Raw genomic sequence first — 72,089 nt, forward strand, 5'->3', positions numbered from 1 at the left:
ACGGGCTAACGTACATGCTTCGCGGAGTCTGTCATGGAATTTGCACACATAGTCTAGTACATTTACTTTCTTAGGGCTCCCAATACCCATCAATCTCTCTTTTAAGATATTCAATGGACCCTTTACTGAATGACCAAACACCAACTACGATGGACTGAATTTCAAAGACTCCTGCACGGTATTACGAATTGCAAACAACAGCAAAGGAACACCCTCATCCCATTCAGACCCTGTTTCAATACAGTACTTTCTAAGCATTGATTTTAAAGTCTGGTGGAATCTTTCCAAGGATCCCTGACTTTCCGGGTGATAAGCACTGGATATACGATGATCAATGTCCAAAGACTTAAAAACCTGAGCACAAAATTTAGATAAAAAATGTGTACCCTGGTCAGTCTGAACGACTTTTGGTAATCCAAAGGTAGTAAAAAACTTTGTTAAAGCCTTGACAACCACACGAGCTGTAATGTTTCGAAGTGGAATTGCTTCTGGATATCTGGTAGCGGTACACATAATTGTCAATAAAAATTGATTACCAGACTTGGCCCTTGGTAGAGGACCAACGCAATCCATTATCACTGGCTCAAAGGGTTCCCCCATGACTGGAATCGGAACTAAAGGTGCTGGTGATATCACTTGATTCGGTTTTCCAGCACATTGGCAAACATGACAGGTTTTACAAAACCGCACCACGTCACGTTTTAAACCATGCCAAAAGAAATGTTGTAAAATGCGGTTGTACGTCTTCGTCACTCCTAGATGCCCTGATAGTAAATGATCATGTGCTAATGATAACACTTGCGGACGAAAGACTGAAGGTACCACCACTTGATAAATAACATTCCACTCATCATCAGTACTGTCATTTTTCGAAACATCCTTCTCCTGAGCTTCGATTAACTTCTCACGAGTCACTGCCAAAGTCAATGGACCGTCAACTAGGACCTCACCTATCTGAGTACTAACCTTAGATTTCACATCTGGCTTTTCCACAGCTTCTTGATCTACACATAGGAAAGAATCAGATAAAGAAACTTCATTAATTTCCTTTGCTTGTGCACGTGTAACTACATTTGTCTAAAACCTCTAATGAGGGACTACTAATGAAACTTTGTAAGTTAAAAGCCATCAACCTTACGATATGCCACGAGAACAAGTTAGCTCAATTCAATGATCACAAAACTGCTTGCAAAATAGCCCACACACATCACTTCACAGCCAAAGAGAATGCAAATCGCCCTTTGGGACGAGCCCCCAATTAATGTTACGTCCTCTTACTAAGGCTATGTTGTCTAGGTTAACAGAGGCGCAACCTAAAAGAATTAATAGATCATTATATAGAGATCAGGCTTTTAACACATCTCTCTGGCTATGCAGTAAGCAGTGAGCGAAGAAACAGGCAGAGACATCAGTTTGCAACATGCTTTTGCTTTTTAGTAGAAATTCAAAGTTTTACAAAAGGAGAAATCTCATCACCAAAACACACATAATCATATTTACAAAGTATATACACAAAGTAATACAACAGAAAAGACAACAATAATGACGGGAAAAAACAGCGGTGCTTAAAGTAAAGAAAATAAGATAACAAAAACCACTCTAACTAATACTTTAGAAACTGATCTAAAAAAAGAAACAAAAATAACATCTTCGGCGTAAAACACCACTGACTACACTGACTAACAAACCAGAAAAATACAGAACGAAGCACCCGCTACTAAACTAATGTATTTAAACATATCATTTTCCCTGTGTGTTGTACGATGTATGTCACGTGACGTTCTGCACTAATCCCATCATATTGCTGCCGAGATAAGACTATAAAAATGCATAAATCGAACAGCGAGTCACATGGTCAAACGCAGTCAAACTGGCGTATAATTCATAATACATACATACATACAGCAACACGAGTCAAACAACGGAAGAAATCAAAGCAACGTAAGTGAAATGGGTTATCATCTCATATTTAAACATCAAATGTAAAGAGATTCCAGAGAGCCATACGAACATAACATCTTGACTGAAAAACAAGTGAGAGAAGACATGAAACACAGCTAATCGCTAAAATGATAGCAAAAGACTTAAAGCTGCGTACTAATGTTATGAATCTTTGTACTTTGACTGTATGTGTTTTAGGTGCGCTGTTATGGTTATAGTGTGCATCCACCACAGGAGTTAAACTTTCTGTCCAGTGCATAACTTAGTTTGAGTCTTGCATTTTGTGCAGATAGATGCACGTTGTATAAAACATTTATGTTTCATAAAAGTTTTTTTTGTTTTTCAGACCAATGCAATAATTAAAATGAAAAAAAATACAAACATGTACATCCTTACTTACTGCTGAGCTAGTTAAACTTACACTGTACAATTTCATGCACTGGTCGCAACTTCATGCCAGTCTTCTGTCCTCTCCCGCACCAATTTAACTGGGTGGCAAGTTCCGGAGAAAATACTTTCCTGCACACTCGCCACACAGTTTTTTTAACAGAGTTCCCCCCAGTTATGGACATTGTGGGATTTTTATGTTGTTTTATTAATCAGTATGTTATGTTATAATCCATATGTGCCATTATGCTTTTTGTGCTGAGATACGTGAGAGATTGTTTGTGTGAGTGGAAAGGCTGTTTCAGTTGGGGGTAGGAACAAAGCCCTGAAGAGAAAACACGCAGAACAGATGGTTTCAATAAACAAGTTGTTTGCTTTATAACTATGTTATATTTAGAGAAAGTGAAAATTAGTATGTTTAACTAATGAATGCATTTAACCAATTCATGAACAATGGAGTACTGTTGTGTTGTTGAATAATTATGTTTTACATATTTACTGCCTACATTTCATGCTGATTGCTAAAAGTGTTAAAGTTACAAAGATGTCCAAATAAGGACTGTGGAAATTGATTTTGTTCCATTTTTATATTTCTTTAATTGATCATTTTATTCTATAAACATTGTGGGCTCTATCTTGCACCCAGCGCAATTGACTTTGTCAGTGACGCATGTATCATTCGTATTTTGCGCCGGCGCACAGCGGGGTTTTTCCCTCCACAGATGCACGTCAGCAAACTAGGGAATGAACTTGCGTTCCCTGGGCGGTTCAGCGCAAAAAGGAGGCGTGTTGCGGCGCAAACCATCTCTTATGCTATTTTGCAGTTTCAAAAAACAATTGCGCTACTAACCAAAAAAAACTAGTCTAAAGTCAGTGGCGCGTTGCGCGTGGTTCATTGTGCTATTTTAAGGGCGCATGCTTGACCATAATGTATAGCGTGCACAACGCGCATACACTTTGCATCTAATCGACACAGATGCAACAGTTATTTTTGCAAATCATAAATTGCTACACTTAAAAATATTAATACACGAGATAAGGGGAATCATAGTGGTGAGCATTGTGGTGATAGTTTTTATTTATTCTCATGCAAATAACGAGAAAAATATTTTCATAACTTTGTTGTGTGGCTGTATTACGTTTATTTTATGTAAATAATAATTAAAATGTTTTCATAAGAAACCTTAATGTATATGAACTTGATTTGTAAGAGTACTTTGGGGTTGGACCTTGCTTGCGTTTCTTGGGTCCGATTTCAAAGCCCCCAAACCCTTTCAGGGGTGAGGGTGGATGCAGCGATGTCCTCTGCTGGCGTCAGGTCATGTGTAGGCAGATCCACCTCCCGTTACACGGCGTGCCCGATTTATGCTGGCAAACTTGGGATTTACAAGAACGTCGGTCTCCTCGGCTGTGAACCGCTCCTGGCGTGTGCCTGGTAAATCCGTTATAATAATAGCAACCCGCCATGGAACTTGCGCCCTTGCGTTTAAAGGGAATGTTGGATAGCGTTCTGATTGGTTTATTTGACGTTACGCCCAAACCACACCTATGAATAATGAACCTACTTCAGACCAACCCCTTATTGATTTGCGCCCGGCGCATGAGTTATTTCTCATGCCGGGAAAATAGCAACAGCGCCCAAGATCCGCCCACAAACTCACTTGCGCATTGCGCTTCGCACTTGCGTTTCAGATCGTTAAAATAGGGCCCTGTGTGTTTCATATATGCACTGAGCTATTATGTAGAAATGAGGTGTTTATGTTTGAGAGTGGAGAGTTACCAGTTTTTGTGTGTGTGCTGTAAGGAGGATTAGCGAGGAATTTACGCCTGGTATAGATCAAGATAAGAGAGAGGCCTGAGGGGGAAAGCAAACAGGCAAATATGTCATTAACTAATGCTTTAATGTTCACAGGATAAAATGTGCAATGTATTTCTTGCTTAATCAGTATTAATCATTGAATAATTGATGTAATAAATATAAGATGTTGTCTTTGATAAATGTGTATTAACCAATGAAATGAAGGTTGCATATAGAATAACCTAATGGGGGCAGGGCAGCTCAACCTTGAAGAAACAGAATCTCCTGTGTGTATGTATGTGTGTGTGTGTGTGTGTGTGTGTTGGTCTTTGTGATTTATGAGGACATTTCATATGAATACACGCCACATTATAAGGACATTTTGGATTACAAGGACATGGCCTGTGTCCTCATAATTCGGGCAATGTAGAAGTCCTCCAACAGCTAGGTGGAGCTGAAATCCAAATTTTCTCCACATGTCTTTATAATTCACATAAACCTGAATTTGTGTATGACGTGTGTATCGGAAGTGCGCCTCTGTAGGCCGGACTTGGTACTGCGCCTCCTCATTGATTATTAATACGTGTGTATGAAATCGCGGCTTCTGATTGGCTGACCGCCAGAAGTCTTCATAATGTCGGAATTTGTCAACCTCAAGCGATGTAAACACTGATCTACGACAACGACGGTATTGGAAAATATATAATCCAAGTATAAAATAATAGCCATATGTTACATTTACAAAGTTATATATAAAAAGCACTGCACACTGAACCCTTTTCTCCCATCTGACCGATGAATTTTCTCCGTGGATGTCAGACGACGACGATATCACTCATCGCTGTAAGGTAAGTTTAATGATAAGCGTAAAGCTACTCTTTATGTTAAAATCTGTTTTAGTTTATAACGATTTAAGTTATTGTCGTTCAAGATCACATTATTCTATAGACAGTGGTTGAGAGGAGTTCCAGGCTATTTTATTCAAAAACATCGAAGTGATTAGTTTGTGTTTAATACTGACGATGCTGTGTAATTAGTTATATCAACAAAAAAAATATGTTAACTGATGATTTTTTCCGTGAGTAAGCTTTTTAGTGATTATAAATTTACCTAGATTGTCTGGTAGCTTGTTTACAGTAACGTATACCAAGTCACCCATACCAACTACAACTATCATTGTGATAAGCATATGTGAACTGTAATAAGGCTAATAGATTTACTGTTGTGTGATGGGTTTTGTTCAGTGTGTTTTTATCTTATTTTGGTGACTTGGTTGTAAACAACTTCAAAAATATTCCAGTAAATAAGTTAAATAGTTTAAAAGAAGAAAATGTTGGTCCATTTAGTCAGTTTTTTCATTGAACCAAAGAGAAATAATGAGCATATGGTACAGTCTTCATGCTACACTAATAATAGTAGTAAGGTTTTCTTCTGTGTAACATTACATGTCCTTTATATGTAAAATTTGGCTGTATTATTTATGTCCCCTTCAAAAATTGCCCTCAAGAAATGTTATGTTTATGTTTATAACTGTATGATTACTTTAATGTTGTAATTTTACTTAGTTTGAGCCTATAGATCACTATGGGTTATTAATTATGTTCTTAAGGTATAAAACAATAAATCACAAAAAAAATGACTTGCTTTTCTGGACCTTTGTAGAAAATGGCAGGAATAAGGCCCAGGAGATGTAAAAAAAAACCAGAAGATGAGGCAGTATATTATGCATCAATGTGTAAAGACAATGCTGGATTTGTAGCAAAATATATCAATTCATTCAAAGGTACAGTAAGTAACACAGACCTATGGTTAAGTCATGGATTTTCAACCATGCTCTAAATCTTTAGTTAAAACTTTTCTGTGACTAATCAGACTAATTCTTTGTTAGGTCGGGGAGTGTTCACCACTTCTCACTTTCATAGAGGAGATTTTCTCCTTGAATACCGAGGAGAGGTCATAAAAAAAGAGGAATATGAAAGAAGACTCAAATTATATGACAGTTCACTCGAAGTGTTTTTATTTGAATTCCGTTTTAATGGAAAACAATTATGGTATGTATATGGTTTTATTTAATGTACAATGTCTTATGAATATACTGTTATAAGTCAAACTGTATTACTGCAAGTAATAGCAACAGTTATAGAAAACTACTGACTTGCATTTATGTGGTGTGTAATTGAATCTGTTATTATAACTTAAGTTATAGTAGCATTATGTTTTTTGAATGTTTCAGGGTTGATGCTGCCAAAGAAGATGGATCTTTAGGACGTCTTGTGAATGATGATCACGTGAACCCCAACAGCAAATTGAAAATTATCACAGTGGACAAAAAGCCCCATTTGTGTTTATTTGCTAGAAAGGACATTAGTCCTGGGGAAGAAATCTGTTATAACTATGGGGATTCTGAATGGCCATGGAGACACCAGGTATAGATAACAGTTATTTCTTCAATGTTATTTTGCTCTAAACAATTATTCAAACATAAGCTTTAATCATGTTGTAAATTTGTGATACTTTAGTATACTTTGTTGTTAATCTACACAGGTAACTTCGGAGACTGAAGAACCTGCCTCATTCGTCCCTGGAGGTGGGCATAAAACATCACAGCCGGTGAGTGTTTATGAAAAGTGAATCACACACAAGTTTCTGTTAAAATGGTTTATCAATCGTGTTGAGAACTTAATTTGTTAATACTTCGTTGTTAATCTACAAAGGTAACTTCAGAGACTGAAGAACCTGCCTCATTCGTCCGTGGAGATGGGCGTAAAACATCACAGCCGGTGAGTGTTTATGAAAAGTGAATCATTTAATCTATATATTCTCATTCAAACACACAGGTTTCTGTTAAAATGGTTTATCAATTCAAGTTGAGAATTTAATTTGTTAATACTTTGTTTGTTAATCTGCACAGGTAACTTCGGAGACTAAAGAACCTGACTCATTCGTCCGTGGAGATGGGCGTAAAACATCACAGCCGGTGAGTGTTTATGAAAAGTGAATCATTTAATCTATATATTCTCATTCAAACACACAGGTTTATGTTAAATGGTTTATCAATCGTGTTGAGAATTTAATTTGTTAATACTTCGTTGTTAATCTACAAAGGTTACTTCTGAGACTGAAGAACCTGACTCATTCGTCCGTGGAGATGGGCGTAAAACATTACAGCCGGTGAGTGTTTATGAAAAGTGAATCATTTAATCTATATATTCTCATTCAAACACACAGGTTTCTGTTAAAATGGTTTATCAATCGTGTTGAGAACTTAATTTGTTAATACTTCGTTGTTAATCTACAAAGGTAACTTCAGAGACTGAAGAACCTGCCTCATTCGTCCGTGGAGATGGGCATAAAACATCACAGCCGGTGAGTGTTTAGGAAAAGTGAATCATTTAATCTATATATTCTCATTCAAACACACAGGTTTCTGTTAAAATGGTTTATCAATCATGTTGAGAATTTAATTTGTTATTACTTTGTTTGTTAATCTGAACAGGTAACTTCAGAGACTAAAGAACCTGACTCATTCGTCCGTGGAGATGGGCGTAAAACATCACAGCCGGTGAGTGTTTATAAAAAGTGAATCATTTAATCTATATATTCTCATTCAAACACACAGGTTTCTGTTAAAATGGTTTATCAATCGTGTTGAGAACTTAATTTGTTAATACTTCGTTGTTAATCTACAAAGGTAACTTCAGAGACTGAAGAACCTGACTCATTCGTCCGTGGAGATGGGTGTAAAACATCACAGCCGGTGAGTGTTTATGAAAAGTGAATCATTAAATCTATATATTCTCATTCAAACACACAGGTTTCTGTTAAAATGGTTTATCAATCGTGTTGAGAATTTAATTTGTTAATACTTTGTTTGTTAATCTGCACAGGTAACTTCGGAGACTAAAGAACCTGACTCATTCGTCCGTGGAGATGGGCGTAAAACATCACAGCCGGTGAGTGTTTATGAAAAGTGAATCATTTAATTTATATATTCTCATTCAAACACACAGGTTTCTGTTAAATGGTTTATCAATCGTGTTGAGAATTTAATTTGTTAATACTTCGTTGTTAATCTACAAAGGTAACTTCTGAGACTGAAGAACCTGACTCATTCGTCCGTGGAGATGGGCGTAAAACATTACAGCCGGTGAGTGTTTAGGAAAAGTGAATCATTTAATCTATATATTCTCATTCAAACACACAGGTTTCTGTTAAAATGGTTTATCAATCATGTTGAGAATTTAATTTGTTATTACTTTGTTTGTTAATCTGAACAGGTAACTTCAGAGACTAAAGAACCTGCCTCATTCGTCCCTGGAGGTGGGCATAAAACATCACAGCCGGTGAGTGTTTATGAAAAGTGAATCACACACAAGTTTCTGTTAAAATGGTTTATCAATCGTGTTGAGAACTTAATTTGTTAATACTTCGTTGTTAATCTACAAAGGTAACTTCAGAGACTGAAGAACCTGCCTCATTCGTCCGTGGAGATGGGCGTAAAACATCACAGCCGGTGAGTGTTTATGAAAAGTGAATCATTTAATCTATATATTCTCATTCAAACACACAGGTTTCTGTTAAAATGGTTTATCAATTCAAGTTGAGAATTTAATTTGTTAATACTTTGTTTGTTAATCTGCACAGGTAACTTCGGAGACTAAAGAACCTGACTCATTCGTCCGTGGAGATGGGCGTAAAACATCACAGCCGGTGAGTGTTTATGAAAAGTGAATCATTTAATCTATATATTCTCATTCAAACACACAGGTTTATGTTAAATGGTTTATCAATCGTGTTGAGAATTTAATTTGTTAATACTTCGTTGTTAATCTACAAAGGTTACTTCTGAGACTGAAGAACCTGACTCATTCGTCCGTGGAGATGGGCGTAAAACATTACAGCCGGTGAGTGTTTATGAAAAGTGAATCATTTAATCTATATATTCTCATTCAAACACACAGGTTTCTGTTAAAATGGTTTATCAATCGTGTTGAGAACTTAATTTGTTAATACTTCGTTGTTAATCTACAAAGGTAACTTCAGAGACTGAAGAACCTGCCTCATTCGTCCGTGGAGATGGGCATAAAACATCACAGCCGGTGAGTGTTTAGGAAAAGTGAATCATTTAATCTATATATTCTCATTCAAACACACAGGTTTCTGTTAAAATGGTTTATCAATCATGTTGAGAATTTAATTTGTTATTACTTTGTTTGTTAATCTGAACAGGTAACTTCAGAGACTAAAGAACCTGACTCATTCGTCCGTGGAGATGGGCGTAAAACATCACAGCCGGTGAGTGTTTATAAAAAGTGAATCATTTAATCTATATATTCTCATTCAAACACACAGGTTTCTGTTAAAATGGTTTATCAATCGTGTTGAGAACTTAATTTGTTAATACTTCGTTGTTAATCTACAAAGGTAACTTCAGAGACTGAAGAACCTGACTCATTCGTCCGTGGAGATGGGTGTAAAACATCACAGCCGGTGAGTGTTTATGAAAAGTGAATCATTAAATCTATATATTCTCATTCAAACACACAGGTTTCTGTTAAAATGGTTTATCAATCGTGTTGAGAATTTAATTTGTTAATACTTTGTTTGTTAATCTGCACAGGTAACTTCGGAGACTAAAGAACCTGACTCATTCGTCCGTGGAGATGGGCGTAAAACATCACAGCCGGTGAGTGTTTATGAAAAGTGAATCATTTAATTTATATATTCTCATTCAAACACACAGGTTTCTGTTAAATGGTTTATCAATCGTGTTGAGAATTTAATTTGTTAATACTTCGTTGTTAATCTACAAAGGTAACTTCTGAGACTGAAGAACCTGACTCATTCGTCCGTGGAGATGGGCGTAAAACATTACAGCCGGTGAGTGTTTAGGAAAAGTGAATCATTTAATCTATATATTCTCATTCAAACACACAGGTTTCTGTTAAAATGGTTTATCAATCATGTTGAGAATTTAATTTGTTATTACTTTGTTTGTTAATCTGAACAGGTAACTTCAGAGACTAAAGAACCTGACTCATTCATCCGTGGAGATGGGCGTAAAACATCACAGCCGGTGAGTGTTTATGAAAAGTGAATCATTTAATCTATATATTCTCATTCAAACACACAGGTTTCTGTTAAAATGGTTTATCAATCGTGTTGAGAACTTAATTTGTTAATACTTCGTTGTTAATCTACAAAGGTAACTTCAGAGACTGAAGAACCTGCCTCATTCGTTCGTGGAGATGGGCGTAAAACATTACAGCCGGTGAGTGTTTATGAAAAGTGAATCATTTAATCTATATATTCTCATTCAAACACACAGGTTTCTGTTAAAATGGTTTATCAATCGTGTTGAGAATTTAATTTGTTAATACTTCGTTGTTAATCTACAAAGGGAACTTCAGAGACTGAAGAACGTCTCGGTTACGGATGTAACCCTCGTTCCCTGAAGGAGGGAACGGAGACGTCACGTCGTGACCGACGAATTGGGAACTCGCTTAGAGAGACCAATCTGCTTCGAATACTACTAAAACGCCAATGAACTTGGCATTGAGATATTTGCATAATGCTGGCGCCGCCCCGCCAGGTGCGTATATAAGCAGCAGGTGCAAATAAGGAAATTAGCTTCTTTTTCGCTGAGAAAGCCGGAAAGTGTGACCGGCCGTAACAGCAGGTGGCAGCACCTGTGGCGACGGGACGTGACGTCTCCGTTCCCTCCTTCAGGGAACGAGGGTTACATCCGTAACCGAGACGTTCCCTTTCAGTCGGTCACTACGACGTCACGTCGTGACCCACGAATTGGGAATCCCTATCAAAACGCCACTAGGGGCTGACCTCTTCCAGTGACTGCGTAAAAGCCCTCCGGTTCCACTTAAGGAGGAGGAGGTAGGTTTTAAGGCAGAAGGCCGGGCACTAGATGTTCCTTTAACCCCACAGAAGTGCCAGCGACTGGGAAGCGCCCTACCTGAGCGGGATAGGAACGCTGCGGAAGCCACCACCCGTCTTAAGGGCTAATGGTGGGCGAAAGTCAACCGTAGTTGAGGTAAAAATGACAGCCGTGGCTGTGTAAGCAAAGCAGTGCTCTGCTAAGGGAAACGTGGGCTGGTAGGATTAACCCCACGGAAAAATACTCACAAAGGAACCCGGTGGGACACAATGTGGAGCCCGAGCCAGACACGTAGGTTCGCGAGGATACAGCTAGTGAAAGGCTGACAGCCAATGCTCCGCAACAAAGGCTGCCAAGGCAGCGGAGGAAGAACAATTCAAACCATTACGCATTTTTGTTCTGAAGGCCTTCCATACTGACACAGTTATGAAGCATCAGTTGGAGGCTGCAAGCCGACCTGTGAGACTGTTCTCCGTGCTCCCCCTGGTGAGGAAAGAACACGAGAGGATACAGGCTCAATACGAACACTGTAAAATCTAATGAACGTATTAGGTGTCGCCCAACCAGCAGCTCTACAGATGTCTGTTAGCGAGGAACCACGAGCTAGAGCCCAAGATGAGGCAACGCTCCGTGTGGAGTGTGCTCTCAAATTAAAGGGGCAAGGAATACCCTGAAGATTATAAGCCAGGGCGATAGTATCAACTATCCAATGAGACATCCTCTGCTTAGTGACAGCTTTCCCTTTCTGCTGGCCACCATAACAAACAAAGAGCTGGTCTGAGGTCCTGAGGCTTTGCGTGCGATCCACGTAGAGTCGCAGTGCGCGTACGGGGCACAACAAAGCCATGGTTGGGTCTGCGTCCTCCGGAGGCAGCGCTTGCAAGCTCACCACTTGATCTCTGAAAGGAGTAGTGGGAACTTTGGGCACGTAGCCTGGTCTGGGCCTCAATGTTACGCTTGAGGCAGCAGGACCAAACTGAAGGCACGAGTCGTCAACAGAGAATGCATGTAAATCCCCTACTCTCTTCACTGAGGCCAATGCTAGCAGGGTCAGAGCTTTCATTGATAAAAGCTTCAGACTCACAGACTGCAAAGGCTCGAACGGGGGGGCCTGAAGGGCTTTCAGCACCATGGACAGGTCCCAGGGAGGAATAGAAGGAGGGCGCGAGGGGTTTAGCCTACGAGCGCCTCTTAGAAATCTAACAACCAAATCATGCTGGCCAACTGTTCTGCCGTTGATAATTGAGTGATGAGCAGAAATAGCAGCGATATCAACTTTAATGGTGGAGGGTGACAGCCTACCGTCTAACCTATGTTGAAGATATAAAAGCACGGTGTTAATAGGGCATTCTCTGGGGTCCTCGCGTTGCGAAGAGCACCAGGTGACGAAAAGGTTCCATTTAAACGCGTAAGCCCGTCTCGTAGACGGAGCTCGTGCCGCGTTGATTGTGTTAGATACCGCTTGTGGTAAATCACTTAAACCTTGCGCGCGCTCAACGACCACACATGGAGATCCCACAGGTCGGGGCGCGGGTGCCATAATGTGCCCCCTCCTTGAGAAAGAAGGTCCTTCCTCAGGGGAATCCGCCAGGGAGGGGCTGTCGCGAGGAGCATTAACTCTGGAAACCAATTCTTGCTCGTCCAATATGGGGCGATCAGTAAAAGGCTCTCCTCGTCCTGCCTGACCTTGCACAGTGTCTGTGCGATTAAGCTCACTGGGGTAATGCGTATTTGCGCATCCCCCGAGGCCAGCTGTGTGCCAATGCGTCCACGCCGAGGCTGCCCTCGGTTAGTGAATAAAATAGGCGACAGTGGGTATCGTCCGGCGACGCAAACAGATCTATCTGCGCACGACCGAACTTCTTCCAAATTAGCTGGACCGTCTGGGGGTGGAGTCGCCATTCGCCGGGGCGCGCAGCTCGAGAAAGCGCGTCCGCTGCTGTATTGAGCGAGCCCGGAATGTGAATGGCACGAAGGGACCTCAGATGCTTCTGACTCCAAAGGAGGAGATGACGAGCGAGATGCGACAGGTGACGGGAGCGCAAACCGCCTTGACGGTTGATATACGCAACGGTCGCAGTGTTGTCGGTGCGTACTAGTACATCCTTCCCTCGCAGCTCCGTAGCGAAGCGTACAAGTCCCAGATATACTGCCCACAACTCTCGGCAATTGATATGCCAGTGCAACTGGGGTGCTGTCCACACCCCTGAAGCCGTAAGCTCGTCGTACGTGGCACCCCAGCCCGTGTCGGACGCATCTGTGTGTACAACAGCATGCCGAGCGATCTGTCTCATGGACACACCGGACCTGAGAAACGCGGGGTCCGACCACGGGGGGAATGTTAGGCGACACGCAGGTGTAATGGTTACACGATGGATGCCGGCGCGCCACGCTCTCCTCGGGACTCGATCGTGAAGCCAACGCTGAAGCGGTCTCATATGGAGCAGCCCGAGCGGTGTCACGGCCGCTGCTGCTGCCATATGCCCCAGGAGCTTTTGAAATTGTTTCAGCGGGACCGCATTCTTCCCTCGGAATGAACCGAGGCAAGTCAGAATTGACTGGACGCGCTCTTCTGTCAAACGCGCCGATAAATCGATCGAGTCCAGTTCCATCCCGAGAAAAGAGATCCTCTGCGTGGGGCAGAGTTTGCTCTTTTCCCAGTTGACCCGAAGACCCAAACGGGCGAGATGCCGAAGCGTTAAATCTCTGTGTTCGCAAAGCGTCCGTCGAGAATGCGCTATTATAAGCCAATCGTCGAGGTAAGCCAATATGCGAACGCCGCTCTCTCTGAGGGGTTTTAACGCCGCCTCCACTACTTTCGTGAACACACGGGGAGAGAGGGATAGCCCGAACGGTAAAACTTTGTACTGGTATGCCCGTCCCTCGAATGCAAACCGGAGAAACGGTCTGTGACGAGGGAGAATGGACACATGAAAGTACGCGTCTTTCAGGTCTATAGCCGCAAACCAATCTTGGGGGCGAATTGAATTGAATATTTGCTTCGGTGTTATCATCCTGAAAGACCTCCTCTGCAGAGATTTGTTCAGAACGCGCAAATCCAAGATCGGTCGTAACCCCCCGCCCTTTTTGGGTACTATAAAATACGGGCTGTAGAAGCCCGATCTCATCTCGGTTGGAGGGACCGGCTCGATCGCGTCCTTCGCCAGCAGGACTTCGACCTCTGCACGCAGTACATGTGCATCGGACGCTTTCACCGTGGTGAAACGAATGCCCGAGAATTTGGGTGTGTGCCGGTTGAATTGTATTTCGTAACCGAGGCGGACAGTGCGTAAAACCCAACGAGACGGGCTGGGAAGCTGAAGCCAAGCCCCCAGGGACCGTACGAGGGGAATTAACGGCACTACCGGGGTACCCGCGGGGGGGCGGCGGAGCGGGACAGGTGGTACTGCCGGTACGTCTGCTGGGACAGCATAAGTATCTACAGTATGTGTGTGTGTGACACTGACCTGAGCCCGCTGAGGGTGACGGTCGTCTGGTCTCCTCAGCGGAGAGCACAGACTCCGAAGAGGGTGCTGGTGGTCCCGTCTCCTCAGCGGAGAGCTGGAACTCCTCAGAACACCCGCTGGCGATAGAGGAGAGGGAGGAAGAGCATGTAGATGCCCGCTCACATCTCTCTCGATCCTCTGGAGACCTGGAGAAGGAATAGGAATGCACTCTTTTTGTGGTTTTGTGGGTGCCGGCTGAGAAGCCGGCGGAACAGAAACAAAACGAAACCAAAGATTCTCCATCCGGCCCTCTACCGGTGGAGGGAGCGATGCCGTCACCGTCTCCCGTAGAGTGATCCCATCCAAATCCAGGTCGCCCGTCTCAGGGCCGCTTCGATTTCCGTTTACCACGGGAAGCGGGTGGGGCGGGCGGGGCGGGCTGTCGACGGCTGTTCCCCCTCCGTGGCCTGGAAGATGTTCTAGTGGGGGGGGCGGAGGCAGCCGCCGCAGGGCGCCCTCGGCGAGGAGCAGACGGGCCCGCCGGCGCTGGAGGGCGAGATGCAGGTCGCTTGCGCCGGGGCATGATCTGAGCGATCGCCTCTGTCTGCTTCTGGGCGGCGGAGAACTGCTGGGCGAAGGACTCCACCGACTCACCGAATAGGCCAGCCTGGGACACTGGAGCGTCCAAGAACTTGTTCTTCTCCGCATCCGACATGTCCGCCAGACATAGCCATAAGTGGCGTTCCTGGACCACCATCGTGGACATGGCACGACCGATTGCCTGCGCTGTCACCTTCGTAGCGCGAAGAGCCAGATCAGTGGCAGCCCGGAGCTCCGAAAGGACAGGCGAGTCGTGTCCTCCCTCGTGCAGATCCCTCAAGGCCTTCGCTTGGTGAACCTGCAGCAACGCCATAGCGTGCAGGGCTGAAGCCGCCTCTCCACATGCCTGGTGGGCAGCGCCCGTTAAACCGGAGGACTGTCTGCAGGCACGAGAGGGGAGGGTTGGGCGGTCCTTCCAAGAGGGAGCGTGTGCCGGACACAGCTGCATCGCGACAGCACGCTCCACGGGAGGGATCCCCGTATAACCCTTAGCGGCTCCGCTGGTGAGGGAGGTGAGGGGGGAGGGCTGAAACGGCCGTAATCTCGTGGAAAACGGCGACTTCCAGGTTCTAGTCAGCTCCTCGTGCACCTCGGGGAAGAAAGGCACCGGTGGAGAGGGTTGTGAAACCCGGGCAGCTCCAAAGAACCAATCATCCAGGCGGGACGGTTCGGGCTGAGGGGGGGGAACCCACTCTAACCCTACGGTCTCCGCCGCTCGAGCGAGCACGGCCACCATCTCTGGATCGAACTCCGGCGTCCCAACCCGACCAGAGGGAGGAAGGGCGTCGGGGTCCACGTCAGGGGGAGGAGGCCCACCCTCGGATGCTGCGGCGTCGGTGGACCCGGAGGGCGGCACGATGGATTCTAGAGACATCGTAGAACACGACGCTGAAGTCTCCATCGGCACATCAACCGGCTGTGGATGAGGAGGCTGAGAGCCTGAGGACGAATCCCCTGCTCGGCTCAGCACAGTGATGCGCAGGTCGTCCTTAGAGAGCTTCACAGCCGCACCGTGGCGGCGTTCAGCACTCGCATGACGAGGGTTGCGTTTTTCCCGGAGGAAAGACAACCGTCTGCGCAAATCCACAAGGGACATGTTCTCGCAGTGAGAACACTTACCCCCAGCGAACGCTGCCTCTGCGTGCTCGATGCCCAAACACGAAAGACAACGCTCGTGACCGTCCTTCGGACCCATGTATTTGCCGCACCCAAGATCGCACGGACGAAAAGCCATCCTGAAAAGGACGCTGATGTCCGGATATACGAGAGAGTGGCTGCCTTTAACAAGGCACAAAGCTCTCTCGTATCACTCTTTTAGGGAAATTCACTCAGATGCTCAGTTGATGATGCGCACAGGGAAAGGCAACGCACACACTAAACTCAAAACAAAATAAAGATGTAGAGTCGTGGAATTAAGCGAAGCGTCCGCTGTGGTACTGCTAGTCCAACCAACTTCAGCAATCGAATCCCACCAGAGTAGAGTAGCTTCTCAGTAGCAGATACTGCCGGCTTTCGAAGCGATTAAAAGCTAATTTCCTTATTTGCACCTGCTGCTTATATACGCACCTGGCGGGGCGGCGCCAGCATTATGCAAATATCTCAATGCCAAGTTCATTGGCGTTTTAGTAGTATTCGAAGCAGATTGGTCTCTCTAAGCGAGTTCCCAATTCGTCGGTCACGACGTGACGTCGTAGTGACCGACTGAAAGGGAACCTGACTCATTCGTCCGTGGAGATGGGCGTAAAACATCACAGCCGGTGAGTGTTTATGAAAAGTGAATCATTTAATCTATATATTCTCATTCAAACACACAGGTTTCTGTTAAATGGATTATCAATCGTGTTGAGAATTTAATTTGTTAATACTTCGTTGTTAATCTACAAAGGTAACTTCTGAGACTGAAGAACCTGCCTCATTTGTCCGTGGAGATGGGAGTAAAAAATCACAGCCGGTGAGTGTTTATGAAAAGTGAATCATTTAATCTATATATTCTCATTCAAACACACAGGTTTCTGTTAAAATGGTTTATCAATCATGTTGAGAATTTAATTTGTTAATACTTTGTTTGTTAATCTGCACAGGTAACTTCGGAGACTAAAGAACCTGACTCATTCGTCCGTGGAGATGGGCGTAAAACATCACAGCCGGTGAGTGTTTATGAAAAGTGAATCATTTAATCTATATATTCTCATTCAAACACACAGGTTTCTGTTAAAATGGTTTATCAATCGTGTTGAGAACTTAATTTGTTAATACTTCGTTGTTAATCTACAAAGGTAACTTCAGAGACTGAAGAACCTGACTCATTCGTCTGTGGAGATGGGCATAAAACATCACAGCCGGTGAGTGTTTATGAAAAGTGAATCATTTAATATATATATTCTCATTCAAACACACAGGTTTCTGTTAAATGGTTTATCAATCGTGTTGAGAATTTAATTTGTTAATACTTCGTTGTTAATCTACAAAGGTAACTTCAGAGACTAAAGAACCTGACTCATTCGTCCGTGGAGATGGGCGTAAAACATTACAACCGGTGAGTGTTTAGGAAAAGTGAATCATTTAATCTATATATTCTCATTCAAACACACAGGTTTCTGTTAAATGGTTTATCAATCGTGTTGAGAATTTAATTTGTTATTACTTTGTTTGTTAATCTGAACAGGTAACTTCAGAGACTAAAGAACCTGACTCATTCGTCCGTGGAGATGGGCGTAAAACATCACAGCCGGTGAGTGTTTATGAAAAGTGAATCATTTAATCTATATATTCTCATTCAAACACACAGGTTTTTGTTAAAATGGTTTATCAATCGTGTTGAGAATTTAATTTGTTATTACTTTCTTTGTTAATCTGAACAGGTAACTTCAGAGACTAAAGAACCTGACTCATTTGTCCGTGGAGATGGGCGTAAAACATCACAGCCGGTGAGTGTTTATGAAAAGTGAATCATTTAATCTATATATTCTCATTCAAACACACAGGTTTCTGTTAAAATGGTTTATCAATCGTGTTGAGAATTTAATTTGTTATTTCTTTGTTTGTTAATCTGAACAGGTAACTTCAGAGACTAAAGAACCTGACTCATTTGTCCGTGGAGATGGGCGTAAAACATCACAGCCGGTGAGTGTTTATGAAAAGTGAATCATTTAATCTATATATTCTCATTCAAACACACAGGTTTCTGTTAAATGGTTTATCAATCGTGTTGAGAACTTAATTTGTTAATACTTCGTTGTTAATCTACAAAGGTAACTTCAGAGACTAAAGAACCTGACTCATTCGTCCGTGGAGATGGGCGTAAAACATCACAGCCGGTGAGTGTTTATGAAAAATGAATCATTGGGTAGAGATCCAGGTTTGGGTTACTACAGCCAGATTGGAATATGTGTGGTGTTTTATGTCCTCATATTTACTGTAAATGTCATGTTGTGGGGGTTGGGTGAAGATACAGGTTTGGGTTACTACAGCCAGATTGGAATATGTGTGGTGTTTTATGTCCTCATATTTACTCTTCATGTCATGTTGTGGGGGTTGGGTGAAGATACAGGTTTGGGTTACTACAGCCAGATTGGAATGTGTGTGGTGTTTTATGTCCTCATATTTACTGTTGATGTCATGTTGTGGGGGTTGGGTGAAGATCCAGGTTTGGGTTACTACAGCCAGATTGGAATATGTGTGGTGTTTTATGTCCTCATATTTACTGTTGATGTCATGTTGTGGGGGTAGGGTGAAGATACAGGTTTGGGTTACTACAGCCAGATTGGAATATGTGTGGTGTTTTATGTCCTCATATTTACTGTTGATGTCATGTTGTGGGGGTTGGGTGAAGATCCAGGTTTGGGTTACTACAGCCAGATTGGAATATGTGTGGTGTTTTATGTCCTCATATTTACTGTTGATGTCATGTTGTGGGGGTTGGGTGAAGATACAGGTTTGGGTTACTACAGCCAGATTGGAATATGTAATGTGTCTTATGTCCTCATATTTACTGTAAATGTCATGTTGTGGGGGTTGGGTGAAGATACAGGTTTGGGTTACTACAGCCAGATTGGAATATGTGTGGTGTTTTATGTCCTCATATTTACTGTTGATGTCATGTTGTGGGGGTTGGGTGAAGATACAGTTTGGGTTACTTCAGCCAGATTGGAATATGTGTGGTGTCTTATGTCCTCATATTTACTGTTGATGTCATGTTGTGGGGGTAGGGTGAAGATCCAGGTTTGGGTTACTACAGCCAGATTGGAATATGTAATGTGTCTTATGTCCTCATATTTACTTTAAATGTCATGTTGTGGGGGTTGGGTGAAGATACAGGTTTGGGTTACTACAGCCAGATTGGAATATGTGTGGTGTTTTATGTCCTCATATTTACTGTTGATGTCATGTTGTGGGGTTGGGTGAAGATCCAGGTTTGGGTTACTACAGCCAGATTGGAATATGTAATGTGTCTTATGTCCTCATATTTACTGTAAATGTCATGTTGTGGGGGTTGGGTGAAGATACAGGTTTGGGTTACTACAGCCAGATTGGAATATGTGTGGTGTTTTATGTCCTCATATTTACTGTTGATGTCATGTTGTGGGGTTGGGTGAAGATCCAGGTTTGGGTTACTACAGATTGGAATATGTGTGGTGTTTTATGTCCTCATATTTACTGTTGATGTCATGTTGTGGGGTTGGGTGAAGATCCAGGTTTGGGTTACTACAGATTGGAATATGTGTGGTGTTTTATGTCCTCATATTTACTGTAAATGTCATGTTGTGGGGGTTGGGTGAAGATACAGGTTTGGGTTACTACAGCCAGATTGGAATATGTGTGGTGTTTTATGTCCTCATATTTACTGTTGATGTCATGTTGTGGGGTTGGGTGAAGATCCAGGTTTGGGTTACTACAGATTGGAATATGTGTGGTGTTTTATGTCCTCATATTTACTGTTGATGTCATGTTGTGGGGTTGGGTGAAGATCCAGGTTTGGGTTACTACAGATTGGAATATGTGTGGTGTTTTATGTTCTCATATTTACTGTTGATGTCATGTTGTGGGGGTTGGGTGAAGATACAGTTTGGGTTACTTCAGCCAGATTGGAATATGTAATGTGTCTTATGTCCTCATATTTACTGTTGATGTCATGTTGTGGGGGTTGGGTGAAGATACAGGTTTGGGTTACTTCAGCCAGATTGGAATATGTAATGTGTCTTATGTCCTCATATTTACTGTAGATGTCATGTTGTGGGTGTAGGGTGAAGATACAGGTTTGGGTTACTACAGCCAGATTGGAATATGTGTGGTGTTTTATGTTCTCATATTTACTCTTCATGTCATGTTGTGGGGGTTGGGTGAAGATCCAGGTTTGGGTTACCTCAGCCAGATTGGAATATGTGTGGTGTTTTATGTCCTCATATTTACTGTTGACGTCATGTTGTGGGGGTTGGGTGAAGATCCAGGTTTGGGTTACTACAGCCAGATTGGAATATGTAATGTGTCTTATGTCCTCATATTTACTGTAAATGTCATGTTGTGGGGGTTGGGTGAAGATACAGGTTTGGGTTACTACAGCCAGATTGGAATATGTGTGGTGTTTTATGTCCTCATATTTACTGTTGATGTCATGTTGTGGGGTTGGGTGAAGATCCAGGTTTGGGTTACTACAGCCAGATTGGAATATGTGTGGTGTTTTATGTCCTCATATTTACTGTTGATGTCATGTTGTGGGGTTGGGTGAAGATCCAGGTTTGGGTTACTACAGCCAGATTGGAATATGTGTGGTGTTTTATGTCCTCATATTTACTGTTGATGTCATGTTGTGGGGGTAGGGTGAAGATACAGGTTTGGGTTACTACAGCCAGATTGGAATATGTGTGGTGTTTTATGTCCTCATATTTACTGTTGATGTCATGTTGTGGGGGTTGGGTGAAGATACAGGTTTGGGTTACTACAGCCAGATTGGAATATGTAATGTGTCTTATGTCCTCATATTTACTGTAAATGTCATGTTGTGGGGGTTGGGTGAAGATACAGGTTTGGGTTACTACAGCCAGATTGGAATATGTGTGGTGTTTTATGTCCTCATATTTACTGTTGATGTCATGTTGTGGGGTTGGGTGAAGATCCAGGTTTGGGTTACTACAGATTGGAATATGTGTGGTGTTTTATGTCCTCATATTTACTGTTGATGTCATGTTGTGGGGGTAGGGTGAAGATACAGGTTTGGGTTACTACAGCCAGATTGGAATATGTGTGGTGTTTTATGTCCTCATATTTACTGTAGTTGTCATGTTGTGGGGGTTGGGTGAAGATACAGTTTGGGTTACTTCAGCCAGATTGGAATATGTAATGTGTCTTATGTCCTCATATTTACTGTTGATGTCATGTTGTGGGGGTTGGGTGAAGATACAGGTTTGGGTTACTACAGCCAGATTGGAATATGTAATGTGTCTTATGTCCTCATATTTACTGTTGATGTCATGTTGTGGGGGTAGGGTGAAGATCCAGGTTTGGGTTACTACAGCCAGATTGGAATATGTAATGTGTCTTATGTCCTCATATTTACTGTAAATGTCATGTTGTGGGGGTTGGGTGAAGATACAGGTTTGGGTTACTACAGCCAGATTGGAATATGTGTGGTGTTTTATGTCCTCATATTTACTGTTGATGTCATGTTGTGGGGTTGGGTGAAGATCCAGGTTTGGGTTACTACAGCCAGATTGGAATATGTGTGGTGTTTTATGTCCTCATATTTACTGTTGATGTCATGTTGTGGGGGTAGGGTGAAGATACAGGTTTGGGTTACTACAGCCAGATTGGAATATGTGTGGTGTTTTATGTCCTCATATTTACTGTTGATGTCATGTTGTGGGGGTTGGGTGAAGATCCAGGTTTGGGTTACTACAGCCAGATTGGAATATGTAATGTGTCTTATGTCCTCATATTTACTGTAAATGTCATGTTGTGGGGGTTGGGTGAAGATACAGGTTTGGGTTACTACAGCCAGATTGGAATATGTGTGGTGTTTTATGTCCTCATATTTACTGTTGATGTCATGTTGTGGGGTTGGGTGAAGATCCAGTTTTGGGTTACTACAGCCAGATTGGAATATGTGTGGTGTTTTATGTCCTCATATTTACTCTTAATGTCATGTTGTGGGGGTTGGGTGAAGATACAGTTTGGGTTACTTCAGCCAGATTGGAATATGTAATGTGTCTTATGTCCTCATATTTACTGTTGATGTCATGTTGTGGGGGTAGGGTGAAGATACAGGTTTGGGTTACTACAGCCAGATTGGAATATGTGTGGTGTTTTATGTCCTCATATTTACTGTTGATGTCATGTTGTGGGGGTTGGGTGAAGATACAGGTTTGGGTTACTACAGCCAGATTGGAATATGTAATGTGTCTTATGTCCTCATATTTACTGTAAATGTCATGTTGTGGGGGTTGGGTGAAGATACAGGTTTGGGTTACTACAGCCAGATTGGAATATGTGTGGTGTTTTATGTCCTCATATTTACTGTTGATGTCATGTTGTTGGGGTTGGGTGAAGATACAGGTTTGGGTTACTACAGCCAGATTGGAATATGTGTGGTGTTTTATGTCCTCATATTTACTGTAGTTGTCATGTTGTGGGGGTAGGGTGAAGATACAGGTTTGGGTTACTACAGCCAGATTGGAATATGTGTGGTGTTTTATGTCCTCATATTTACTCTTAATGTCATGTTGTGGGGGTTGGGTGAAGATACAGTTTGGGTTACTTCAGCCAGATTGGAATATGTAATGTGTCTTATGTCCTCATATTTACTGTTGATGTCATGTTGTGGGGGTTGGGTGAAGATACAGGTTTGGGTTACTACAGCCAGATTGGAATATGTAATGTGTCTTATGTCCTCATATTTACTGTTGATGTCATGTTGTGGGGGTAGGGTGAAGATCCAGGTTTGGGTTACTACAGCCAGATTGGAATATGTAATGTGTATGGAAGAAAAATAATGACAAAAGTTTTTGAATTAAAATAGCCTGTTGAATTGTACTACCTGAAAAAAATGCATTGTATTAACCGTACTTGAATTTTAATGCATTGTATTTTTATGTTTTTGAATTAAAACAGCCTGTTGAATTGTACTACCTGAAAAAAAATGGATTGTATTAAGCGTGCTTGAATTTTAATGCATTGTATTTTTAGGTTTTGCATTTTTAAGGGCTGAAATTCAACATGCGTGTATATTTTCTGTATTAAAAATTCAATAGTCCACATTCACCTTTTAGATTTCACTTTAAAATATTCGGTGTGTTTAAAAATACAACGTAAAATATTCAGCAGGCAAGTTTCAGTCCATTTAAATTCGCGTCCAAAAATTCAAGTACAAAAATTCAGTCGTACAGATTTCAACATTTAACATCCGGGAACTGCAGGAAAAGCAGTAGAGTACCGAGTATAATCTCATCTGCTGTTAATCGATCTGGCCAGCAGGTGGTGCACGTGTTCGCCAAAACTTTGTACATGTAAGGTGATTTATCCACTGCAGTGATGAATGTTGGCTTTTATGTTCAGTTTTAGTAGAACAACTGTAATACACTCATACAGAGAGTGTATTGTTTGGTTATGTTATTGACAGGATACTAAACGGTTTTTAAATGCCATATAAATTAAATAGGGCCTTTCTGCCTGCTATTGGCTTCGTTTCTCAAAAGCTAAGTTGATTGTAGATTTTATTGGTGGCAATCTACCATCTTCTTATGCCTACGAGAAACGGACACGTTTTTGTAATTCGTCACCTCAGTTCATAAACCATACTCGGATTATTGAACTGTTCAAGTTACAAATCGTGCGCGCGGATTAATAAACCATACGCACAATTAAACAATCAGTGCTCTCAGATTTTCAATCCATATCCACAAATTCATAAACAATAAATAAACAGTGCACACGCTTTCGCAATGGTTTTGCAAACTGAGTCCACTACCGCAGAGGTCCCCAACCACCGGGTCGTGGACAAGTTGCCACCGGTCGCAAGAACATCCTGAAAAAATGTGTATAATAGCTACGTTATAGTTTAATCAGGTGTTTTGTCCTTTACGAGCCGACTTCAAATAACATATCAATCCACTTCTATACAGGGCCGCGCTCTCTCATTTTCTTTCTTTCTCTCTCTCTCTCTCTCTCTCTCTCTCTCTCTCTCTCTCTCTCTCTCTCTCTCTCTCTCTACCAGCGCATCGGCGATCACATTGCTGTCATTAGAGTTCAAGCATACAGTACTTCTAAAACACAATCGATCAAAGAATTGCAAAGGTATGACTTTATGAATAAAATGAAGACATTCATTTGATATCGCAAATGAAACTAATTGCAGGCAGGCGCGGAGATTGACAGCTGGCCCGCCCAATCAGAAATGAAAAAAAAAAAAAAATACTCGGGACGTCGGGGTAGCGATTTTGCGAGCCCTGCATAGGTTTGTTTTGTAGAAAGACTTTCTTTAAAGTGAATTTCGTTTTGTATAAATTGTATCTTAATATTAATCAATGTTTAATCAAACAATTGCCTCGATTTAATAAATAAGAAGCAAACCAAGAACGTCTGTGGTGTGGATTATAGTGAACCCACTATATTTCCGCAGCCTATTCTTTCTGCTTTTAATGCATTTCTTAAATGAATGTCTCAATTACACAGTAGGCTTATAGGTTGTTATGATAGGCTATTTGTTGCTAAAAGCAATAGACTATATTGTATAAAGTGTAGCAATAAACATGGCGTGACTTAGTGCTGAGTTAGAGAGCTGGTAGGCTATCAAACAACATCACTGTGATCAGATGTTTCCTTTCTATTTTTTACCCCGCTGTCATATTTGTTGTGTGTTTATGTTATTGAGAGGAAAGCGCGCAGCACATATTTATTGTTATTCAAAATACGTTTTCCACTTGCTTGCAAAAAAAGTTCTCAAAGTGATCATGGCTGAAAGCTGCTCGGGAATATTTTTTTCATTAGAACCATATAACGCAACATTCAACTTCTTTATAATAGTTTTTAAATAGTTATCAGGCTTACTTATAATTTTACTGTTTTTAACATAACATGCAATAGGTAAAATACACCATATGAAGTTGTATCCATGTCTAACTGTCCCGGGGCTATGGCGAATTCCTGTCGGGCTACAAAGATGTATCTGCGCCCTGCCCGTCGGAGGAAAAAATATTGTAATGGGTTTGCATTCTCTCAGATTTAGTTAGGTAATTATATTGTATGTAATTCGGTGTCATCTTGTTAGTTATTACTATCCCCACTAACAAGTGAAACTGTCAGGAAATGAAGTGAAAGCATAACTAAACCCATTATTCCTTTCGTGTTCACGTCTGAAATGCGCGCTCCTCGGCTCCGCTCTTTACGAGTACCCGCTTCTTATGGTCATCAAAAAGTATATTAAATGTTTATTTATTTGTCATTTCGTTTAACCTCAGAGTCAAACATTATTCTAGCAATTCCCTTTTTCTTTCTTTATTTAGTAAGTTAACTTAAATATGTGAGAACGAAAATATATTTTTAGTGATTTGTATGAAGAGAATATGATGTTAGAAGCTTTATTTTATAACACAAAATAGTGACTGCACACTCACTTGCAAAAATTATTTATTATAACCAACGTATCGGCAAATAGCCTTCGTCAAGGTATGTGTTCGCTCAGAGTGAAGCTTCATTTTAAGCATTTAGTAGCTTAATTTATTTAAACCGTTTTAATAGGCTATTTTAAAAAGTATTAGGTTTTTTGTGTTCATTTATATTTCTTGTCACTGTGTGCAGGTTCTTTTTTGTAGGCTATATGACAGCCCAATAATTTTTTTAACCAAAAAGGCTTAATTAATGTCATGTTGCATTACAATTTAAAGTATATCAATAATGTCAAAAATGTGACGTGCAGTTCGGGTGATCTCACCAATACGCTTGTGATTCCTGAAGTTTTGACGAATTTTATAGACTTGTTATAGTTTCTTATTCAAAAGTGACACCCATAGATTCAGGTCCACCCGGACTTAATCCATGCCCACCCATATGTCACGTTCTGCATCCGCCACTGAAAGGGTGACTTCAGATGATGAAATGTAACCATTGATTTTTTTGGATGCTTTTAGTCACCAACAAAAATTCTCACAGACACAGTTACATTTGTGCTATTGTAGTTTGGACGTGTTTATTATTATTCTGTAATATGGAAAAAATATAAATAATAAAAAAAAAATGTAGGGGTTGTCCTCGGTATTTGAAAAATCCTGGCTACGGCCTTAATATGACAGCAATGTGATCGCCGATGCGCTTGTAGAGAGAGAGAGAGAGAGAGAGAGAGACAAAGAAAAAGAGAGAGCGCGGCCCTGTATAGAAGTGGATTGATATGTTATTTGAAGTCGGCTCGTAAAGGACAAAACACCTGATTAAACTATAACGTAGCTATTATACACATTTTTTCAGGATGTTCTTGCGACCGGTGGCAACTTGTCCACGACCCGGTGGTTGGGGACCTCTGCGGTAGTGGACTCAGTTTGCAAAACCATTGCGAAAGCGTGTGCACGGTTTATTTATTGTTTATGAATTTGTGGATATGGATTGAAAATCTGAGAGCACTGATTGTTTAATTGTGCGTATGGTTTATTAATCCGCGCGCACGATTTGTAACTTGAACAGTTCAATAATCCGAGTATGGTTTATAAACTGAGGTGACGAATTACAAAAACGTGTCCGTTTCTCGTAGGCATAAGAAGATGGTAGATTGCCACCAATAAAATCTACAATCAACTTAGCTTTTGAGAAAACGAAGCCAATAGCAGGCAGAAAGGCCCTATTTAATTTATATGGCATTTAAAAACCGTTTAGTATCCTGTCAATAACATAACCAAACAATACACTCTCTGTATGAGTGTATTACAGTTGTTCTACTAAAACTGAACATAAAAGCCAACATTCATCCAGTGCCGACGCCAGCCGAGCGCTGATGAGGGGGCGTCTAAAATACCAGAGGGGGCGATCACATGAATGCATATAATTGCCCCAGCTAGAAAATACATAGGTTTGGTACATTAAGTTTTAAAGTGTTATAAACAAACATCTCTGTAATACAACCACAAAAACTACAGCTATAGCAACGTACAGAGCTCTGAACAATACAACAACAAAAATAAAACGCATACCTAACGTTACATATTAGCACAACACTACTCATTTGAAGTTCAGACCCAGAGGTAGAAATAAATTTTACGTAATGGTGGGGGGCAGTGTTGGCAAATAGAGTTGATGGTTTTCAGCCCAAAAACGGTCCAAACGCAACATTTTATCAACATTTTGGTTCAATTTGATCATATAACGTAGTTATTTTAACTGCCACAAGTAATGCACCATAAGCTAGCGATTAAGCAGCTAGAGAACCACAATAGCAAAATGACAATAACTCACATATACAGCTATGCTGTAGGCTAATTCAAATTCGTTAATTATAAATTTAACAATGTCTGTTTTTATCTATTTACTCCTGATAAACAGGTGTGTGTGAGAGAGAGAGATAGTACAGGCTTACCTTTAACGTTAAATGCAGAACAATAATAGGCTGTTGGTTGTACGTTGACTTGCAAGGATGCTGAAGAACATGAACATCTGAACTTTTCAAAACTATGTACAGTCTGGCTGAAGTTCATGGTGCCCGAATTGACTTAATGACAGCCGAACATTTGGATCTTTGCACCTGAAATGCTCCGATAATTCATCCACGCCACGGCATTAATTGATGTGTGACAATCCGGAGTCCGTTTTGTAGAACTTCCAATGCTATTTCCATATATCCATTGCTACAGGGCAGGCCCAGGTCACTCTCACACTCCTGTCTGTAAATTTTTATATAACTTCCCACTTCGACATCTTGATTTTAAACATTATTCTAGCAATTCCCTTTTTCTTTCTTTATTTAGTAAGTTAACTTAAATATGTGAGAACGAAAATATATTTTTAGTGATTTGTATGAAGAGAATATGATGTTAGAAGCTTTATTTTATAACACAAAATAGTGACTGCACACTCACTTGCAAAAATTATTTATTATAACCAACGTATCGGCAAATAGCCTTCGTCAAGGTATGTGTTCGCTCAGAGTGAAGCTTCATTTTAAGCATTTAGTAGCTTAATTTATTTAAACCGTTTTAATAGGCTATTTTAAAAAGTATTAGGTTTTTTGTGTTCATTTATATTTCTTGTCACTGTGTCACTCTCACACTCCTGTCTGTAAATTTTTATATAACTTCCCACTTCGACATCTTGATTTCCCTCTGAGACTCAGAACGCGGGCTCATTGTCGGCGTGCCTCAAGCCGTCATCAACACAAACTTGTTCAACTTCAGGCGCGGCTGCAAGAACCAACAACCACATGACGTCAAAGTACCGCGAGAACGATTCGAGAAATCATACTAAGTGTTGTTTCGTCTCGCTCTCGCGGGATTTTGACGTCTTCGCCTGATGAATTCGAACAAGCCTATAGGCTACACATGAGTGGGCGTGTGTCACGGTAGAATACATGCACACTTGTTTTTTTTTGTTTTGTTAAATAATTAGACTTTAAAATTCACTTTAGGAAGACAATACACAAGGCAAACGTGATTTTTAAATAGCGCATTTTATCATTAAAATCCCATTCAACATTAATGGTGATCTGAGGGGGCGGGATAGTGCCAGTGAGGGGGCGACGCCCCCTCACGCCCCCTCGTGGCGCCGGCCCTGCATTCATCACTGCATTGGATAAATCATCTTACATGTACAAAGTTTTGGCGAACACGTGCACCACCTGCTGGCCAGATCGATTAACAGCAGATGAGATTATACTCGGTACTCTACTGCTTTTCCTGCAGTTCCCGGATGTTAAATGTTGAAATCTGTACGACTGAATTTTTGGACTTGAATTTTTGGACGCGAATTTAAATGGACTGAAACTTGCCTGCTGAATATTTTACGTTGTATTTTTAAACAGACCGAATATTTTAAAGTGAAATCTAAAAGGTGAATGTGGACTATTGAATTTTTAATACAGAAAATATACACGCATGTTGAATTTCAGCCCTTAAAAATGCAAAACCTAAAAATACAATGCATTAAAATTCAAGCACGGTTAATACAATGCATTTTTTTTCAGGTAGTACAATTCAACAGGCTGTTTTAATTCAAAAACATAAAAATACAATGCATTAAAATTCAAGTACGGTTAATACAATGCATTTTTTTTCAGGTAGTACAATTCAACAGGCTATTTTAATTCAAAAACTTTTGTCATTATTTTTCTTCCATAAATGTGTCTTATGTCCTCATATTTACTGTAAATGTCATGTTGTGGGGGTTGGGTGAAGATACAGGTTTGGGTTACTACAGCCAGATTGGAATATGTGTGGTGTTTTATGTCCTCATATTTACTGTTGATGTCATGTTGTGGGGTTGGGTGAAGATCCAGGTTTGGGTTACTACAGCCAGATTGGAATATGTGTGGTGTTTTATGTCCTCATATTTACTGTTGATGTCATGTTGTGGGGTTGGGTGAAGATCCAGGTTTGGGTTACTACAGCCAGATTGGAATATGTGTGGTGTTTTATGTCCTCATATTTACTGTTGATGTCATGTTGTGGGGGTAGGGTGAAGATACAGGTTTGGGTTACTACAGCCAGATTGGAATATGTGTGGTGTTTTATGTCCTCATATTTACTGTTGATGTCATGTTGTGGGGGTTGGGTGAAGATCCAGGTTTGGGTTACTACAGCCAGATTGGAATATGTAATGTGTCTTATGTCCTCATATTTACTGTAAATGTCATGTTGTGGGGGTTGGGTGAAGATACAGGTTTGGGTTACTACAGCCAGATTGGAATATGTGTGGTGTTTTATGTCCTCATATTTACTGTTGATGTCATGTTGTGGGGTTGGGTGAAGATCCAGGTTTGGGTTACTACAGATTGGAATATGTGTGGTGTTTTATGTCCTCATATTTACTGTTGATGTCATGTTGTGGGGGTTGGGTGAAGATACAGGTTTGGGTTACTACAGCCAGATTGGAATATGTGTGGTGTTTTATGTCCTCATATTTACTCTTCATGTCATGTTGTGGGGGTTGGGTGAAGATACAGTTTGGGTTACTTCAGCCAGATTGGAATATGTAATGTGTCTTATGTCCTCATATTTACTGTTGATGTCATGTTGTGGGGGTTGGGTGAAGATACAGGTTTGGGTTACTTCAGCCAGATTGGAATATGTAATGTGTCTTATGTCCTCATATTTACTGTAGATGTCATGTTGTGGGTGTAGGGTGAAGATACAGGTTTGGGTTACTACAGCCAGATTGGAATATGTGTGGTGTTTTATGTCCTCATATTTACTGTTGATGTCATGTTGTGGGGTTGGGTGAAGATCCAGGTTTGGGTTACTACAGCCAGATTGGAATATGTGTGGTGTTTTATGTCCTCATATTTACTGTTGATGTCATGTTGTGGGGTTGGGTGAAGATCCAGGTTTGGGTTACTACAGCCAGATTGGAATATGTGTGATGTTTTATGTCCTCATATTTACTGTTGATGTCATGTTGTGGGGGTAGGGTGAAGATACAGGTTTGGGTTACTACAGCCAGATTGGAATATGTGTGGTGTTTTATGTCCTCATATTTACTGTTGATGTCATGTTGTGGGGGTTGGGTGAAGATACAGGTTTGGGTTACTACAGCCAGATTGGAATATGTAATGTGTCTTATGTCCTCATATTTACTGTAAATGTCATGTTGTGGGGGTTGGGTGAAGATACAGGTTTGGGTTACTACAGCCAGATTGGAATATGTGTGGTGTTTTATGTCCTCATATTTACTGTTGATGTCATGTTGTGGGGTTGGGTGAAGATCCAGGTTTGGGTTACTACGGATTGGAATATGTGTGGTGTTTTATGTCCTCATATTTACTGTTGATGTCATGTTGTGGGGGTTGGGTGAAGATACAGGTTTGGGTTACTACAGCCAGATTGGAATATGTGTGGTGTTTTATGTCCTCATATTTACTCTTCATGTCATGTTGTGGGGGTTGGGTGAAGATACAGTTTGGGTTACTTCAGCCAGATTGGAATATGTAATGTGTCTTATGTCCTCATATTTACTGTTGATGTCATGTTGTGGGGGTTGGGTGAAGATACAGGTTTGGGTTACTTCAGCCAGATTGGAATATGTAATGTGTCTTATGTCCTCATATTTACTGTAGATGTCATGTTGTGGGTGTAGGGTGAAGATACAGGTTTGGGTTACTACAGCCAGATTGGAATATGTGTGGTGTTTTATGTCCTCATATTTACTCTTCATGTCATGTTGTGGGGGTTGGGTGAAGATCCAGGTTTGGGTTACCTCAGCCAGATTGGAATATGTAATGTGTCTTATGTCCTCATATTTACTGTTGATGTCATGTTGTGGGGGTTGGGTGAAGATACAGGTTTGGGTTACTACAGCCAGATTGGAATATGTGATGTGTCTTATGTCCTCATATTTACTGTTGATGTCATGTTGTGGGGGTTGGGTGAAGATCCAGGTTTGGGTTACTACAGCCAGATTGGAATATGTGTCGTGTTTTATGTCCTTATATTTACTGTAAATGTCATGTTGTGGGGGTTGGTTGAAGATCGAGGTTTAGTTTACTACAGTCAGACTGGATGTTATATTTACTTATAATTTACTGATAAAACCTACATTGGTTATGATATTTAATTAATTTAAACCCCAAACCTTTTAGTTAAACTTTTAACATCTTTTTGAAGTTTACTTCACTTTAGATGGGTTAATCAGATTCATTTTAATTCAATTTTTTAATAGATTTTGTTATTGTTATTATTTTTTTCAACAGATTTGCAAACATGACATCATTCTTTCAACCGTGTCAAGCTTGGATAATTGTGCCAGCTGTAGTGGGCCGTATTCTGCATTAAAATGGATTGGTGTAAAGTGTAAGAGTAAGTATCATGTTTTAACTAAGATACTCTAATGTGTACAGTAATGTGTTACCAATCTCTATTGATTTATTAATTTCCCAACCCTTTTGGTAGATACGATCTAATTTAGAGCAAATCTCAGGATCTAAACTTGTATTTACTATTCTGTCTAGTTTGCTCATGTTTCTGGCATAAATCTTGCTACAACAAGAATGTGATGCCTTACCTTGACTCATTTGAACCAGTAAGTGAATTTTATCAAATAATCTTTAAAATAATAGTTCACTAATAATACTTTTTAAAAGTATGTAATATCTATATTTTAATTTAATAAATATTTGTTTTCTATTATAGAATTCTGAAGAAGAATTATTTAAGGAGGACTCAGATAAGGACTATGTTCCCAGTAGTTTTTCAGAGGATTCGGAGTCGGACATGGTGTCTTTAGAACTAGAGTGCCCTAAACCACTCTCCAACATAGACTGCCAAGAAAGCGTCTTAGTAAAAGATTCCCTACCTGAAGATGCAGTCTGCACAGCACAACTGAAAAAGTCATGCAGGAAAGGCGAGCAGGTACCCAACAAAACAGGGATTGATAATATAGGGTCTGAGGATACCACAGAATGTGGGGAAGGTCCATCAGTACCATCCTCTGAAATATCCACTTCAGGACATAAGAATTACTGTTATATTTGTGGAAAGCCCCAATCGAAATTCACAAGACACCTAAAAATTCATGAAAACACAAATATGGATGTTGCTAGGGCTCTGGCCTTGCCGAAGCATTCCAAGGAACGTAAGAAACTGCTGGACAAACTAAGAAATAAAGGAAATTATGAACATAATGCAAGTGTTTTAGCCAGTGGATCGGGGCAGTTAAAACTCAAACGTAAACCGAAGAAAAATTACAATCCAAATGATTATGTGAATTGCATGTATTGCCATGCAATGTTCCTACGCAGAGAATTGTGGAGACATGTACGGAACTGTCCTTCTAAGTCAGGGGATCAGGAACAACCAGGAAGAAATAAGGTACTGGCTTTAGCGACAATGTCTGATTCAGTTCTCTGTCAGCAAATGTCACAGAGTGTTTGGAAACTCCTAACACCAATGAAAGATGATGACATCTCTGCTGCTGTGCGGAGTGATTTCACCATCCTACAGCTGGCACAATCATTTTTTAATAAACATGGCCAAGATCCGTCTAAACATGATTACATTCGGCAGAAGCTAAGAGAGGTTGGAAGACTTTTGTTGGTCCTGAGAAAGCAATTCTCATTGCATACGATTGAGGATGCTGTTAAGCCTGCAAATTTTGAGATGATTATACAGGCTGTCAAAAGAGTATCTGGGTATGATGCAGCAAAACACACTTACCAGACTCCAAGCCTTGCTCTTAAGCTTGGTCACTCTTTGAACAAGTTATGTGACATCATACACTGTAGAGCGTTAATGGCTGAAGATGATGCAAGGATTAAGTCAACTCAGACTTTCAAAAAGTTGGTTAATTCGAAATGGTCGGAACTTGTGTCTCATGGTGCTTTAACCACTTTACATGAAGGTCATTTTAATAAACCATCCACCCTTCCGTTTACAGAAGATGTTCAGCGTCTTCATCAACATCTCGAAACAGTCGCTGATTTAGCTACTGACAACTTGAAGAAGACTGCTTCAACAAAAGTCTATGGAGAACTGTGCAGATCGACTCTTGCCAAAATTATTCTGTTCAATCGACGACGTGTAGGAGAAGTTGCAAGGATGCAATTAAAATGTTTCCTGGAGAGGGACACAACTCCTCTTCACAAAGATGTTGCTGTTGGCCTTACAGCATTTGAGCAGAAACTTTGCTCACATTTCAGTAGAGTAGAAATTAGGGGGAAAAGGGGGCGTAAAGTAGCAATTTTGCTATCACCAGACATGGTCGATGCTTTAACACTTCTGATAAGCAAAAGACAAGAGTGTGGAGTTCCACAAGACAATACATTTCTTTTTGCAAGACCCAGATGTTTGACTTCATATCGAGGTCAAGACAGTCTACGGATTTACGCAGAAGAGTGTGGTGCCCAGAACCCTGAGCTCCTCCGGTCAACACAGCTGCGCAAGCATGTAGCAACATTATCACAGGTCCTGAACTTAAAAAACCATGAGTTGGATCAAGTGGCAGACTTCTTGGGCCATGATATACGTGTCCACAGGGAATATTACAGGCTTCCAGAGGCTACAACCCAGCTGGCAAAAATTTCTAAACTTCTTCTTGCCATGGAAAAAGGTTCTCTTACAAGTCTTCAAGGCAAATCACTTGAAGAAATTGACATTGAAGGTAAGTCTATTAAAGTTAAAATTTGTTTTTTGTGATTTTTGCTGCATGGTTTATAGTATATTTTATTGTAAAGGTTATCAAGTGTATATGCTAAGGTACATACAGACAATATATATTAACCAAAGTAATAGTTTCAGAATTATTTGATACTTTTATTTGCTCCTAACATTTGCTATACTTAAGACTCAAATTGTTTGTTTTTGTTAGAAACCCTAGACTTAACTGATTCAAGTGATGACAGTGATGCTGAGGAGGCAGATCAGCTAACACAAAGTGAAATTGGTAAGTGCATTAATATACAATGGCAAATTATTAAAGTACAGTTTACCATATGATGCAACACTATGTACACTGATCAGTCATAACAATATGACCCCTGACAGGTAAAGTGAATAACACTGATTTTCTCTTCTCCATGGCACCTATTAATGGGTGGGATATATTTGTCAGGAAGTAAACATTTTGTCCAGAAAGTTGATGTGTTAAAATTGTGGAAAATTACTAAGTATAAAGAGTGAGTTTGACAAGGGCCAAATTGTGATGACTAGACAATTGGGTCAGTTCACCTCCAAAATTGCAGCTCTGCAGTATATACCTGATCAGATTAAACATGAATCTTACAAGAATGGTAAAAACTTTGGATGGTAAAACCCTACTTCCCTATTAAAAAGCAGGCCAAAACAGCCACTCAACACTTTAGTCAAGACTAGCAATTATTCTAACAAGACTAGATCAAAGATAATTATAAGACTAGTTGAAAGAATAGTGAGATGAGATCTAGTCATCATCATGGTGTTTACTCTAGTTTATGCTTGTATATAAATAAACATGGGACACCAAAACCTTACTTGTAGACTATATTATTCATACCACAGCACTAAAGCGAGTTAGGGACCTGCCGAGGATCTTCCAGGCACCTCAGATGGTGTGGGCTTTTATCTCATTTGACTAGCATGTTTAGCAAGGTTTGATTCAGTTCATGTAGACCAAGCAGAGCCTTTTGTATGTTACAGTAATTTTTTATCCCTTTCACAGATGATGACCCTGCCTTAGAAAGCACAGCTGCAGGTAAGACAAGACAGAAGTTTTTAACTAATCCATTTTAAGGATATATAAATGCTATTCGAATCTAAAAATCAGTGGCATATGTAATCTAGATTTTGGTCTGGATGACTTTTTGCATTTGCTTGATTGATGTAAATTAGATATACATGTGTTTCTGTTTTTTTTTAAGCTGTTTACCAAAAAAGTAAAAAGAAGAAGATGTCCAGCGATAGGGAAGAGCATGAACAAGCTGGTAAAAAACACCAACAAAAATGCACAATGAACACTTTATTAGACAGTCGTGTAGATCATATTTAAACTCCTTTACAAAAATTTTAAAATCTTACCTACATACTTGCTTCCCCAATAAACACAAGCAGGCCAAAACAGCCACTCAGCACTTTAGTCAAGACTAGCAATCATTCTAACAAGACTAGACCAAAGATAATTATTAGACTAGTTGAAAGAATAGTGAGATGAGATCTAGTCATCATGGTGTTTACTCTAGCTTATGCTTGAATATAAATAAACATGTGACACCAAAACCTTACTAGTAAACTATATTATTCATACCACAGCACTAAAGCGAGTTAGGCGACCTGTCGAGGATCTTCCAGGCACCTCAGATGGTATGGACATTTATCTTATTTGACTAGCATGTTTAGCAAGGTTTGATTCAGTTCATGTAGACCAAGAAGGGCCTTCTGTATGTTATAGTATTTTATTATCCCTTTCACAGATGATGACCCTGCCTTAGAAAGCACAGCTGCAGGTAAGACAAGACGGAAGTTTTTATTTTAAATCTGTTTTATTAGTATTTAACAAGACTGTATATAGTTATACATTTAATGAAAAATAAGAGATCACAAATTAGATGTACATGTGTTTCTGTTTTTTTTTAAGCTGTTTACCAAAAAAGTAAAAAGAAGAAGAAGTCCAGCAATAGGAAAGAGCATGAACAAGCTGGTAAAAAACACCAACAAAAATGCACAATGACCACTTTATTAGACAGTCATGTAGATCATATTTAAACTCCTTTACAAAAATTGTAAAATCTTACCTTTATACTTGCTTCTCTAATAAACACACGCAGGCCAAAACAGCCACTCAGCACTTTAGTCAAGACTAGCAATCATTCTAACAAGACTAGACCAAAGATAATTATTAGACTAGTTGAAAGAATAGTGAGATGAGATCTAGTCATCATCATGGTTTTTACTCTAGTTTATGCTTGTATATAAATAAACATGTGACACCAAAACCTTACTAGTAAACTTTATTCATACCACAGCACTAAAGCGATTTAGGGGACCTGTCGAGGATCTTCCAGGCACCTCAGATGGTATGGACATTTATCTTATTTGACTAGCATGTTTAGCAAGGTTTGATTCAGTTCATGTAGACCAAGCAGTACCTTCTGTATGTTACAGTATTTTTTTATCCCTTTCACAGATGATGACCCTGCCTTGGAAAACACAGCTGCAGGTAAGACAAGACAGAAGTTTTTAACTTATCCATTTTAAGGATATATAAATGCTAGTCGAATCTAAAAATCAGTGGCATATGTAATCTAGATTTTGGTCTGGAAGACTTTTTGCATTTGCTCGATTGATTTAAATTAGGTGTTTCTGTTTTGTTTTTAAGCTGTTTACCAAAAAAGTTAAAAGAAGTCCAGCAATAGGGAAGGGCATGAACAAGCTGTTAAAAAAACACCAACAAAAATGCACAATAAACACTTTATTAGACAATCGTGGGGGATCTCAAAGTCTAGACTCAAGTCCGGACCCGAAGTGAACTTGTTCCGGACCTGCGTGCACTTCATATTTCAAGTGCATTAATTTCTATACAGTATGATGAATTAAATGTGTTTTTTTGCTACGTTAAAAATGCATATTAAACAATTTGTCTAGTTTAGTTTTCTTTTTAGATTTAATAAGAGTATTCCTGGTCCAAAAATAAAACGAGTTATTAAAAAATTTCCTGTGTGAAGTTGTAGCCATGACACCCAGTAAGCCTGTGACATACTGACCATTGACGTAATGAGAGCGGAACCGCCACTTCCTTATGGTGTGAGCATTCAGATGGTTGAGGATGCTAGTTTCTAAAAAAGAAAAGTTGACGGAGAAAATAGAGTTTTTAAAGAAGACTGGACAGAAAAGTATGTGTTTATTTTGCCCAAATTTAGCACAAAGCCCTTCTGTTTGATTTGCAGTGAGATTGGAAATAGCAAATGTCACTATGAAATGAAACAGATATTTTGAACAGCACTATCCACAGAATACAGACATACCAAGTGAAACAGGGCCATTTCTCTCACAAGGCTGCTCTGTATTTTTTACCTTGTTATTTTTAGCATAGTTATCGTGTTTCATGTTTATTGCACTTGTTGTTATGAATGTACTTTATCCTTCAAAGTGTCAGGACTGCATCTCCATCACCAGCATCCTCATTCACTCCACCCACTAATTCTCACTTCCCTGAGTTTTAATTATCGTCACCTGGACCTCATCACCCTTACACTTTATATTCAGCTCACTCACTGCCACTCCTTTGTCTGGTCTTGTCAGTGATGATACGACTAAACCTCTCAACTTACCTTCAGGACTTACCTGTCATTCCCTCGCCGCCATCTGTCCCTCGTTCCATTCTTTCTCTTCATCTTCGGATCCTCACCACTTACAACCACTACAACCACAGAGACACTATAAGCTACAGCTAAGTCACCATCTGAAGAACTGTTTCATACTGCTTACCATTATCCATTTGATTACATCTGTGTTTTAATAAACTTTGTCAAACTTACACACGGAGAGACAGACAGTCAGATGGTGTGTGTGACAGAAGACCAGACCAACGATGCAGGATTCCTCCGAGTCCTTTCGCGGAGTTGGTTCAGGTAGTCCGTCTGTCACTTTTACCCTCACCTCCAATAAACCCTCCTTTGGTACCCGAAGATATCCTACATGGATATCTGGAATGAGAATATTATGGAATGAGTCAACTCGGATCACCGCCTCTTGTCATGGTCTCAGTCCTCAGATACGTCAACAAATAGTGGTTTACAACGACAATATGGGATTGGAAAATCTGATCCAGAAAACTATCAAGAGTGTCTCAGCGTCTTACAGCCTGTGTCGAATCCTTTACCATTGCTAATCATCCGCCTCAGCTCCCCTCCAGATTCCTCCAGCACTGGAACTTATGCAGATCGACTCTACTCACCTGTCTGCCACTGAATGCTTCCATCGCATCCAGCTCAAGCTCTGCCTTTACTGCAGTGGAGACAAACACCTCATCCGTGAATGCCCCATTCGACCTTTGCACCCGGCAGTAAGTTCCATTCAAATACTCCCTAGAGTTGAAACTCTCAATCGTACCACTGTACATCTGTTAACCTACTGTGTCTGTGTCTCCGTGCAAGGCCTCATCGATTCCGGTTCAGTGGCCAACTTCATTTCCACACAACTCCTTCAAGAATTGAACATACGTAAGCTTTGTCAGCAGAAACTCAAGGTACAAACAATACAAGGGAAACCGCTGGGCCAGGGTCGCATCCCAACATGACTCTTCAGACTGGATGTTTTGATGTTACATAAAGAGGAGATCTCCTTTTTGATGGTGGATGAATCCACTGCTGACGTCATCCTGGGATGCTCTTGGATTATTTAACACCAACCCACATTTAACTGGCGCACCGGTGAGGTCCTCAGTTGGGGAAATTATTGCTTCCAATCCTGTCTTATTCCCATCCAGAAATTTTTAAAATATTCTGTCTTCAACTCTGCTGAAACATTCTACCCCGTCTATTACACATCTGTGAAGAGTCCTTCAGTTTAACACCAAACGGAGATACTCACCGACTACTGGGCATTCCAGGATGTGTTCAGTAAGCAGATAGCTACAAAGTTACCACCTCACCGGCCATGGGACTGCGCCATTAACCTGCTACCTGGACATCAACTATATCTAAAACTGGAGAAATGCGAGTTCCACACCACCAGCGTCCAATTACTGGGTTATATACTCAATCAACAAGGATTACAGATGGATCAACGTAAGGTAGAGACGATCCAGGACTGGCCCTCACCTTCTTCTGTGAAAGATCTACAATGTTTCCTGGGTTTTGCCAACTTCTACAGAAGATTCAATAATAACTATAGTCTAATCAGTCCTCCCTTACCTCTGCATTAAAGGGTTGTCCCAAGACGCTAACCATGTCTCCAGAAACCATCTCAGCATTTGATCTCATCAAAGAATCTTTCCAATCTGCACCAGTCCTGATCCACCCTAACCCAGATCGCCCTTTCTTTGTTGAAGTTGACACGTTCTCCACCGTAGTTGGAGCTGTCCTATATCAGCAGCAGGGGAATCCTCCTATACTTCACCCATGTGCTTACTTCTCCAGGAAGTTGTCTCCGGCGGAGCAGAACTATGACATACAGAGAAATGCTCGCCATTAAACTCCTCTCGAAGAGTGGAGGCACTGGCTGGAGAGAGCTAAGCACCAGTTTGGAGTTATCAAGGGCCATCGCAATCTGGAATATCTTTGAGAAGCCAAAAGACTAAACCCCCGACAGGCACGTTGGGACCTCTTCTTCACCCGCTTTAATTTGATTGTTTCCTACTGACCTGGTAATAAGAATGTCAAAGCTGATATCCTCTCTCGCATCCATAGTGCCTCCTCTGAAGACACCTTACCTGAACCCATATTACCTCCCACCGTGTTGTTTGAGTCCCATCATCTGGGATATCAATGAACAGATTAACCAGAAAAACTTACACCATCCCACTCTGCCGGAGACCCCCGAAGGCCTCAACACCTACGTACTGAACTTCTGGACTCAGCGCACTGTGCTCCGGGCTCTGGACATCCAGGTAGCAGGCGTACCCTCGTGCTCCTCAGTCATCGGTACTGGTGGCCTTCCCTCTCTCAGGATGTATCACGGTATGTCAAGGATTGCTCTGTCTGCGCCATCACCAACACCCCCAGAAGACTCCTGCATTTTAGTCGTTGTGGACCGATTCTCCAAAGGATGCAAATCAATTCCTCTGCCCAAACTTCCTACCATCCTTGAGGCACCTGAGGCCCTCTTTAATCATGTTTTTCGAAATTTTGGTATTCCTGAGGGTATCGTTAGTAAACTATATTATTCATACCACAGCAATAAAACCAGTTAGGGACCTGCCGAGGATCTTCCAGGCACCTCAGATGGTGTGGGCATTTATCTCATTTGACTAGCATGTTTAGCAAGGTTTGATTAAGTTCATGTAGACCAAGCAGTACCTTCTGTATGTTACAGTATTTTTTTTATCCCTTTCACAGATGATGACCCTGCCTTGGAAAGCACATCTGCAGGTAAGACAAGACAGAAGTTTTTACCTAATCCATTTTAAGGATATATAAATGCTAGTCGCATTTAAAATTCAGTGACATATATAATCTAGATTTTGGTCCGGATGACTTTTTGCATTTGCTTGATTGATTTAAATTAGATGAACATGTGTTTCTGTTTTGTTTTTAAGCTGTTTACCAAAAAAGTAAAAAGAAGAAGTCCAGCAATAGGAAAGAGCATGAACAAGCTGGTAAAAAACACCAACAAAAATGCACAATGAACACTTTATTAGACAGTCATGTAGATCATATTTAAACTCCTTTACAAAAATTGTAAAATCTTACCTTTATATTTGCTTCCCTAATAAACACAAGCAGGCCAAAACAGCCACTCAGCACTTTAGTCAAGACTAGCAATCATTCTAACAAGACTAGACCAAAGATAATTATTAGACTAGTTGAAAGAATAGTGAGATGAGATCTAGTCATCATGGTTTTTACTCTAGTTTATGCTTGTATATAAATAAACATGTGACACCAAAACCTTACTAGTAAACTATATTATTCATACCACAGCACTAAAGCGAGTTAGGCGACCTGTCGAGGATCTTCCAGGCACCTCAGATGGTATGGACATTTATCTTATTTGACTAGCATGTTTAGCAAGGTTTGATTCAGTTCATGTAGACCAAGCAGTACCTTCTGTATGTTATAGTATTTTATTATCCCTTTCACAGATGATGACCCTGCCTTAGAAAGCACAGCTGCAGGTAAGACAAGACGGAAAGTTTTTAACTAATCCATTTTAAGGATATATAAATGCTAGTCGAATCTAAAAATCAGTGGCATACAGTGCTCAGCATAAATTAGTACACCCTCTTTAATTAGTAACATTTAATCTCAATTAACACAAAACAATTGTCCAAAATGTTTACAAGACTAAGTTTAATATAGCATCTTTTTAACTTATAACATGAAAGTAAAAATAATAATTTAACTTAAATTAGGGTGATGCAAAATTGAATACACCCCACAACAAGTAGACTATATCTGGTACTTTGTATGGCCTCCATGATTGTTAATGACAGCAGCAAGACTTCTAGGCATGGAATGGACAAGCTGACAGCATTTTGCGACATCCATCTTTTTCAAATTTTCAAGAATGACCTCTTTTAGAAATTGGATGCTGGATGGAGAGTGATGCTCAGCTTTTCTCTTCAGAATTAGGTGTTTGATTGGATTCAGATCAGGAGACATACTTGGCCACTGAATCACTTTTACCCTGTTTTTCTTCAGAATCCACCATTGGCCTTAGATGTGTGTTTAGGATCATTGTCATTTTCATGACAACCAAGGGTGCCTGGCCTTTAGGAGAGGTTTCTTTCATGGATGGCACCCATGCATGGCATTCCTGTGCAGTGTACGCCATATTGTGTCATGGGAAATACTCTTCCATGTGGTGCCATTGCTTACAGCATGGAATGGGATGTAGCCTAACACCTTTTTATAGTCAACTGTCTGCTGGACACTAGGGCTGCACGATTAATCGAAAAAGAATCACGATCTCGATTCATACATATAGGCGATCTTCATTTTAAATGACGGCGATTCACTTGCATTTACAGTATTTCCCTGTATTCAGTTTCTGCGTTCAAGTGTTCACGTATTTACATTACAACAACCCAAGAATATCAGTCAAACTTGCTAACACACACTCATACAGGGTAAAAACAAACCCTATTCATTCACCAATCAGACCCGATCGTTTCTCTCCTCTCTCTCATCTCATTTGCGGTGTTCCGTGTCACTCGCGTGACGTATAACAAGGCGGCAGACCTAAACACAGTCGTTTACTTGGTGGATCTGGAGTGGCAATTTTCACAAAAAAGAGAGGATAAACGAGTGTCACCGTGGAAAATCCTGGTGGCGACGGAGAAAGTGAAGATGCAACAACATTGGTTTCGAAAAACGGCAAGGAAATTATTTACCATAGGCTCCGGACGTTTCTAAATCGGAAGGCTGCAACCTCAGGAGGTCGCATGCAGGCTGTATACGTCATCAAGCCTGGTTCATTTGAGTCAACGGAGCATTACATTCGCAAGTCATTAACATACTTCAACAATTTATTATTAACTAAAAATATTAGTCATCTTTATAACGTTAATTGTTAATATTCTGAAATTAGACAGTCTTTATGATGCGCAGTTTAGAAATGCGACCTCCAGAGAGGCTGCAGCCTTCACATTGAGAAACGGCCTCTTTGCGTTCCCCATTAGAAAGGGTTTTTTGCACGAGGGGAACATTGTTACATGTCTGCGTTTCTCTCTGATGCCTCAAAATGTTGATCTTTTAGTCTTTTAAAGGTTTAACGTTAGTGTTTTTAAAGTTTTAAGGTTGGCCAGTTTGATAGTACAAAAAGCACAGGTGCAAGTTAACAGCTAACAAATTTTAAATTATTCTAAATTTTAAGGGGTCTAAAATAAGAAAAAGAGACTTTTAAGAAACGTTATTATAACTGAAAGTCCTGTAGCACATTTTTTAGTTAAGTGCATAATAAATGTTTTTGTTAAAATAAAGAGAATCGGGTGAGAGAATCGGGATCTCAATTCCCATGGAAAAAATCGGGATTCACATTTTAGCTTGAATCGTGCAGCCCTACTGGACACCTGTGTAATGAATAATTAGACTCACCTGTGTTTGAATTCTTGTTAAATTAGACATTTGTAGTCTAAAATTTTGCTTTGCTTCAAACACTTTCAGTCGGGTGTACTCATTTTTGCATTACTCTGATTTGAGTTAAACTGAAAAATCTGTATGTTCACTTAAATTATTAACCATACTTTCATGTTATAAGTTGAACAGATGTTATATTAAGCTTAGTCTTGTCAACATTTCGGACAATTGTTCTGTGTTCATTGAAATATTGTTTAAAATGTTACTTTTCAAAGGGAGTGTACTCATTTACGCTGAGCACTGTATATAATCTAGCTTTTGGTCTGGATGACTTTTTGCATTTGCCTGATTGATTTAAATTAGATGTTCATGTGTTTCTGTTTTGTTTTTAAGCTTTTTACCAAAAAAGTAAAAAGAAGAAGTCGTCCAGCAGTAGGGAAGAGAATGAACAAGCTGGTAAAAACACCAACAAAAATGCACAATGAACACTTTATTAGACAATCGTGTAGATCGAGCCACTTTAGTATCTGCTTCTATGAGCCGCTATACGCCATTATTCATATTAGAACAGTCAAAATCCATGACATCCCACTAAACTACACTACTTTTAAACTTTTGCAGTGTATTTTTCTTCTGTGGTTTAAAGGTTAAAAAAAATTGCCAGCTGTCTTAAGCATAATAAAGATTTAAAATAAAAATGTAAGGTTATAGTGTTGAGAATAGAATTGTATTATGTAATGTTACAGCGTTCTGGAAACCACGCCAAGCAGGTCTGTGCACAGAGCTGCTGAATGAGTCTGCAGGGTGTCATGACTGCTGGGTGATCGATGGCTGTGTGATCTGTGTGTGTGTGTTGTTTACCTGTGGTGCCGGTTCCTCGTGTGTTCACTAACTCTGCCCCCTTGTTTCAGTTGATTGTTCACCGGTGGTGTCTCGTTTACCTTTCCCTTTATATTGCACGTAGTCCTGTCCTTTGTTGCGCGCTCATTGTTTTATCACAGTCCTGCTGCCCTGCCTTGTCTTGTCAGTCGCTCTCTGTCTTCTCCTTTGTTACCCCAGGTTTGGTTTCGGCGTTCGGGGACGCGTCTTCACCCGGACCGCTCGCTTGTAGGAGCATTGGATTATACTGACTTTGTTTGTCTCTCGATACAGCTGGTTCGCTTCGTTTCTAGGCGGTATACCAGCTGTCTCCCTCTCTCCGGTTTGCATCATCACCCGTGAGTGGAGTTCACCCATTTTACCTTGTGGATTATATTGACTCTAACTACTGTTGTTTCTCGGAACCGCTGGTTCGCTTCGTTTTTAGGCGGTGACCAGTGGTTTCCGGGTGGTCCTTCTACATCTGGATTTCACAGTGGATTATCCGTCTGAGAACTTGGACTTCCATCTCCGCCTGTCATCCACCTTCAGGGCGGCGTGTTTCATCCCTCTGTTGCGTGTGGTGACAGTGCTGGCGTTCTCGACGGAGCGCGTGGGTGGCTCTCTCTTCCTTTGGATCTGTACTGAATTATTGTGTAGCGCCGACTCACTCTCCCCTACTGTGGGAGTGATTCATTCCCACAGTAGTGTTTCCATCGGAGTGAGTCAACGGGTGTACGCCGTGTGTGGATCTACCAGTGACTTGCTCTCCTGTTTTCTATATTTTTCTAAATAAACTATTTAACTTGCACTTGACTCTGAGTCCGTTTCCTGACAGATGAGCGCGCCAAAAATGGAGTCAGCAAGTTTAGAGAGTCTGGAGGTACAGACCGCCCTTCACCAGCAGGGGGCGGCCATCGACCAACATTCGTCGTTATTGTCTGCTGCTGCCAGAGATTTCAGCATCCTGTCTGAGCAACTGAAAGAGCTCAGCAATCGCTTGGACCAAGTGACTCCTCGCCATGAAGCCTCAACCTCATCCGGGGGAGCCGCTTCATTTGAACGGGAGCCACACACGGCTACACCCCCCACCTACAATGGCGATCCCAACACCTGCAGACCCTTTTTACAGCAGTGCTCTCTCGTCTTCGCGCTCCAGCCCCGTCGATTTTCTTCATCCACTTCCAAGGTGGCCTATGTCCTGACATTACTCACTGGAAGGGCGAGAGACTGGGGTATGGCCGCCTGGGGGGCTAAAGCTCCTTTTACTTTTTCATTTGAGGCTCTCGAGGAGGAGATGTTAAAACTGTTTGACCGCTCACTCAAGGGAGACATGGCAGCGGCTGAGTTGGTGAGATTACGGCAACGTAATGACTCTGTGACAGATTTCGCCATACGATTCAAAACGCTCGCTATTTGCTGCAACTGGAATGACGCGGCATTAAGAGCACAGTTCCTCGAGGGTCTCACGCCAGGTATTCAAGACGAGATTGCACTGAGGGAGCCACCCACGTCCCTGGAGGCTGCCATCGATCTGGCTCTGAGGGTCGAGTCTCGCCATCGGCAGAGAGATCTGCGTCGCTCATTTCGCCACCTGATGTCAGAACCAGGGGAGATCGCTTCAGAGACGCCCTCCGAGGAGCCTATGCAGCTGGGCAAGTTCCGAATTTCTGCTGGAGAGAGAAGTCGTCGGCTATCTAATGGCCTCTGTTTGTATTGTGGCAAGCCGGGGCATCTGGCGGCCACCTGTCCGGTAAAAGCTCACGCCCGCCGATGAACCTGGGAGTCTCGGTGGGCGCATCGTCATTTAAATCTCCCATAAGCAGCACCACACTACCTGTCATGATTAACTCTTTCTCGTCACAGGCGTTGCTGGATTCCGGTGCGGAGGCGTGTCTTTTGGATGCTGGGTTGGCCAAGTCCTGGGGTATTCCATTCATCCCTCTCTCCTCTCCTTTGTCTGCCTGGACATTGAAGGGCCAGCATATGGCTGTGATCACGCACCGCACACCCCCTGTGAGTTTGTTTGTTTCTGGCAATCATCGTGAGGAGATTGAATTTTACATCTTAGAGGATTCACAATCGCCAGTCATTTTAGGTCATGACTGGCTATCCAAACATAAACCTCACGTTGATTGGCAGAACAATGTTGTGTTATCATGGAAGTCTTCGTGTTATGTTTCTTGTCTTGGTCCTGCTCCCTCTCTTGTCTCTTGTTCTGTCTCGCAGGTCCCGGCTATCGATCTCTCAGGGGTCCCGGCGGAGTACTCGGATCTGTATCAGGTTTTCAGTAAGTCCCGGGCTACTTCTCTGCCTCCTCATCGGTCGTATGATTGCGAGATTAAACTACTTCCCAACACTTCTCCGCCTAAGGGTCGCATATTTTCCCTAGCTAAACCAGAAAGAGAGGCTATGGATAAATACATTAATGACGCTCTTAAAGCCGGTCTTATTCGCCGCTCCTCGTCTCCAGCTGGTGCTGGATTTTTCTTTGTAAAAAAGAAAGACGGGTCTCTTCGTCCGTGCATTGATTATCGAGGGCTGAATGACATTACTGTTAAGAATAAGTACCCCTTGCCTTTAATGTCATCAGCATTCGAGTTATTACAGGGAGCGCGCGTATTTACCAAATTAGATCTGCGCAACGCTTATCATTTGGTACGTATTAGAGAGGGCGATGAGTGGAAGACAGCCTTTAACTTCTTAACACGCACCGGCCCGGCGGCGGTCCCTAGGGGGCGTTTTTACGTGTTTTTGTACTTTGTTTAACATCAAATATTCAATCAACAATCATAAACTTTGCATTATTTGAAAGTTTAAACACTCAAAATTCATGTTCTGAGCTTATTTTTGCAATCAATACACTGGTGTGGAAAGGGTTACATGAAATGCAGACGGAACGCATATAAAAATGGGTGTGGGTACTCACATGTCTTGCCATATGGTTCTGATCATCTCTGACAATTCCCAAAAACTTCAACGTACATTGCAATGTAAGGGTCCACTCTTCAAAAAGCATCCCACGTTTTAATCCAAAACAACGAAAAATAGTGATAAATCCAGCAATACCCTCCTTTATTTACATCCGCGCGTCCGCTAAGTATGATCGATCATGTTTATTTTCTATCAAATATCGAGTTTTATCAGTGAAAATCCATCTCTTCCTGCTTCGTTGGACTCTTCCGATAAATATCCCGCCCTATTTTTCTGTTTTGTTCAATCAGATAAGGTTTGACAACTCAAAATGAATCGGGAACACCGATTTGCCCAGACAGATGTCCTTCAGCTAACCATAGGCTTTTGACTGGATTACGCCAAAACAAAGCCAGCCAATGCTTAGCCAGCAAAGTTTTGATGGGCAGGGGTAGTAACCAATCATGAAACGATTACAAGGATTCAACTTACGTCAGTAAAGTGTACTTCTGCGCAAATCTACAGAAGCGCACGGAGAGGAATGCCCACGCCCCCTCCCTGCGCGTTTGTTTGTTTGGGTAGCATAGCAGCCGGCTAGGCTCTCCGGAGCCGCTGAGAAACCTCTCAAAGGTTAGATATAACATCTCCATTGTGGATTATCGACTGCAGAGGACTTGTTTGTGTTGAGAGTGTTTTGGAGAAGTTGATAAAGAGCATGATCGCGGAGCAAAGATACAAGATTGGATATAAACGAAACCGCGTCGTCGACGAGAGATGGACCGGACTATGAGCTCAGCTGCGCTCGCTTGGATAAAGTAAGTGGATTCTTTTGTTCATTAGTTATTTTACGTTACATTTCTAGTTTCTTGTTAGCTGTTTTGATTATAAAGTAACAGTGGAGATGACTAAAATACGAGTTTTACATGGTTTCATTTTCTATGACATGTTATATAAATGAATCATTTTTATAGCTACATGAATCAGATGCACAGAATATACAAACTAAAAACAAGATATGTGGTGGAAAATATGAGTATTACCAGCTGAGAAATATAGGTTATTTGGCAAACATAAGACATTTGTAATTATAAATATATTCATGTAATGTGTGTATGTGTGTATGTATTATGTTCATGTATATTACATCATAGTTTCTCATACAAATAGTTGTATGTCTCTAACTTTTGACTCAAACTAAAATCCTCTCTTGCTTTGTGTGTGTCTGTGTTGTGTTGTGTTGTGTTGTGATGTGATGTAACAGGTCTTCAGCTGACATCCAGAGGAGGACTGGAATCTGGAGTGCATTCATGAGCGACCACATTCAAAATAGCAAGTATTTTGTTATAATGTGCAAATGTTTTTTTCTGAAATAGTTTTTTCTATGTGCTTTGGTGGGCAGAGAAGTTCTGAATTGATATACATCATGTAATATGTAGTCCTGACTCATTTTCTTTTGATAATCATGTCATTTTGTTATCATGTGTATATTTGGAGTTTCCAAGTGCACTTTTTCTGAAAGGACGCCTGGACTTTTTTGAAATAAAAGCTCACAGAAACAACATTTTTTGGAGTATCATTCTCAAATTTGAATCACAGCATGGTCAGACATTCAGTTTACCTATATGGTGTCCCCAGGTGTCTCAGATGACCATTTCATACCTTTTTTGCTAAGTGAATGTTATTTAAAGAAAAACGGAAGTCATTTAATGTATATTTTACCTTGTTTTACTCTGTTTCTTTACTACTCTGAGTTGTTATGACTATTAGGCAACAATATGTCAAGTGTCTAGTTTCAAACAAGACCAGAATTATGAATATAGACCATAGGGTTTAAGAGCTGCAGACGTTTTAGTTTGGAGTTGTCGTTTTTCAGAAAATGCTCAAAAATAGAAGTGCTGGCTAACAGGTTAATACACCTTCTGGACACTGGGAATATTCCGTTCTGCCGTTCGGTCTTTGTAACGCTCCAGCTGTCTTCCAGACCATGGTCAATGAAGTGCTGGGTGACATGATTAACAGATTTGTCTTTGTGTATCTCGATGACATTCTCATCTTTTCTCCCTCCATGCAGATACACACTCAGCACGTTCGCATGGTCTTACAACGGCTATTAGAGAATCAGCTATTCGTTAAGGCGGAGAAGTGCGAGTTCCACAAAAAGTCGGTTTCGTTTCTGGGTTTTGTCATTGCCGAGGGAGAAATTCGTCCCGATCCCGCTAAGGTTAAGACGGTTGCCGATTGGCCAGTACCCGACACTCGGAAGGAGCTTCAGCGATTTCTGGGGTTCGCCAATTTTTATCGGCGTTTCATCAGAAATTTTGGTCAGATCGCTAAGCCTCTCACCGCTCTCACTTCACCTAATGTATGTTTCCGTTGGAGTAGAGAGGCTCAGGAGGCCTTTGATGTGTTAAAATCCCGGTTCATCTCTGCGCCTGTCCTCTCTATTCCCGATCCGGCTAAACAATTTATAGTGGAAGTGGATGCATCTGATGTCGGGGTAGGCGCCGTCTTATCACAGCGATCGTCTATTGATGGGAAAGTACATCCGTGTGCTTTTTTCTCTCACCGGTTAAACCCAGCAGAACGTAATTACGACATAGGGAATCGGGAGCTGTTGGCGGTTAGACTCGCTTTGGGTGAATGGCGTCACTGGTTGGAGGGAACCTCGGAGCCCTTTCTGGTCTGGACGGATCATAAGAATCTTGAATATATCCGTTCGGCCAGAAGACTAACATCTAGGCAGGCTCGTTGGGCACTCTTCTTTGATCGTTTCAACTTCACCCTCTCGTACCGGCCTGGCTCGAAAAATACCAAACCTGATGCTCTCTCCCGTCTGTTCGAAAAGTCCGATTCGGAGAGGACGGAGACCATTCTCCCGGAGGGGAGGGTGGTCGGCGCCCTCGTATGGGGAATCGAACAGCGGGTGAGAGAGGCCGGCCGGGAGGGGGAAGTTCCGGAGGGGTGTCCAGCGGGTCGCCTATGGGTTCCTGAGCGGTTACGTTCCGATGTCATCCGGTGGGGTCACGAGTCCAAATTTGTCGGCCATCCAGGTATTCGGAGAACGTTGGCTGCCGTCCGTCAGCGTTTTTGGTGGCCTTCTATGTCCACTGACGTCAGACAGTTTGTATTAGCCTGTTCGGTCTGTGCTCGTAATAAAGCATCTAATTTACCACCCGCTGGTCTGCTTAAATCTTTGCCCGTGCCCTCCCGCCCCTGGTCTCATATAGCTCTTGATTTTGTCACCGGCTTACCGGCATCTAATGGTAACACTGTTGTTCTAACTGTGGTGGATCGTTTTTCGAAGGCGGTTCATTTCATTCCCCTGCCCAAGCTACCTTCTGCAAAAGAGATGGCTCAGGTTTTGATTAATCACGTTTTTCGGTTACATGGTATTCCGACTGACGTAGTGTCAGATAGGGGTCCTCAGTTCATCTCTCGTTTTTGGCAGGAGTTTTGTAGACAAATTGGCGCCACGGCCAGCTTGTCTTCTGGTTATCACCCGCAGACCAATGGGCAATGCGAACGGGCTAATCAGGATCTCGGTAGAACGCTCCGCTGTCTGTCGTCACAATATCCGAATTCCTGGTGCGATCAGCTCCCGTGGGTTGAGTATTCTCATAATTCTCTTCCCGTTACGTCTACCAATTTGTCCCCGTTTGAACTTTCCATCGGTTATCAACCTCCCCTGTTTCCATCACAGGAGCCCGAGGCAGCGGTTCCGTCTGCGTTAGCTTTCGTACGCAGGTGCAGACGCACCTGGAGGAGAGCTAAGACACTGTTATTATCTAATTCCAGACGAACCAAAGCTGCAGCTGATCGTCATCGGCGACCTCCACCCCGTTACGTTTGTGGTCAAAAGGTATGGCTTTCTACCAAGGATCTGTCTCTCCGTGAGCCTTCTCGTAAGCTGGCTCCGAGATTCATTGGGCCATACAGTATTTCTAAGGTCATTAATCCGGTGACGATTAAGCTTAAGTTACCCCTTTCTCTTGGTCGGGTTCACCCTGTTTTTCATGTATCCAAGGTTAAACCTGTGATGTTTGCTCGCTATAACCCCCCTGTCTCTGCCCCCAATCCCCCCGCCCCTCGTCTAGTGGATGGTGCCCCTGTCTACACTGTTAAGAGGTTACTAGACTCCCGCCGCAGGGGCAGAGGATTTCAGTATTTAGTGGATTGGGAAGGATACGGTCCTGATGAGAGGAGCTGGGTTCCGGGTCGGGATTTGCTGGATCCTGGGCTGATCGAGGACCTCCGTCGGCGACAGGGTGAGTCCCCCGGTCCGTCTGGTGCCGGTCGTGGAGGGGGGGCTACTGTCATGACTGCTGGGTGATCGATGGCTGTGTGTGTGTGTTGTTTACCTGTGGTGCCGGTTCCTCGTGTGTTCACTAACTCCGCCCCCTTGTTTCAGTTGATTGTTCACCGGTGGTGTCTCGTTTACCTTTCCCTTTATATTGCACGTAGTCCTGTCCTTTGTTGCGCGCTCATTGTTTTATCACAGTCCTGCTGCCCTGCCTTGTCTTGTCAGTCGCTCTCTGTCTTCTCCTTTGTTACCCCAGGTTTGGTTTCGGCGTTCGGGGACGCGTCTTCACCCAGACCGCTCGCTTGTAGGAGCATTGGATTATACTGACTTTGTTTGTCTCTCGATACAGCTGGTTCGCTTCGTTTCTAGGCGGTATACCAGCTGTCTCCCTCTCTCCGGTTTGCATCATCACCCGTGAGTGGAGTTCACCCATTTTACCTTGTGGATTATATTGACTCTAACTACTGTTGTTTCTCGGAACCGCTGGTTCGCTTCGTTTTTAGGCGGTGACCAGTGGTTTCCGGGTGGTCCTTCTACATCTGGATTTCACAGTGGATTATCCGTCTGAGAACTTGGACTTCCATCTCCGCCTGTCATCCACCTTCAGGGCGGCGTGTTTCATCCCTCTGTTGCGTGTGGTGACAGTGCTGGCGTTCTCGACGGAGCGCGTGGGTGGCTCTCTCTTCCTTTGGATCTGTACTGAATTATTGTGTAGCGCCGACTCACTCTCCCCTACTGTGGGAGTGATTCATTCCCACAGTAGTGTTTCCATCGGAGTGAGTCAACGGGTGTACGCCATGTGTGGATCTACCAGTGACTTGCTCTCCTGTTTTCTATATTTTTCTAAATAAACTATTTAACTTGCACTTGACTCTGAGTCCGTTTCCTGACACAGGGGTAGCTATGTCTGTGTATAATGGTCTACATCTGCCGTAGCGTTAAAGCAAATGATTTTTATATGATTATGGTTATCTTTAATGTTAAAAAAATTCATACACAAGCTAATAAAAATAGTGGTAAAACCCTTTTAAATATTTTTGGTTGATGTTTTTTTAAACTGCTAAACAGGAACGTTAGCAAACACGACATAAAATGCAATAATTTATAAAGCTTATAACAATCTACGTGCCTGGCGCGCTTGAAGGCGGCATCTAGTTTTATATATATATATATATATCTATGGGCTAGACCAGTGGTTCCCAAACTTTTAGCCTGAAGGGCTACCCCCTCTCTTCCACTTCAACTGCAGTCACACCTTTACCATTAAGGGACAATATTTGCATTTTTGTTTTTAAAAAACAAATAAAAAATAATTAATGTTTTAAAGAAAAATGTTAAATAGAGAAAAATGCAATGATGGTAAAACTAAATAAAACTTTTAAATATTAGCTGCATAATTGTTCTTGAAACACATATGCGTGTTGTAGTTCTGCTGTGGTTTTCATTAGAACTATCATTTCATTGCAAAATAGAGTAAATACTGACAGTACTGATTTTAATGTTATTTTAGAGTAAAATTAACTAGCATTTTATTCGCCTACCCCCTATTGTCACCTCATGTTTGGGAACCACTTGGCTAGACTAAAGATAATTATTAGACTGGTTGGAAGAATAAAAGATGAGATCTAGGCAATGTGTTTATCGTAGGAATCTGTTTTTCTCTTTTGTAGTCGTTCCTGTAAATCCTGCTGAAAAGAAGAATGCCAGAAGGAAACAAAAACAGCAATGGTCTCCAACTGAAATCACAGCAGTAATGAGACACTTTAAAAAACATATTACACAGGGAAAACTTGCTACTAAAATTGATTGTCAGCAGTGCAAGAATGCTGAGCATCCTGCATTGGCTAATCGGTCTTTACAAAATATTAGAGACTTCGTAAGAAATAGGGGTCTGACAGAGAAGAGAAAGAGACAGGCACAAAACATTTAGTGTTCTGATGGTGGTAATTTTGGTTTTATATGTATGAGCAAGGTTATACATTGTTAATTTTAAAGTTCATTGCTTTGTTAATTTTAGGTTCATCAAAGGTAAATGGTACCTCAAGGCATTTTTGGTTATTTTTTATTTTTTTATTTGAAAAAGTAAAGTACACATTAAACTTTGCTACTTGTTACCATACTTGGTGTACTGTTATATGTTCTTGCATTTTATATATATATGTAGGAAAACAAACTATGATTTGAAATAAGTTTTGCCCATTTAAAATCAAAATATTTTGATGTATTATTATTTTAATAAATGTCATTAATTTGCACCAGTCGCAGTGACTTGCAGTCCCTGGATAAGGCTTGTGTTTGCAGTTACAACAGACCTGAGAATGTTGTTTTCACTTTGTTAAACCGTCTGTCCTCCTAGTTCACTTTTGTCCTTATAATACACAATGTTTTCAGGCTTGTGTTTGTGTTAAACCATTTGTCCTCATAGATCACTTTTGTCCTTATAATACACAATGTTTTCAGGCTTGTGTTTGTGTTAAACCGTTTGTCCTCATGGTTCACTTTTGTCCTTATAATACACAATGTTTTCAGGCTTGTGTTTGTGTTAAACCATTTGTCCTGATAGATCACTTTTGTCCTTATAATACACAATGTTTTCAGGCTTGTGTTTGTGTTAAACCGTTTGTCCTCATGGTTCACTTTTGTCCTTATAATACACAATGTTTTCAGGCTTGTGTTTGTGTTAAACCGTTTGTCCTCATAGATCACTTTTGTCCTTATAATACACAATGTTTTCATGCTTGTGTTTGGGTTTTTCAATATTTCAATTAAAGGTGTTCCTGGGGGTGCATATAAAAATATATGGTTGTCCAAGGATAAGACATTGGAAGGTGAAGCTCACACATTCACACTCAGTGTAAAAGATAAACAGAAAAATAGTTAATCTTGATTCTGATTGAGTTAATTATTGCGTCATTAAATTGTTTTTGCATTGAATTATGTGTATGCTTGGTTAAAGAGATGAGTTTGTAGACTTAAAATGATCAAGTGTGTCTAAATTCTGAACAAGGCTGTGGTGGCTTTCAAAGTTTAGGAGCAAAATAAGAAAACTGTTTACTACCTTTTAAAGTTTTTATTTTCAGGGCATTATTAACAGACCAGAACTTTGTGACCAGAAGGGTTTTACTGACAGTAGTCTCATAAAAGTTCACAAATATATTAAAGTTTATACTATTTATCCTAAGGTCAGCAATGTTATTTTAATATTCAATGCCTTAATTTTGTGTACGTTTAGACAGAGGTGGAAAGAGTACTGAAAATTTGTACTCAAGTACAAGTACAAGTAGTTGCTAAAAAAATACTCAATTACAAGTAAAAGTACTGGTGTTAAAAATGTACTTAAGTAAAAGTACAAAGTACCCCTCTTAAAAACTACTCAAGTACAAATTACTTTTTAGCCGGTGATATTTATTGAATAAACATTAAATCCATTGAATGAAATCAGAGATATGAATGGATTAAAAACAGGCAATTTGTGTTTTATACGAATAAACACATAGTACAGGAATTTTGTCTGTTTAAAGAATGTTATATGATTTTAACAGCAGCTATATTATTTCATATTGTTTCTTCATATAATTTTTATCAAGTTATAAAAATGGTCTAATGTTATTATTATTAATGAATTATGATACAACATAAATAAGCTTGTTGGGTTATTTTATTTAAAAACAGATTTTTTTACATTAACTCATTCCCCGCCAGCCATTTTTCGAAAAGTTGCCCGCCAGCATTTTTTATGATTTTCACAAAAGTTTTACAAAATGCTTCCAGGAAATTTTTCTTCTAAAAATATATATATCAAATGAAAGAACAGACCCTCTACTTTCAAACAAACAATAAAAAAGTGAAAAACCGTGCCATCCTTTTTTTTCCCTGCTTATAAACTCTTAAATATTGGTGTTTTTCTTTACAAATACACATTTTTTTAGCAAAAAGCTGAAACAATTGCATTTTTGTGAAGGAATTAAGTTAGAGATCAGATTCAGAACGAATATCAAACATAAAATTAGTAAATAACGTTTTGGCTTCAGTTTATCCATAAATTGGTTAAGTCCGCTATCTAGTGGACAATCGCGGTATTGCACATTAACATAAATTCTTCAGAAACACGTTTTATGCAAATGATTTTTTTTTCTTAATTGACAAGATAACTCGTCAATGGCGGGGAAAAGAGTTAAAAATATTATTGGACAAGAAAGCTTTCCAAAAGTACACTACTAATATTTCAAAAGTTATCAGCATTTATGATTTAGCACTGACATATGTGTAATTTAGACAGGCTGTCAGTGCAGTTACACTGCTACGCCAGTGGGACGCGGCAACAGACGAATTTGATAAAAAGAGTCCTTATTAGACTGTTTATTATTATAAGCTTAAAACACTGATTCAATATGAATAATACAATGTTGACAATGACATGAAATTTAACTTTGAGCACCATTTTACAATGTTAAATCTTTTTTTACGGTCTACGTGCTCGTCACCTAGGTAACTGAAGCTCATGTTTTAGGTATGTGACAAAAAATATAAATACATATATAATTATAACCATATGATAGATAATAAAAAGAACTTTAACATGGTTTTTAAATTATTAAAATCTGATAATTATTAAGAAAGTTATGGAATTTTTTAACTCGAAAATTAGGGGGCATTTTTGTACCCAATTAAAACTATAAAACTATGAAAAACTTCCGCTTGACCAAACACTTTAAAATATCATAACTTTCTCATTTCTTGGTCTATTTGCATAATTCAAACACCACATTGTATGTAATTAAAAGCCCAAGATTAAGATGACATCTTTTTAAAAGATATATATATAAATGTTATTATTTTTGATTAACCACTAATTAATGAAACCGAGAGCATCAATCCACGCATATATTTCCATATGAAATCAAAGCCCTCTCAAATAAAAGCTGTATTTTTATATATTAAAGAAACATTTCATTGTTTCTTTAATATTTCTTAATTGACTAATAATGCTTGCGAGCAATTTAAATGGTCAGATATTATTAATACATTAATTGATGATTATGTTATTTATCATTAATAATAATTCAATAAATGCATGCATGTTGCATGCATGTATTTATTTATATGTTTGACAAAATTATGCCAATAATGTAATCTAGAGATTCTAATCCTTCGTTCTGTATGATTACTTTAAAAAATAATGCACGGATTGATGAAAACGGAGAAGTTTTGGAAGCCAATATGATTGAATGGGCGATTCTGCTTTTGACAACAACGTCACTTGCGGATCTTAAAAAAGCACATGCGAATGTTACAATCAATCCCAAACTTCACCTAATTCAAGTTAAATGTATATTCTATCAAAAGTATTTGGTTTGAAACAAAAAATACTCGCCTTCATAGAGGATTTCAATGCCAAACACGAGAGAAATTTTGCTTCGCTTATAACTTTCTTCTTACGACAGCAATCTTGGAAATTCGAACGTGAGAATCAACGTGAGGAAGTAATTTATGTCACTAGTATATGGGCTTTAGAGGTTTTCACAAAGCAAAGATATGACAGATTTCCTAAGTCACCAACGTGTCTGGCGCTGAATACCTGCTGGGAACACAGCCGTGGGAACAAAGCGCTCGTGCGTATTACGTCATTTTGTCACATACCTACATGTTTCAAGTGATGTTTTCTGGCAAATTATCGTGAGGTCTACCCAACATTAAAAACAAAGACGATCAAATAAATATGGTTATAAGTCTTCTTACCATAATGTGCTTTTTGAGATTAGAGGCTGAAGTATTGTAAGCCGAAATCACTGCAGATGGCAAACAAAGTTTGCATTACATTTACACGCTGTCTCCTTTCCTTCCTCTGTTTGAACAACTCCCAGGTGCGGCCATGGGCACTCATCATCCGGTATTTCTTTTGAATTTTTAATTAATTCAGCGTCCATAACGCCAAAGTTCTTTGACATTAAAGCACTAAATACAACGTCACAGTGAAGGACGCAGAGACCGGGCTTTTTTCCGGTTCAAATACAAGGGTTTTTATTGGCCCGCCCACGATCAATTATTTCTATTGGATATCCAAATGCTGTCAAAGATTTGAATATTAATTTGATTCAAATTCTACAAGTACTTAGTAACGAATGTGATTTTCAAAGTAGCGAAGTACATTACTTACCTTAATTTGTACTTAAGTACAAGGGAAATTACAGACTTAAAAATGTACTCATAAAAGTACAAATACACGAAAAAACTACTTAATTACAGTAACGTGAGTAGTTGTAATTCGTTACTTCCACCTCTGCGTTTAGATATGTCCTATTAATACATGTGTGTCCCTTCAATACATGATAATGGCATGTGTGTGTGTATTATAGCTACTGTCCTCATAATAGAGGTTTGTGTCACAGGCGGGGCTTGCATGTAATTATAATATGTCCTCATAATTATGTAGTTTGTCAGGTTGTTACAATATCACTTGTGTTGAGTGTAAACGAATTCTGAAGTGAAATCTGTGTTGTGTGGCTAAAACAAATTTTTTTGATATGCACCACAACTCTGTAGAGCAAGTGGAAAGGGGTGTCCCCCTAATACACCAAAAAACTGGTTTGGGCTGAAGTGTCCTTGTAATACACATAAACCCGTGTGTGTGTGTGTGTGTGTGTGTGTGTGTGTGTGTGTGTGTGTGTGTGTGTGTGTGTGTGTGTGTGTGTGTGTGTGTGTGTGTGTGTGTGTTTTCTTTCCTAACAGATGGTTTTTAATAATGATTAAAGTGTTTGCTTAGAAGTAGTATTGCAGTAAAAGATTTAATATGTGTTTATCTATCTAAAGAAGTTAATGTGTGCCTTATTCATATAACCAATTTTACAAATAATGAAATGATGTCATGATATTGAAATATGTTTTACATAATACAGCTTATGTTTTTTATAAATGAATGTTTTATTAATGATTTGTTTTTAAGAAAGCATTATAACATGCTATTCAAAGTGGAGGAGTACTGGAGAGGAACTGCAGGGCTCCCAGGGATGAGAGGAGAACAGTTTGTTTTTCTTTGTCTATGTGTGTCTGTAAGGATGATAATAAATGATGTTATAAATTGAACGGGTTGATTTAAGTCAAAAGATACTTTAAATGTAGTTTAGTAATGCATTGTTTTTTTTGTAAATCTGTGTTTAAAATGCTGTTTATTTGTTTACTTCCATAACATTTTGTGGAAATGCACTTTAAATTACAATATACAGTGTTTGCTTGTTTACATAAGTTTCACTTCCTTATGTTGTAAGTTTAATTATCAGAATGTGATCGATTGCTAATGCCTAGTTCAGCCTGTGTGTCAATCATACATTGCTGTTTGAGTAAAAGAGGCTAAAGAGATGAATACGATAAGAAGAAGATGTGTTAAAATTATGTTTTATTTACTTCAATAACACTTTGTTGAAATGCACTTTAAACTACAATATATAGTGTTTGCTTGTTTACATGAGTTTCATTTTCTTTTGCCTTAAGTTTAATCACCAGTTTGTGATCGATTGCTAATGCCTCGTTCAACCTGTGTGCGGAGCGTGCGGCTGACGTTCGTCCATTACAACATTGGACGTGACTGAAGCTGCATCGTGTCCGTGTCATATTTTCTATTTCCTCTTATACAGGTAAGAACGAGGGTTGTATAATGTTTGAACAAGTTATATATGCGTGTAATACTGTAAGGAACATGCTAATGATTGTATTTATGTAAGCACATTTAGCAGACTAAACGTAAAGTTTTGGGTCAGTGTAATCTGCGTGCTATCTGTGTAGCACATGGATGAGCACATGGATGAGCATGTTGATGTTAAAGCGTGGTGTTAATAGAACATCGCAGCCACCATTTTCTTTGTGTTTATAACGTTATATGTTTTATATCATAGGGATATGGTAAAAGTGTCATTGTTGAAGTTTAAGACAATTGAGTGTTACATGTGAAGAGGCAAAATAGTTTTATTTTTAAGCACAATGCTATTACTGAGGGTAAAATGTGTATTCTGAATTAATAATGACTATGAAACAGCAGTATATAGAATTACAGAACATCTATTGTGCTGTTTATTGTTCTAAACACTACACAGGAAAGTTAGCTCTATTTTTGTTTAAATAATCTGTTTTATTAAATGTACTTTTACAAGGTTATTTAATATACTGATTTAAGATGCTGTAAACACATTGTGTTATACTGATTTAAAGGTGCTGTAAACACATTTTGATATACTGATTTATGATGTCATTTACACATTTTGATATACTGATTTATGATGCTGTAAAAACATTGTGATATACTGATTTAAAGGTGCTGTAAACACGTTTTGATATATTTCTAGTAACTCATGTTAAAGGTGTTCTAGTAATATGAAGTTATAACTTACCAGCTGATATTTTTTCTAATTGTGTAATAGAGACATTGTCACACAAAAGGGAAATGACATGTTTAAGTGTGATGCTGAGTAATTGTTTTATACTGTTCATGGTAAATACATTACAACATTGGACGTGACTGAAGCTGCATCGTGTCCGTGTCATATTTTCTATTTCCTCTTATACAGAGGCGTAACATGTCCATCTTTGCCTACAGGCTAAAATTGGGTGTGGTGATGGAGTCAGATGGACGAGGGGAACGGCCTTTGTGGGTGGAGATTTTCTGAAGAAAGATCGACGTCACATATTTTATAAATAAGCATGTTACTTCCTGAGCTGGTTGTTCGCTACTTGAGAGGACCTAGCGCTGTTAAACTTTTTCAATCTGATCAATAAATATTTGAACTGAGATATTTGTATCTTGTGCCTTTCCTCTAAATTATGAACACGCAATGGACGCCTTAAAGTCCAACAATTGGTGACCGCCGACGTTTTGTGGAGGGAAAGGAGAGAGTGAGAGGAAGGAGGGTTTCACATTGAAGAAACCAGAGTAAGGGAGGGCTCCATTTCAACACAAAAGACCGGTCTTCTAAAATAAAGGTAAGCAGAAACCTGTTGTATCGAATTCTGCTATTTGGATATACCAAATTAATTGTGTTGATAAGGAGCTCCGAACTGAAATTAATTATTTAAACAATAAGAATTGATCAGAGTGAAAAACTTTTTGAAATCTTTGAATTTTTTTTTGTTAAATAAAAGGTTGAGGATTCCTTTAACGCATTAGGCGTTATAAAATACCAACTCGGGTTGAAGCCCGTAGGGGGTTGAGAAACCAATGGGTGGAGGGCCCAGGAACCATCTAATTGAGTACAGTATTAAATTTAAGGGTTATATATTGTAATTTATGGTTGGAGGCCATTAGTGCATTAGGCGCTATAAAGTACCAATTTGGGTGAAAGGCCCGTTAGGTGAAATTCCTACGAATACTGTTAATGGCGGTGTAAGTTAACAGAATTAAATATAAGGTTGAGGATTCCTTTAATACATTAGGTGTTATAAAATACCGACTCGGTTGTAGCCGTAGGGGGTGTACAGCAGCTCGTGAGGTGTAAGGCCTACGAATACTGGAAAAGAAAATTGACGTCTTACTGTTATTGTTGTGGTTTTGTCTGAGAAATTGTATTGTAATAGTATTTGTACCGTGTATTGAACGTTGATATATATTATGGCTGAATTTCAGAAAGAGTGTGATGACTATGTGTGTTCACCGGTGTATGTGCCATGGCTAAAAATAATTCAATTAATGATGGCCCAAACTGATCCTAAAGATGTTAAGAAAAGACAGAAAGAGGTTGCATTAGTTAGGGGAAGTTGACAGTGGTGCAGCTGCAAAGCCAAAGGAAGTTAAACAAGGAAACAGTCAGCCAGACTCAAGTGTGACACCTACGGCTCCTCCTCCAGCTCCACCCCCAGTGAAATCGATCTACCCCTCCTTGCACACACCTCCTCCTTATGAGAAAGCCAAAGCCCCAATGAAACAGCCTGTTTTTCAAATCAATAGCGGTGAATTGAATGTAGATGTAGATTTTATTTGTGTGAAAATGTAGTGTGTCTGTGATATATTGAGTCTATTAAAACCATAAATGGGATTAAGCAAAATCTAGCAGAAAGACAGAGGCGAAGCTTTGAAAGAAAAACAACAAATTACAGAAAAGAGTAGAGACCAAGTTATTAAATGTGGAAATAAAGATGAACAATTGAAAAAGGACAGAAAATTGTTAAAAGGTGAATGATACAGATAAATTATACAAAGAAAGATTTAACAAAATGAAGAGGAGTCTTCATCTGATGATGGAAGGTGGTCACAAGATAAATTTTATTTTAAATTGAAAGGCAATATTTTGCAATGGGTTAAGTTAAACCTTGAAAGGCTGAAAGCTCTCATCCTTTGACATTCAAGAAAGTGAATAAAAGCTGGCAAGAAACAGACAATGAAAAACTGTGTGTGACATCAAAGTGTTGGAGTTGCAAAGAGAGGAGTAACTCATAAACTGGACTGAGAACACATTCTATTTGAATGGGACTATACTTGAACTCAAGCAGTGAAGGGGGCACTGCATATGGTCAGAGACATTTACAAGGATGAAACACCAAAAAGACTGAGTGGAATCCAGAAAGAGACTAACAAAGACAATAATGTTCTTGGAGGCAAGAGAAACTGGACAATATTTCACTGGACACTGAACTTTTTCATCTTCATACGGGCCTTTGAGTGAAAAAGGGGAAAGAGTAAACAGCCGTTCCATGTTTAGTAAAGACCTTGTTACTATAGGGACACAGACAATCTTTATGAGAAAATCAGCTAGACACATTTAAAGGCTGATCAAGAACTTTGTTGTTAGGTGTGACTACCTGTTCTGAAATCAAATCAGACTCCTATTAATCTGACAGGAAGAAATGCATAATTGAATTTGGTATCTACAGAGGAAGTCAGAATTCCACTGATGGTACTGAGCTGAAAAGCAAATATAAATGGCATAGAACAGCTATGGCAGAAAGGAAATTAAAATAGATAAAAGAAATAAATTGAAAAAGAAAAAAGAACACCTTAGAACACTATAAAAGGTAAACAAGAAAAGCTGTGACAATAGAAAAATAACTGATTATTGTAACAAACTTTGTATTTAAGGAAATTGCCAGCCCAGACATCATATATGTGCATGAAGGTGTTCACATGGCAGATCTAATCACTGAGGGTGAGCCAAATGATTGGATACCATTGACTGATATACAAATTATTAGGGTTTCGAGCACGAAGTGCTGAAAACCTATTGTATTTGTCTGTTTTATTAGGGTTTCGAGCACGAAGTGCTGAAAACCTATTGTATTTGTCTGTTTTATTATTAGGGTTTCGAGCACGAAGTGCTGAAAACCTATTGTATTTGTCTGTTTTATTATTATTATTATTATTATTATTATTATTATTATTATTTTTCCGCCATAAAACGCGTCGCCCAGCACAAACCGTAAGTCGTAGAAACTTGCCACTTGGTCAACTGGTTGTATATTAGCAGGCTACTCAGATACAGTGAATCAGCCAAATCGGCCCATAGGTGGCGCTATAGCAATGCCCGACGCGTTGGGGCTCATAACTCCTAAACCGGACATCCTACACTCAAGTGTTTGGTATCATTGTAATCCCTGGCTCCAAACTTAAAAAATTTATATCTCCGATTTCATTTCCGGTATGCAAATTTTTTCGCTAATTTGCATAATATGCATTTCAAGCCAAAATGAACTAGTCCTAGGTTTTTCGCCCGATCGGAATCGTTCCAACGCAGGAGAAATCTGTGGAGTGAGTAGGTAAATAATTATCGAACAGAATGTGTAATTTCGCTTCAGTGTCACTAAGGGGCGCCAAAATTCAATACCGGAAGTAGACTATCTCCAGGAAAATGGCTATAACTCGTGAACGGTTAGAGATATCTTAACACGGTTTGGTACACATGTGTATCAGCTCACTCCGGGGTCACAGGAAAAAATACGCGGATTTTGGCCACTAGGTGGCGCTATAATAAGCTTGAGGTCGAAAATGGCTATCACTACACAACCGTAAGCCCGATACACTTCATATTTGGTATAGTGTGTCTTTGTGCAATGTACCATGAGGGTATAGAAGGACATTGGCGTATCTGCAAAAACATGGCCGTCATCGGCCAATGAAGTGTGAGGGCTGATTTGACAGGGTTAACGAAGGTCGATCGGAACGACACTCACTGTGCTTGTTCGTGTACTGCTCCAGAAGGTCTGTAAGAATTATGGTGTCATTTGGCCACTAGGGGGCGTAATACCGTTTTTCGGTGCCTGTATCACGTGACGTTTGACATACACACACAAACATGACATCATATGATAGATCGGTTCATGACGAAAAACTTTGCCTCTTGAAGCGTTGCTGTCAATCAAACGGTTCGTTAGTTATTGGCGATAACGTTCAAACCTACTTTTGCGAACTAGTCCTAGGTTTTTCGTCCGATCTGAACCTAACCAAGGCTGATTGACTCTGTGGAGTGTGAACATGAATAATTATCGAAAAAAAGTTGAAATTTGTATTCATACAAGGGAGGAGTGGCCAAAAACCGAACTGGGCGGAGCTTAGAACATTTAAACGGCCATAACTCGAGAACGGTTTGAGATATCATCATGGGGCTTGAATCATATGTGTAGGCCATCGGTCTAAGGTCGTGATATAAAAATCTCGCCGATCGGACACTAGATGGCGCTATAACGGGGAAAATGGCACTTAATACTGTGATTATGCAATGGTTCCAACTTTCACGCCTATAACTTTATCTGTGGTCAAGAGATTTTCATGGGAGTTGTGTTTTTTAGCATCCTGAATTGTTTCCGAGTCCTACGATACCAAGCATGCCAGGTTTCGCCTTACAGTTAGTTCTGCACAGGAAAATAGCGCTTAAAAAACACGTGCGAATAACTCCGCGAGGGTTATTCCGATCGACTCGAAACGACCATAGGAAGAACATTGCATTACCTTCTGAACAAAAAAGTCTATTGGCGTTATGTTAAAATTTTCATCAGAAATGGCAGAAAATTACAAAAAACGAAAAATTACCCCAAAATTTGTCGTTTTTACACATAAATGGTTATACCCCCGCAACGAAATGACATTTTTTCACCAGATTTGATACACTGATGTCTGAGCAGAGTCTGAGGCAATACCCAAAAAATAATATGCCTGCACCACTAGTTGGCCTCAAAATTGAACAAAACCTTTGACATTGAGTGAGCCCAATGGTCTTACAACTGTTTTTTTCACTAAACTAAAGTGTTCAGCCATGATACTAGCTAGATGTAACAAAGTCATGACCTGACGTTGCATGCACAATTTTGTCGTAGTGCCACCCTGTGGTTATTTGTTATTTTCACTTAAAAGTGAGTAGAGAGCAGAGAAATTTCACTGAATGAGAGCTGTTTTTTTGCTGATAGCTAATGTATTTAAGGTTGTATCTTCGCCAAACGTATGCGTAATGACACAGTACTTGGTAATTCTGATGGCAGTCAGGACCTGAGGGAGCCTGCAGTTTTGTTGCACCAACACCTAGTGGTCGGAAGCATATTTTAGAAACCTAAATCTTTGGCTGCAGTCACCGTATTTTCATGGGACTTTTTTCACAGGAGTCCTGAATTGTTGCAGAGTCCAACGATACCAAACATGCCAGGTTTTGCCTTATGCTTAGTCCTGGAGTTATCAGAACACAATTAAGGAGGACATTAAATAAGTCAAGCATTATCTTTCCAGCTGTGTTTGCTGTCCACTGTAGGTCCTTGTGGTTTGCTGCACTGCTGTGTGTGTGCCTTATGTGCACGTCTGCAGTCTGTTTACACCATTGCACCATACCACGACTCAATGGCCTTGTAGTTCAACTAAACACGGCCATTTCTGAATTGTATGTTACGGTATAAATCTGAAAAACTAATTCTCGTTAACAAATTATCGGAATGACTTAACATTAAGGATGTGACATATTTGTCCTATAGGTGCACCTGTGTGTAAGCATACATAGTCTGTATGAACCGTTTCTGACCATCTCTTTCGTTTTTCTGCATGCGATGTGGTGTATCAGCCTGGTCGACGACGTCTGACGTCTCTGACGTGCTTTAATGCTCGAAACCCGGTAAATGCTGCTTGCAGCTTTAATTAGGGTTTCGAGCACGAAGTGCTGAAAACCTATTGTATTTGTCTGTTTTATTATTATTATTATTATTATTATTATTTTTCCGCCATAAAACGCGTCGCCCAGCACAAACCGTAAGTCGTAGAAACTTGCCACTTGGTCAACTGGTTGTATATTAGCAGGCTACTCAGATACAGTGAATCAGCCAAATCGGCCCATAGGTGGCGCTATAGCAATGCCCGACGCGTTGGGGCTCATAACTCCTAAACCGGACATCCTACACTCAAGTGTTTGGTATCATTGTAATCCCTGGCTCCAAACTTAAAAAATTTATATCTCCGATTTCATTTCCGGTATGCAAATTTTTTCGCTAATTTGCATAATATGCATTTCAAGCCAAAATGAACTAGTCCTAGGTTTTTCGCCCGATCGGAATCGTTCCAACGCAGGAGAAATCTGTGGAGTGAGTAGGTAAATAATTATCGAACAGAATGTGTAATTTCGCTTCAGTGTCACTAAGGGGCGCCAAAATTCAATACCGGAAGTAGACTATCTCCAGGAAAATGGCTATAACTCGTGAACGGTTAGAGATATCTTAACACGGTTTGGTACACATGTGTATCAGCTCACTCCGGGGTCACAGGAAAAAATACGCGGATTTTGGCCACTAGGTGGCGCTATAATAAGCTTGAGGTCGAAAATGGCTATCACTACACAACCGTAAGCCCGATACACTTCATATTTGGTATAGTGTGTCTTTGTGCAATGTACCATGAGGGTATAGAAGGACATTGGCGTATCTGCAAAAACATGGCCGTCATCGGCCAATGAAGTGTGAGGGCTGATTTGACAGGGTTAACGAAGGTCGATCGGAACGACACTCACTGTGCTTGTTCGTGTACTGCTCCAGAAGGTCTGTAAGAATTATGGTGTCATTTGGCCACTAGGGGGCGTAATACCGTTTTTCGGTGCCTGTATCACGTGACGTTTGACATACACACACAAACATGACATCATATGATAGATCGGTTCATGACGAAAAACTTTGCCTCTTGAAGCGTTGCTGTCAATCAAACGGTTCGTTCGTTATTGGCGATAACGTTCAAACCTACTTTTGCGAACTAGTCCTAGGTTTTTCGTCCGATCTGAACCTAACCAAGGCTGATTGACTCTGTGGAGTGTGAACATGAATAATTATCGAAAAAAAGTTGAAATTTGTATTCATACAAGGGAGGAGTGGCCAAAAACCGAACTGGGCGGAGCTTAGAACATTTAAACGGCCATAACTCGAGAACGGTTTGAGATATCATCATGGGGCTTGAATCATATGTGTAGGCCATCGGTCTAAGGTCGTGATATAAAAATCTCGCCGATCGGACACTAGATGGCGCTATAACGGGGAAAATGGCACTTAATACTGTGATTATGCAATGGTTCCAACTTTCACGCCTATAACTTTATCTGTGGTCAAGAGATTTTCATGGGAGTTGTGTTTTTTAGCATCCTGAATTGTTTCCGAGTCCTACGATACCAAGCATGCCAGGTTTCGCCTTACAGTTAGTTCTGCACAGGAAAATAGCGCTTAAAAAACACGTGCGAATAACTCCGCGAGGGTTATTCCGATCGACTCGAAACGACCATAGGAAGAACATTGCATTACCTTCTGAACAAAAAAGTCTATTGGCGTTATGTTAAAATTTTCATCAGAAATGGCAGAAAATTACAAAAAACGAAAAATTACCCCAAAATTTGTCGTTTTTACACATAAATGGTTATACCCCCGCAACGAAATGACATTTTTTCACCAGATTTGATACACTGATGTCTGAGCAGAGTCTGAGGCAATACCCAAAAAATTATATGCCTGCACCACTAGTTGGCCTCAAAATTGAACAAAACCTTTGACATTGAGTGAGCCCAATGGTCTTACAACTGTTTTTTTCACTAAACTAAAGTGTTCAGCCATGATACTAGCTAGATGTAACAAAGTCATGACCTGACGTTGCATGCACAATTTTGTCGTAGTGCCACCCTGTGGTTATTTGTTATTTTCACTTAAAAGTGAGTAGAGAGCAGAGAAATTTCACTGAATGAGAGCTGTTTTTTTGCTGATAGCTAATGTATTTAAGGTTGTATCTTCGCCAAACGTATGCGTAATGACACAGTACTTGGTAATTCTGATGGCAGTCAGGACCTGAGGGAGCCTGCAGTTTTGTTGCACCAACACCTAGTGGTCGGAAGCATATTTTAGAAACCTAAATCTTTGGCTGCAGTCACCGTATTTTCATGGGACTTTTTTCACAGGAGTCCTGAATTGTTGCAGAGTCCAACGATACCAAACATGCCAGGTTTTGCCTTATGCTTAGTCCTGGAGTTATCAGAACACAATTAAGGAGGACATTAAATAAGTCAAGCATTATCTTTCCAGCTGTGTTTGCTGTCCACTGTAGGTCCTTGTGGTTTGCTGCACTGCTGTGTGTGTGCCTTATGTGCACGTCTGCAGTCTGTTTACACCATTGCACCATACCACGACTCAATGGCCTTGTAGTTCAACTAAACACGGCCATTTCTGAATTGTATGTTACGGTATAAATCTGAAAAACTAATTCTCGTTAACAAATTATCGGAATGACTTAACATTAAGGATGTGACATATTTGTCCTATAGGTGCACCTGTGTGTAAGCATACATAGTCTGTATGAACCGTTTCTGACCATCTCTTTCGTTTTTCTGCATGCGATGTGGTGTATCAGCCTGGTCGACGACGTCTGACGTCTCTGACGTGCTTTAATGCTCGAAACCCGGTAAATGCTGCTTGCAGCTTTAATTATTATTATTATTATTATTTTTCCGCCATAAAACGCGTCGCCCAGCACAAACCGTAAGTCGTAGAAACTTGCCACTTGGTCAACTGGTTGTATATTAGCAGGCTACTCAGATACAGTGAATCAGCCAAATCGGCCCATAGGTGGCGCTATAGCAATGCCCGACGCGTTGGGGCTCATAACTCCTAAACCGGACATCCTACACTCAAGTGTTTGGTATCATTGTAATCCCTGGCTCCAAACTTAAAAAATGTATATCTCCGATTTCATTTCCGGTATGCAAATTTTTTCGCTAATTTGCATAATATGCATTTCAAGCCAAAATGAACTAGTCCTAGGTTTTTCGCCCGATCGGAATCGTTCCAACGCAGGAGAAATCTGTGGAGTGAGTAGGTAAATAATTATCGAACAGAATGTGTAATTTCGCTTCAGTGTCACTAAGGGGCGCCAAAATTCAATACCGGAAGTAGACTATCTCCAGGAAAATGGCTATAACTCGTGAACGGTTAGAGATATCTTAACGCGGTTTGGTACACATGTGTATCAGCTCACTCCGGGGTCACAGGAAAAAATACGCGGATTTTGGCCACTAGGTGGCGCTATAATAAGCTTGAGGTCGAAAATGGCTATCACTACACAACCGTAAGCCCGATACACTTCATATTTGGTATGGTGTGTCTTTGTGCAATGTACCATGAGGGTCTAGAAGGACATTGGCGTATCTGCAAAAACATGGCCGTCATCGGCCAATGAAATGTGAGGGCTGATTTGACAGGGTTAACGAAGGTCGATCGGAACGACACTCACTGTGCTTGTTCGTGTACTGCTCCAGAAGGTCTGTAAGATTTATGGTTTCATTTGGCCACTAGGGGGCGTAATACCGTATTCCGGTGCCTGTATCACGTGACGTTTGAAATACACACACAAACATGACATCATATGATAGATCGGTTCATGACGAAAAACTTTGCCTCTTGAAGCGTTGCTGTCAATCAAACGGTTCGTTAGTTATTGGCGATAACGTTCAAACCTACTTTTGCGAACTAGTCCTAGGTTTTTCATCCGATCTGAACCTAACGAAAGCTGATTGATTCTGTGGAGTGGGAATATGAATAATTATCGAAAAAAAGTTGAAATTTGTATTCAAACACGCAAGGAGTGGCCAAAAACCGAACTGGGCGGGGCTTAAAACATTTAAACGGCCATACCTCGAGAGGCGTTTGAGATATCATCATGGGGCTTGAATCATATGTGTAGGCCATCGGTCTAAGGTCGTGATATAAAAAGCCCGCCGATTGGACACTAGATGGCGCTATAACGGGGAAAATAGCACTAAATACTGTGATTATGCAATGGTTGCAACTTTCACGCCTATAACTTTATCTGTGGTCAAGAGATTTTCATGGGAGTTATTTTTTTAGCATCCTGAATTGTTTCCGAGTCCTACGATACCAAGCATGCCAGGTTTCGCCTTACGGTTAGTTCTGCACAGCAAAAATAGCACTTACAAAACATGCGCGAATAACTCTGCGAGGATTATTCCGATCGACTTTAAACGACCATAGGAAGAACATTGCATTACCTTCTGAACAAAAAAGTCTATTGGCGTTATGTTAAAATTTCTATCAGAAATGGCAGAAAATTGCAAAAAACGAAAAATTACCTCAAAATTTTGTGTTTTTTTACACATAAATTGTTATACCTCCGCAACGAAATGACATTTTTTCACCAGATTTGATACGCTGATGGCTGAGCAGAGTCTGAGGCAATACCCAAAAAATAATATGCCTGCACCACTCGTTGGCCTCATAATTGAACAAAACCTTTGACATTGAGCGAGCCCAATGGTCTTGCAACTGTTTTTTTTCACTAAACTAAAGTGTTCAGCCATGATACTAGCTAGATGTAACAAAGTCATGACCTGACGTTGCATGCACAATTTTGTCGTAGCGCCACCCTGTGGTTATTTGTTATTTTCACTTAAAAGTGAGTAGAGAGCAGAGAAATTTCACTGAATGAGAGCTGTTTTTTGCTGATAGCTAATGTATTTAAGGTTGTATCTTCGCCAAACGTATGCGTAATGACACAGTACTTGGTAATTCTGATGGCAGTCTGGACCTGAGGGAGCCTGCAGTTTTGTTGCACCAACACCTAGTGGTCGGAAAGCATATTTTAGAAACCTAAATCTTTGGCTGCAGTCACCGTATTTTCATGGGACTTTTTTCACAAGAGTCTTGAATTGTTGCAGAGTCCAACGATACCAAACATGCCAGGTTTTGCCTTATGCTTAGTCCTGGAGTTATCAGAACACAATTAAGGAGGACATTAAATAAGTCAAGCATTATCTTTCCAGCTGTGTTTGCTGTCCACTGTAGGTCCTTGCGGTTTGCTGCGCTGCTGTGTGTGTGCCTCATGTGCACGTCTGCAGTCTGTTTACACCATTGCACCATACCACGACTCAATGGCCTTGTAGTTCAACTAAACACGGCCATTTCTGGATTGTATGTTACGGTATAAATCTGAAAAACTAATTCTCGTTAACAAATTATCTGAATGACTTAACATTAAGGACGTGACATATTTGTCCTATAGGTGCACCTGTGTGTAAGCATACATAGTCTGTATGAACCGTTTCTGACCATCTCTTTCATTTTTCTGCATGCGATGTGGTGTATCAGCCTGGTCGATGACGTCTGACGTCTCTGACGTGCTTTAATGCTCGAAACCCGGTAAATGCTGCTTGCAGCTTTAATTATTATTATTATTATTAGGGTTTCGAGCACGAAGTGCTGAAAACCTATTGTATTTGTCTGTTTTATTATTATTATTATTATTATTATTATTATTTTTCCGCCATAAAACGTGTCGCCCAGCACAAACCGTAAGTCGTAGAAACTTGCCACTTGGTCAACTGGTTGTATATTAGCAGGCTACTCAGATACAGTGAATCAGCCAAATCGGCCCATAGGTGGCGCTATAGCAATGCCCGACGCGTTGGGGCTCATAACTCCTAAACCGGACATCCTACACTCAAGTGTTTGGTATCATTGTAATCCCTGGCTCCAAACTTAAAAAATGTATATCTCCGATTTCATTTCCGGTATGCAATTTTTTTTGCTAATTTGCATAATATGCATTTCAAGCCAAAATGAACTAGTCCTAGGTTTTTCGCCCGATCGGAATCGTTCCAACGCAGGAGAAATCTGTGGAGTGAGTAGGTAAATAATTATCGAACAGAATGTGTAATTTCGCTTCAGTGTCACTAAGGGGCGCCAAAATTCAATACCGGAAGTAGACTATCTCCAGGAAAATGGTTATAACTCGTGAACGGTTAGAGATATCTTAACGCGGTTTGGTACACATGTGTATCAGCTCACTCCGGGGTCACAGGGAAAAATACGCGGATTTTGGCCACTAGGTGGCGCTATAATAAGCTTGAGGTCGAAAATGGCTATCACTACACAACCGTTAGCCCGATACACTTCATATTTGGTATGGTGTGTCTTTGTGCAATGTACCATGAGGGTCTAGAAGGACATTGGCGTATCTGCAAAAACATGGCCGTCATCGGCCAATGAAGTGTGAGGGCTGATTTGACAGGGTTAACGAAGGTCGATCGGAACCACACTCACTGTGCTTGTTCGTGTACTGCTCTTGAAGGCCTGTAAGAATTACAGTGTCATTTGGCCACTAGGGGGCGTAATACCGTATTTCGGTGCCTGTATCACGTGACGTTTGA

The 72,089-nt window shown here is 40.4% G+C and overlaps 2 protein-coding genes and 1 long non-coding RNA gene across 3 annotated transcripts; all 3 read left to right on the forward strand.

Moving 5' to 3' along the window:
- Positions 1-6,883: 6,883 nt before the first annotated feature.
- Positions 6,884-35,534, forward strand: LOC135774092 (uncharacterized). Its single transcript, XM_065283973.2, has 31 exons — positions 6,884-6,889; positions 7,038-7,103; positions 7,232-7,297; positions 7,427-7,492; positions 7,623-7,688; positions 7,818-7,883; positions 8,014-8,079; positions 8,404-8,469; positions 8,574-8,639; positions 8,771-8,836; positions 8,965-9,030; positions 9,160-9,225; positions 9,356-9,421; positions 9,551-9,616; positions 9,747-9,812; positions 10,137-10,202; positions 10,332-10,397; positions 16,950-17,015; positions 17,146-17,211; positions 17,341-17,406; positions 17,535-17,600; positions 17,730-17,795; positions 17,926-17,991; positions 18,122-18,187; positions 18,316-18,381; positions 31,935-32,040; positions 32,193-32,263; positions 32,374-34,339; positions 34,547-34,621; positions 35,375-35,407; positions 35,497-35,534. Exons 1-31 carry the CDS (start codon positions 6,884-6,886, stop codon positions 35,532-35,534), a joined length of 3,879 nt encoding a protein of 1,292 aa, XP_065140045.2.
- Positions 35,535-35,588: 54 nt separating this feature from the next.
- On the forward strand, positions 35,589-53,651 carry LOC135774591 (uncharacterized). The gene is made up of 12 exons (XM_065284699.2): positions 35,589-35,636; positions 35,962-36,012; positions 36,123-36,155; positions 36,287-36,349; positions 36,675-36,725; positions 36,836-36,868; positions 40,707-40,739; positions 40,907-40,966; positions 41,292-41,342; positions 41,453-41,485; positions 43,782-43,844; positions 53,130-53,651. Exons 1-12 carry the CDS (start codon positions 35,603-35,605, stop codon positions 53,387-53,389), a joined length of 765 nt encoding a protein of 254 aa, XP_065140771.1. The 5' UTR covers positions 35,589-35,602; the 3' UTR covers positions 53,390-53,651.
- Positions 46,946-48,720, forward strand: LOC141282181 (uncharacterized). The gene is made up of 2 exons (XR_012336669.1): positions 46,946-47,974; positions 48,421-48,720. It is a non-coding gene; the product is annotated as an uncharacterized lncRNA (long non-coding RNA).
- Positions 53,652-72,089: the final 18,438 nt, after the last annotated feature.

The sequence above is a fragment of the Paramisgurnus dabryanus genome, chromosome 5, assembly GCF_030506205.2.
Source record: "Paramisgurnus dabryanus chromosome 5, PD_genome_1.1, whole genome shotgun sequence".
NCBI classification, from domain to species: domain Eukaryota; kingdom Metazoa; phylum Chordata; class Actinopteri; order Cypriniformes; family Cobitidae; genus Paramisgurnus; species Paramisgurnus dabryanus.

Excerpts from the sequence above, each read along its gene's own strand:
- LOC135774092 (XM_065283973.2), top strand. Across the intron at positions 8,470-8,573 it reads GGCATAAAACATCACAGCCG|GTAACTTCAGAGACTGAAGA; the intron begins GTGAGTGTTTAT and ends TAATCTACAAAG. Across the intron at positions 18,382-31,934 it reads GGCGTAAAACATCACAGCCG|ATTTGCAAACATGACATCAT; the intron begins GTGAGTGTTTAT and ends TTTTTTCAACAG.
- LOC135774591 (XM_065284699.2), top strand. The coding sequence starts at position 35,603 with ATGTCCAGCGATAGGGAAGAGCATGAACAAGCTG. Across the intron at positions 40,967-41,291 it reads GAAAGAGCATGAACAAGCTG|CACTAAAGCGAGTTAGGCGA; the intron begins GTAAAAAACACC and ends TTCATACCACAG. Across the intron at positions 41,343-41,452 it reads TCTTCCAGGCACCTCAGATG|ATGATGACCCTGCCTTAGAA; the intron begins GTATGGACATTT and ends TCCCTTTCACAG.